General features: G+C 38.8%; 6 protein-coding genes across 6 annotated transcripts; all 6 read right to left on the reverse strand.

Moving 5' to 3' along the window:
* Positions 1 to 7,988: 7,988 nt before the first annotated feature.
* On the reverse strand, positions 7,989 to 25,262 carry LOC139947535 (T-box transcription factor T homolog). The gene is made up of 8 exons (XM_071945475.1): positions 25,142 to 25,262; positions 19,874 to 20,069; positions 19,039 to 19,303; positions 17,465 to 17,605; positions 16,298 to 16,359; positions 15,755 to 15,810; positions 14,689 to 14,877; positions 7,989 to 10,166 (listed from the first exon to the last, which is right to left on the reverse strand). Exons 2-8 carry the CDS (start codon positions 20,065 to 20,067, stop codon positions 9,727 to 9,729), a joined length of 1,347 nt encoding a protein of 448 aa, XP_071801576.1. The 5' UTR covers positions 20,068 to 20,069; positions 25,142 to 25,262; the 3' UTR covers positions 7,989 to 9,726.
* Positions 25,263 to 30,873: 5,611 nt separating this feature from the next.
* Positions 30,874 to 35,443, reverse strand: LOC139947517 (uncharacterized). The gene has a single exon (XM_071945449.1). It carries the CDS (start codon positions 34,467 to 34,469, stop codon positions 32,562 to 32,564), a length of 1,908 nt encoding a protein of 635 aa, XP_071801550.1. The 5' UTR covers positions 34,470 to 35,443; the 3' UTR covers positions 30,874 to 32,561.
* A 3,119-nt stretch (positions 35,444 to 38,562) lies between these two features.
* Positions 38,563 to 40,514, reverse strand: LOC139947541 (retinoschisin-like). The gene is made up of 4 exons (XM_071945480.1): positions 40,179 to 40,514; positions 39,401 to 39,458; positions 38,801 to 39,132; positions 38,563 to 38,703 (listed from the first exon to the last, which is right to left on the reverse strand). The coding sequence occupies exons 1-4, from the start codon at positions 40,512 to 40,514 to the stop codon at positions 38,563 to 38,565; spliced, it is 867 nt and encodes a 288-aa protein (XP_071801581.1).
* Positions 40,515 to 46,904: 6,390 nt separating this feature from the next.
* Positions 46,905 to 48,843, reverse strand: LOC139947540 (retinoschisin-like). The gene is made up of 4 exons (XM_071945479.1): positions 48,508 to 48,843; positions 47,746 to 47,803; positions 47,143 to 47,474; positions 46,905 to 47,045 (listed from the first exon to the last, which is right to left on the reverse strand). The coding sequence occupies exons 1-4, from the start codon at positions 48,841 to 48,843 to the stop codon at positions 46,905 to 46,907; spliced, it is 867 nt and encodes a 288-aa protein (XP_071801580.1).
* Positions 48,844 to 49,729: 886 nt separating this feature from the next.
* LOC139947542 (protein mago nashi homolog) lies at positions 49,730 to 54,651 on the reverse strand. Its single transcript, XM_071945482.1, has 4 exons — positions 54,521 to 54,651; positions 53,459 to 53,517; positions 51,650 to 51,843; positions 49,730 to 50,523 (listed from the first exon to the last, which is right to left on the reverse strand). Exons 1-4 carry the CDS (start codon positions 54,609 to 54,611, stop codon positions 50,424 to 50,426), a joined length of 444 nt encoding a protein of 147 aa, XP_071801583.1. The 5' UTR covers positions 54,612 to 54,651; the 3' UTR covers positions 49,730 to 50,423.
* A 515-nt stretch (positions 54,652 to 55,166) lies between these two features.
* Positions 55,167 to 59,385, reverse strand: LOC139947543 (dynein light chain Tctex-type 1). Its single transcript, XM_071945483.1, has 3 exons — positions 59,263 to 59,385; positions 58,342 to 58,507; positions 55,167 to 57,290 (listed from the first exon to the last, which is right to left on the reverse strand). Exons 1-3 carry the CDS (start codon positions 59,287 to 59,289, stop codon positions 57,142 to 57,144), a joined length of 342 nt encoding a protein of 113 aa, XP_071801584.1. The 5' UTR covers positions 59,290 to 59,385; the 3' UTR covers positions 55,167 to 57,141.
* Between the last annotated feature and the right edge of the window lie 1,563 nt (positions 59,386 to 60,948).

The following is a 60,948-nucleotide window of genomic DNA, read 5'->3' on the forward strand; positions in this document are numbered from 1 at the left end:
ATAAAAACCTTTAGCTATACTTTTGATTCATTCTCGAACTAAAAATGCTAGAGAAACAGAATTTGTACCTAAATAATCCTGGCATATCCCTGCATACGAATTTCAAAGTTTTAGGGCGGCTTCCAGAGTTCTTGATACCGAAAATGACAAGTAGGCAGCTGTGCTCCGAAACGAACTCAACAAGCCTCACTACGGGATTTTTGTGCACAAAGAAAATCAAAAGTTCGACGGATAAATTTGACCCCAAACCATTACTCAATCTTAACAAGTTTAGCACCAGTGGAATGACAATTTTAAGGGCTTTCCTCTCGTATTGAACTTAGTGCTATTACGATTTTCAAAGCGAGGCTAGAGGTCAGGGAGTGGAACCGACACACCCCCGAGATGTAAGGCATTTAATGCATGATACACACGGCACGTGGTGAACATTGGAGAAAAAAAATATATTCATTGAAAAAGAATCCCGGACTTATAAAAACCTTCAGCTATACTTTTGATTCATTCTCGAACTAAAAATGCTAGAGAAACAGAATTTGTACTTAAATCATCCTGGCATATCCCTGCATACGAATTTCAAAGTTTTAGGGCGGCTTCCAGAGTTCTTGATACCGAAACTGACAAGTAGGCAGCTATGCTCCGAAACGAACTCAAGAAGCCTCACTACGGGATTTTTGTGCACAAAGAAAATCAAAAGTTCGACGGATAAATTTGACCCCAAATCATTACTCAATCTTAGCAAGTTTAGCACCAGTGGAATGACAATTTTAAGGGCTTTCCTCTCGTATTAAACTTATTGCTATTGGGATTCTTAAAGCGAGGCTAGAGGTCAGGGAGTGTAACCGACACACCCCCGAGATGTAAGGCATTTAATGCATGATACACACGGCACGTGGTGAACATTGGAGAAAAAAAATATATTCATTGAAAAAAAATCCCGGACTTATAAAAACCTTCAGCTATACTGCTGATTCATTCTCGAACTAAAAATGCTAGAGAAACAAACTTTGTACTTCAATCATCCTAGGATATCCCTGCATACGAATTTCAAAGTTTTAGGGCGGCTTCCAGAGTTCTTGATACCGAAAATGACAAGTAGGCAGCTATGCTCCGAAACGAACTCAAGAAGCCTCACTACGGGATTTTTGTGCACAAAGAAAATCAAAAGTTCGACGGATAAATTTGACCCCAAATCATTACTCAATCTTTACAAATTTAGCACCACTGGAATGACAATTTCAAGGGCTTTCCTCTCGTACTAAACGTAGTGCTATTGCGATTTTCAAAACGAGGCTAGAGGTCAGGGAGTGGCACCGATACACCCCCGAGATGTAAGGCATTTAATGCATGATACACACGGCACGTAGTGAACATTGGAGAAAAAAATATATATTCATTGAAAAAAAATCCCGGACTTATAAAAACCTTCAGCTATACTTTTGATTCATTCTCGAACTAAAAATGCTAGAGAAACAGAATTTGTACTTAAATAATCCTGGCATATCCCTGCATACGAATTTCAAAGTTTTAGGACGGCTTCCAGAGTTCTTGATACCGAAAATGACAAGTAGGCAGCTATGCTCCGAAACGAACTCAACAAGCCTCACTACGGGATTTTTGTGCACAAAGAAAATCAAAAGTTCGACGGATAAATTTTACCCCAAATCATTACTCAATCTTAACAAATTTAGCACCACTGGAATGACAATTTTAAGGGCTTTCCTCTCGTATTAAACTTATTGCTATTACGACTTTCAAAGCGAGGCTAGAGGTCAGGGAGTGTAACCGACACACCCCCGAGATGTAAGGCATTTAATGCATGATACACGCGACACGTGGTGAACATTGGAGAAAAAAAATATATTCATTGAAAAAAAATCTCCGACTTATAAAAACCTTCAGCTATACTTTTGATTCATTCTCGAACTAAAAATGCTAGAGAAACAGAATTTGTACCTAAATAATCCTGGCATATCCCTGCATACGAATTTCAAAGTTTTAGGGCGGCTTCCAGAGTCCTTGATACCGAAAATGACAAGTAGGCAGCTATGCTCCGAAACGAACTCAACAAGCCTCACTACGGGATTTTTGTGCACAAAGAAAATCAAAAGTTCGACGGATAAGTTTGACCCCAAATCATTACTCAATCTTAACAAGTTTAGCACCAGTGGAATGACAATTTCAAGGGCTTTCCTCTCGTATTTAACTTATTGCTATTGGTGATTTTCAAAGCGAGGCTACAGGTCAGGGAGTGGAACCGACACACCCCCGATATGTAAGGCGTTTAATGCATGATACACACGGCACGTGGTGAACATTGGAGAAAAAAAATATATTCATTTAAAAAAAAGCCCGGACTTATAAAAAACTTCCGCTACACTTTTGATTCATTCTGGAACTAAAAATGCTAGAGAAACAGAATTTGTACCTAAATCATCCTGGCATATCCCTGCATACGAATTTTAAAGTTTTAGGGCGGCTTCCAGAGTTCTTGATACCGAAAATGACAAGTAGGCAGCTATGCTCCGAAACGAACTCAACAAGCCTCACTACGGGATTTTTGTGCACAATGAAAATAAAAAGTTCGACGGATAAATTTGATCCCAAATCATTACTCAATCTTAACAAATTTAGCACCAGTGGAATGACAATTTCAAGGGCTTTCCTCTCGTATACACTTATTGCTATGGTGAATTTCAAATCAAGGCTAGAGGTCAGGGAGTGTAACCGACACCCCCCCCCCCCCCCCTCGAAATGTAAGGCATTTAATGCATGATACACACTGCATGTGGTGAACATTGGAGAAAAAAATATAATCATTGAAAAAAAACCCGGACTAAAACCTTCAGCTATACTCTTGATTCATTCTGGAACAAAAAAATGCTAGAAAGACGGAATTTGTACCTAAATCATCCTGGCATGTCCCTAGATACGAATTTCAATGTTTTATGAAGGCTTCCAGAATTCTTGATACCGAAAATGACAAGTAGGCAGCTGTGCTCCGAAACGAACTCAACAAGCCTCACTACGGGATTTTTGTGCACAAAGAAAATCAAAAGTTCGACGGATAAATTTGACCCCAAATCATTACTCAATCTTAACAAGTTTAGCACCACTGGAATGACAATTTCAAGGGCTTTCCTCTCGTATACACTTATTGCTACGGTGAATTTCAATGCGAGGCTAGAGGTCAGGGAGTGGAACCGACACACTCCCGAAATGTAAGGCATTTAATGCAGTGGTGAACATGGAGAAAAAAATATATTCATTGAAAAAAAGCCCGGACTTATGAAAACCTTCAGCTATACTTTTGATTCATTCTGGAACTAAAATTGCTAGAAAGACGGGATTTGTACCTGAATCATTATGGCATTTCCTTGAATACGTGTTACAAAGTTTTATGGCGGCTTCGCAGAATTCTTGATACGGAAAATGAAAATAATGTCTTATTCGGGTTGTGTCACATTCAATACCTTAATTAGCACAGGTGCCAGCCCGCGTGTCACGCCCATTTAAAGGCAGTGGACACTTTCTTTGGTAATTACTCATCGGATAGCCATTTTCAAGGCATTTCTACTTGTACTAATTTTAATGATATGAAATTTTCTAAGCGGGGCCAGCGGCCAAGAAGTAGACCTATACCACCCTAAAGTTGTATGCATATGGGCTATACACAAAAAGCCGACGAATTGTTTTGTTTAATGGTTTTAAAATAAGTCTGAGCCGAACTCTTTATTAAGTCTGAAATTATACATGCTAGAGACACGGAGTCATTGTACCCGACTCTACCTGGCTTATCCCTGCATCCGAAATTTAAAAGTTGTGGGGCGGCTTGGACAATTTGTTGGTAGCGGGGGGAAAAAAACAAGTAAGTGGGGACTTCCAAAAGGGAATTTTGTGCACAGAGCTGTAAAGGAAAATATCTCAGATTTATTAAGATCATCTTCGACTCCAGACTAATGCCCAATCTTTACCGCGTCAATGGTTAGCAATACGAACAGCCGATTTATTCCGGGACGAATTTTGTCGTTTTCCTTTGTACATATGCTAAACTACTGGTTGAAATTGGGTGATAACAATGCTGCACAACCACAGAGAAAGGTCCTTTGCCAAACGCAAGGGCTTAGCCACAAAACATCGGTATTTCTTATGCTTAAAAGGTACCGTACCATCTATATGGCCAAAGGAATGTGAAACTGGTACAATAGGTTGCATAATGGCTATAGAACTAATTCTGGCCAAAAGAATAAGCTCAGGACATACCGTATCTTCAAACCCAGTTTGAGTTTGAGTTTTATTTACGTTGTGTTAATTATACTATCGCCATTCTTTGGCCCAATTCAGATGCTCTTCACACTAGCTACTTATTGAACTATAGGGAGGTTTATTAGGTTAGAGTCAAGCCAAAAACAATTGCCCGGATCGTCTTCCTGATGTTGAAACATAAATCCAATTTCTGCTTTAAATTGCCCATTAAACAACGACCTTTTGAATACTATGTTGGTTTGTGTTATTTATAAATAATACGACTTTTAAATTCTTGGTGGGGAAAATATATTTAAGTTTTTGATGGGCACTCCTGATGAAGCTATAATTGCTACATTACATATCTTTTACAACAACGTAACATCAGACCAGGCCTTAGATCATCATCATCATTACACATACTCTATGTTCCCAAAACTCGTCTGGCAAGTTACGGAGACCGTGCCTTTTCCAGCTGCGCACCGCGTCTCTGGAATTCCTTGCCAGTAGAGCTGAGGGCCACACCTGATCTTTCTACTTTCAAACACAACCTCAAGTCTCATCTGTTTAATTTGTCAGCTGACAAGCTTCCGGCACCTTTGATTCGATCTATTCAAGATACAGCGCGCCTTATACATTTTATGTTATTAATATTATTATTATTATTAATTCATTGCGTCGCAAAGTATGTCTTTTTCTTTACCGTTTAAAAAATCAAACTGTGTGAACAAGGCTTTTACCAATGTATGTTTTTCGTTATTAGGAGTAGAGGAATACGTTGCCTTGGATCGGCCGAGTAGGTCTTTGAAAAGCGTTTGTAACCGGTTTTTTTAAGAAAATGCATATGATTAGAAAGATATTTTAAAAATAGAATATAATGATCCACACAAGTATTACTCGAAATTGCGTGGTTTTCCTTTTACCTTGTCGACAAACACGGCCGGCCGTTTGTGGGAGTAAAACAATAATTGACTCCCATTTAATGGCCGACCGTGTTAGTTCTTAAAGTATAAGGAAACCCACGCAATTTTAAGGCAAATGTGTGTGTGGATCACTGTATTCTACTTTTAAAACATCTTTCTAAACCATATGCATTTTATAACAAACTGTTAAAAACGCTTTTCAAAGACCAACTCGACCGATCCAAGGCAACGTGTTCCTTTCACACTCCTTTACTTATGACTTCTTCACTAATTATTATTTATTATTACAATTTCACCCTCCCCGTTTCGGAATAAAATCAAATACAATTAACTTATAGTATATGTGTGCGTTCGTTTAGCTTCCCCCTGGGAAGACCCCGGTGTGTGGCTTTTTTTTTTTTTTTTTTTCAGGACAACCGTGGGTAATTATCTGCACACGTTCGTCCTGGACAAAAAAAAACGCCACACACCGGGGTCGACCCGGGGAAGCTAAACGAACGCACCCGTTATAGACAGGTGGGGGTACGGCGTACAACAGCTTACCACTTGCCGAGTCAGACATGCCTGCCGTGTTCAGACGCTATCACTCGGCGCTCAAAATGGCGGCAAACTTCACTGTTTGAGCTCTCCTTCAGACGCATTTCCTAATCGTATATCCAAGTATGTCCTGCATCAGTCCATAGACAAGTTTTGGTGATCATTGCTACCTTCTTGTGACGGATGCTAAGACCTTTGATGAAGCTGAACAGTATACTGTCAGAGTTCGTCACGCCTTGGCAGACTAGCGTATGAGCCAAGAGTAAAATGACTTCATGGTCAAAATAATAGAAGCGGTAAAAGGGTCGTGTGAGGAGATGCGTTATGGCGCTTGTGGAATGACACGCCTTGCACTGGGTGTTGAGATTCATGTGTAAATGACCTGAAACATTTCAAATCAAGATGAGCACAACTCGTCAAAAGTTATGGGAAAGTAAATGAACAAATATAGACATGAATAAAATAATTGTACCTATTTGTGACCTGTGGGTGGCGGACAAAATTAAGAACTCATTATAAGTGCTGAAATTAAAGACAATAAACACTGTTGGTAATTATTAGTGCTAAAATTAAAGCAATGAACACTGTTGGTAATTACTCAAAATACTTAATAGCATAAACACTTTTTTGGTAATGAGTTATGGGGAGAGGTAGATAGTATAACACAATGTGAGAAACAGCTCCCTCGGAAGTAGCATAGTTTCAAGAAAGAACTAATGTTCAATTCAATTCAATTCAATTCATATTCAGTTAATATTTGTTTTGAGTAGTTACCAAACGTGTACCCTTCCTTTAAGAGACCTCAAAATTAGATTTTGAATTTAGGTCTCGAAATCAAGTTGTCTGGTTCCGAGACCCAACTATCTCCGACTAGGCTCTGTCGAATTTAGGGTCCGGTATCACCCAAAATTACGTGACCAAAAAGGAGGAATTCCTTCTTCTCGAAGTTATCCGAATTGATCCGAACGTGAGGTCGTCAACATTCGGACAGTATCGTTGATGGTCGGTATGGAATCATAATGCAAGTCCTGTCAGCCGTAGATCCAGTAGTTTTTATGCCAGCTTTTGTTATTTAAAGCCAATGCAGGCGTTGTGCCAAAATAAAGCGATGCGACAAGTTCAAAATATTACCTTGGAAATCGCTCTGGGATCTGGTAATAAGTGTTTGTCCTTTTTCTTCAAAGCTATTTTCTCAGTATGAGTCAATGGTGTTTTTTGACCTGAGTGTTCAATGGAGTTAGACGTTGAGGATTAAGTGTGATGATTTTTAAAGTGGTAAAAATGGGGCAAATCTGGTGATCAACTGTCGAAATTATACGTGTGAACCAGATTGTCATTAATTGCCGATCAAAAGAATCTCGTAACCCTCCGGCCTGGCGGCCGTCGGGAGGAGGGTTACGTTATCGCAACTAGTGCAGACATGGTTTCCCTGGATATGACCCCCGACCCTGACAAGTTGCGTAATGCTCTATTTTTAACCGTGGGTGATACCTGACCTAAGATTTTCATCAAGAGACGTCAAGGAATCTTTAGTCAGGGGAGCAGACTAGAAATCTAGGATCAAATCACACATCTCTGTGTGATAAGGGTGGTTTTTTCTGTCATAGTTATCTCGCAACTCCGACGACCAATCGAGCTCAAAATTTCACAGGTTTGTTATTTTGTGAGGAGACTGGTCTTTGACAATTACCAATAGTGTTCAGTGTCTTTAAAGGCAATGGACACTATTGGTAATTGTCAAAGACCAGTCTTCTCACTTGCTGTATCTCAACATTTAATGCATAATATACAAACCTGTGAAAATTTGAGCTTAAATTGGTCGCCAAACTTGCGAGATAAATTGAAAGAAAAAACACCCTTGTCATGCGAAGTTGTGTGCGTTAAAATGGTTGATTTCGAGACCTCAAGTTCTAAATCTGAGGTCTCGAAATAAAATTCATGGAAATTACTTCTTTCTCAAAAACTATGCCACTTCAGAGGGAGCAAATTTTTCATGCTAAGCAAATTGTTGTGCTAAACTTGGTCCGGCTCCAAGTGTCCTGCCTCGAACGGGTTACTTGGGGCTGGCCCGAGGTGCATAACGTCACCACGAGATCGATGGCGAGTTACGGCAGGGATCGATCTAATCGAAGGCTCCTACATTTGTTGCGATCCCGGCAGGGATCGAGCTATAGAATCGAACGCACCTACATTTGTTGCTATACAAACAGTGGAAATCATCGTAAAAACTCATATGAAAACTCATATTTCTTTGACAACTTGAATTTATTACAACTTACTCTCAAATATACAGAATAACAATATTATTTACAAAAAAAAAAAATACAAAAACACCGGAGAAAACAGCAATTGTGAAGGAAAACTGGTTAAACAGTGTTTTCTATAACACCATAACTGCTAATGCTTGCTGAAATTTCGATAAGTAGTTTGCAGACCTTAAAAGAAAGTGAATAGACCTACTACGTCGTGTCTTTTTTTTTTTTTTTTTTTTTAAAGGACAATCGAAGGCTTCCATAAATTGAACTGTAAACTTGGCCTTGTAAATATAGCCGAAAGGAAACAAATAATGAAATAATATGAATATATACCAGATTTTTATATTTATTAAAGAAAACTGATTTTTTTTTTACAATGAAGCAACATGGACTATTTTGTATTGTTTAGGATCATTCGCCGATAAAATCAACAACTATTTTGTTTACTGAAACATGTGAAATAATTTAAAATGATACAAATAAAAAATGTACTGAATAAAAGTGCCACTGAAATGATTTGTGTGGATATTTGAAATTTATACAATTCCAAGTTGTGGCAACATTTGCATTTATGTACCAGTTAACTATGACTAAGTTCTATACATGTATACATTTTGTTCGGAAATTTTAGTCTCATTTTAATTGAAACATCAACCTAATGTGATAGCCAGCTATCTTTTTCCGGGACTAATCAGCGAACAAAATTAAAGGCAGTGGACACTATTGGTAATTGTCAAAGACTAGCCTTCACAGTTGGTGTATCTCAACATATGCATAAAGTAACTAACCTGTGAAAATTTGCGCCCAATCGGTCATTAAAGTTGCGAGATAAAAATGAAAGAAGAAAACACCCTTGTTACACGAGGTTGTGTGCACCTCAAGTTCTAATACTGAGGTCTCGAAATCAAATTCGTGGAGTATTACTTCTATCTCGAAAACTATGGCACTTCAGCGGGAGCCGTTTCTCACAATGTTTTATACCACCAACCTCTCCCCATTACTCGTCACCAAGAAAGGTTTTATGGTAATAATTATTTTGAGTAACTACCAATAGCGTCCACTGCCTTTAAGAGAAAGTATAAACAATTGATATAAAGTCATAAGCAAAGACAGTCAGCATAGACGGTATCCAAAATGTTACCTGAATGTCTGTGACAAATAACACAGACGATACTGACCTAACCAAAGAGAGGCTTTCCTGTTAGCCTCGTTATGGTTTCTAGAATCTGAATTGAAGATAGACTACATTTTTGTGTTGCGATAAAAGAACATTCTGGTGTTTGACAAACCGAGTCATTTCTATTCGTCAATTACGTCAGTTTTCACTTTGCTTCAAACCTCTTGGTTTGTACTTCGAGTCAATACACTTCAAACAAAGTTGAAGGTTTTTATCCAATCTAGTTCATTCATGGAGGAAGTTCGAGTGTACACCCTGGTTATTGACTCAATGTTGACTATTTCGAAACCAGGGTGGTCGACTATTAGTCGACTATTGTGGTCGACCATTAGGAACCAGCCTCACGGTTCCTTCCGTGGTCCCGATAGCCTGTTCCACGCAAACATGTGTAAAGCACAGAAGGGAACCAGTGACACTATAGCAACAAGGAATGGAGTGTTGTATACCGTGGTACCTATGGTTGAATGGCCTTCCAAACGAGTTGTCGGGTGAGTGTGTGTCATTGCACACTGTTGCTGGCCAATAGTCGACCAATGCATGTGCGCACTCGAACTTGCTCTGATTTGTACATGTACATGACTTGTATACGTTTTTACAAGCCCGGAGAGGGTGGGGTCAGTGGGCTCCACGAACCACCCTTGCCGTGGTACAACTGGTTTGACACGGACGAGTAGCCTCCCACATTCTCGGTCGAAATCGGAATTCCGTTCCCTTCAGACAGATGATTGTAATTCTGGTATCCTCCACACGAAGACAGCGCCGCTGACGGGCGTGGCACCCCCGTAATCGAGGAAGTGCTGTGTTGATTGTAATTGGCGTACGTTGCTCGAAGTAGTGACGTATGAACCGGGGAAGCCACAGCGCAGCTTGATGCGGGCGGGACTGATGAGGTTGTTGCAGTTGGCCATACGCTGCCGTACTGGGAGCATGAAGTAGCTGTGCTGTGATGGGCGGAGTTTCCAAGGGGCGACCACGCCTCAGGTGTTGATAGAAGTGGGAGGGTTGACGTTGATGATTCAGTAACATATGCACCTGCAAACAATAGTATATAAACACATGATTCATTTGTAAACCAAACTCCGATAATAATTACAAGTTTTAATATTATGTATTGATTGTATACAATGGTTTTTGGGGATGAACAAAGAATTGACTAGTCACCCAGTCAGTTTCCCTTGTGGTTTATATTGATTTTATACAATGTATACTTTGCCCATTCCATAAAACACAAGCGCATAGCAAAAAAAAATAAACAACAACAGCAAAAAGACATATTAATGTTAGCAGCAGCCATCACAAAACGGAATTGAAATACCACAATCCGTAAATGCGAACACAAGACCCTTTGGAGAATTTCTCGTACAATTCATGTTTAAAAGGCAGAGGGCGGTAGATTGAGTGTGGCTCTGAAAACAGCTGGGGTGGCCTCGACGTTTCGAGTACACTCTACACGTCTTCAAGAGTCAAACAGGCGAACATTCAGATTAAGATGGGCAGGGTAATAATGATAACAATATCGAAGTCTTATATAGCGCACGTATCTACCAACAATATACAGAAGGCGCTGAGTAAACACAAACTTTCAGAAAGATACGTCATTGAAGTGATGAAGATCTCTAAAACATATTTATTCTACTGGTATTAAGTTTACCCCCAGTCTTGACGACTTTAAGGGAATACAGAATCACAACTTAAGTTATTCAGCGGCCCATTGCTGTTTCGTGGCATTTCTTATCGTTAAACGGAACGACAAGTCTTTCAAAAAATGAGATACAAACAAACAACAAGCAGAAAACAACTTCCAACCTCGCAGCAAAAGTCAAAACTAAACAAACTAATCAAAGGCAACCATAATGTCAAGTGATACATCTTCGTAAAGCAATGTTTGCACACTTGTTGGCTCAGAATACTGCAGATTACAAATTCCCGTTTATTTTCCGGCCTCGGTTTGCCTACGTGACTTCTGACCGTAAACGGGGGCTTACAGTCCCCGGGACTCCGTGCCTGCGTCCCCGTCAAGACAATCCCGTGCCACCCGCTAATGTTTGCTGTTCGGAAAACCTCCGACATTACTAATGTGTGTACTTTATTTGCAACCTCATCTCGTATTTGCAGTAATGACGCAATCAATGAGTTTTAATTATTCCATGTAAATTGTAATTAAAGTAAAATGAGCTTTGCTTAGAATTCTGGAATTGTTTTTATCGACGGAGAAACATAGACGGGGCTGAAATAACGAAGCATAGCTATAGGAAATGACTAGGCCCTGAGTGACAGGGTGTTGGGTTGAGGTGTGGAGAAAGGGAATTATAACAATAGGCCTACTACTCTATGTCTACTTTGGAAACAAATTGAAAGGAGGAAAACATACAGAAAGACAGAGCAATTAACAATAGTATGAAGCAACTCATTCTCCGCGTATGCCCCACGCCTTTGGAACTGTCTTCCTCATCAAATTCGTTGCGCGGAGTCGCTTAAAGTTTTTAAAGGAACATCTCAAAAATCTTCCTCTTTCTAAAATTTCTTGTAAAAGCGCCAGGAATTCACAGTGAGCTCGCTGACATGTTAGCGAGCTCTATAAATGCCGATTACTATTGGGTTTTTTATTTTTATTTTGTATATACTGAAATACAAATTGATTTTATACTTCTTAACTTCAGATAAAAAGAAGTTGAAAAGGAAAAACCACTTGGGTAAAAACAAGTCATTATCGAGCATGGGCCGTTTTAACACATTCAAGACGGTTCAAGACATAACCTTATCCCTTAAAGGTTTTTAGTTTACCGTCTTGATGCCCCAGGACATTAAGATACCTCAACGGAAGCCAAAAGGTAGAACCGAAATCTTAAAAATCCTTGTGGCCACCCGCCCGTCGTCTCATACTTGTGTCTAAATAAATACCATCCATACAGGAACTGAATTTAGAATCTCTAAAAATTCCATTGAAATCCCGTGTTTAAACATGGAAGTCAACACACAAAACACCGCAAACTTGCACCGATAAACTAACACAGGTGTGCGTCGGGGGACAGAAGCCTAAAACACGGCGTGACACCTTGACAAACCGCCTGGTGAGAACACCCCCTTTAGAACACATTGTGTGGGCTGGGTGTTTAATAACAATGCATTTCGCACTCTTGAGTTGACTGTTCGGGAGTCGATATTAAGATGTCAAATAAGGAGACAAACATTAAGGAGAATAGACTTAAGAAGTTAAACAGATAGGAACACCGATGGTGGTAAAGTCTGCACCCAACCCACCAAATAGGAGAAAACAGAGCGTCGGAATATTTTTTTTTGTAGGCCTTCAATTTTGTTTTATTCCAGACAGATTTGAGCCCCCAAGATAAGCGACACAGTGTATGAAATGTTCCCGAATTGATCCGTGTGGATTGTTGACTTCCAACTTGAGGTTTTTTAAATTTCATGCCGGGTAATGATTATTTTTTGAGAAATTTCAAAAAAAAAGGATCTCCCTGAGTTCGGGATACTTTGTACGTGTTACGGAAGAAGTTGTTAAAGGAACACGTTGCCTTGGATCAGACGAAGTGTCTATAAAAAGCGTTTATAACCGTTTGTTATAAATTGCATATGGTTGGAAAGATGTTTTAAAAGTAGAATACAATGATCCACACAAATTTGCCTCGAAATTGCGTGGTTTTCATTTTACTTTGCGAACTAACACGGTCGGCCATTTATGGGATTCAACAATTTGACTCCCATAAATGGCCGACCGTGTTCGTCGACGAGGTAAAGGTAAAACCGTGCAATTTCGAGGCGTGTTTGTGTGGATCATTGTATTCTACTTTTAAAACATTTTCCAACCATATGCATTTTTTAACAAACGGTTACAAACGCTTTTCAAAGACCAAAACGACCGATCCAAGGCAACGTGTTCCTTTAACCATAACAACTCATTCGAATAAGTCGTCACACTTTTGGCATAATATAGGTGACAAACAACTCAAACCGTAAGACCCCAAACAACACGATTGGTGTCAGCGCTGGTAATTATTTCCATTTGTGATTTCTCTCCAATTGTTAGCAAACCACCCACACTGTGTTCAGCTGAGATGTATATAAATCCCAGGCTTCATCGGAAAAATACAGAGAACAAATTAATGATAAATCCATCGGCAATAAAGATAAGGAACGAGCGGGGATAAACCTGGATAGGTGCGGGGGCTATTGAAGCGTTTGACGGTACCAGTGAGTCACCCTATTCATGGGTAGGTCGTATTCGGTGATAAAAACACCCCCGGAATACAAAGATGTTTACTGGGGTAACCACACTAGTTTGGAGGTCTACCTTTTGTCGGTGTCGAACTAGCATTGATGCAAACCGGTTTGTTTTCCGAGGACAATTGGCGACAATGCAAATTTGGTTAAAATAAAAAGTGGGGTTACATTTGGTGAACACATTTTGGTCCAATTGCTCGCCTCTGATCAAAGGCACCGACACGTATTATGTATACCCAGCAACAAAAGAATTTTTACTGGAGGTTGAGTTTCATTTAACTGCTCTAACTTCGTTTCCGATTTGGGGATGAGAATAAAACTTTTAGGGTTTTAGAATCTGACAAGAGTTGGAAGTTTGTTTATTACAGATCGCGGGATCGACACCTGCAAATTGTTGGTTTTATGATTGTTTTTTATTCAACACCCACAACTGTAAATGGAAACGTGACGTAGAAAACACTGTACTTTTCCCGTTGCAGTTTGAAATACAAATACAATCTTGTATTTGTGTGATTTGCTGCTCCATGTATAACCGCATTGACATAAAAAGGTACACCCTATTCGTTTTGCTGTTCATAGTAGGCCTCACACCTAATATTGAAATTAAAACTGATACAAGATTAAAGGTTTTTCCCTCATTTTTCCCCAAACGAATTTTGACTGATGCAATTGTTGTGGTATCAAAGTTAAAAGACTGAAGCAAGGACTTTCCCGGATGTCGCAGACGATGCACTAAACACATGTACACGTTACTTGCAAACCGACCGAAATATTATCACTTAGTTCTTTAACTACCACTTACCACAAGATTTTCCAAAAGTGTATAAGAAGAACAGCCGCCTCAATTTAAATTAAAAAAGTAGGGTCAAATTTTTTTATCAGATCAAGTATCTTTAAATCTCTTACGAAAAAGGCCTGACAGATTTTCAGAACTAATGTGAAAGTGAGACAATTTTAAGAAGAACCTTTAACCATAGAGGAAGGAAATATTATTTCCTTCCCTCCATGCTTTAACCTTGCACAAGATTGAACACTTTATTAAAGGGTTTTTCAGAACCAACACTACTTCAAAAAACAAATTACAATTGGTGCTACTGCAAACCTCACCTAATTTTACACCCATCGTGCAAAGTTTCCTATCATAATAAAATTGACTAGAAAAAAAAAATAAACAGAAAAAAACTTAAAACGACAACAAAGTTAATGACCTACCAGAGTCTTTCTCGAAAGCAAACGTGAAACAAAATTTAAAACTAAACCAAGTGTGTGTGTGTGTGTGAAAAGGATGAAACAAATCAAATAATTTCAAACTTACTTGTAGGTGAGTACTTTTGTTCGTAGGGTGGCGGTGGATAGGGTGTGGAACGGTGACTCCGTAGACTGCCGTACCTTTCCATTGCACAGTTGTGTGAAGCGGGTGAAGGGAGGCTGAGAGACGGGGCGAACTGATGGGGATTCGGGGCCGAACACAGACCCCCGGCGCTAGGTAGAAACCAACTACCCACTGTTGGAGAAAGTAGGATTTTAGTTTGTAGAGTCAAATGATCGTTCCAAAGCATCGCGTATAATTTAGTTTACGTTTAAAGACACTGGACACTGTCAAAGACTAGTCTTCTCACTTGGTGTATCTCAACATAATATGCATAATATTACGCATAAAATAACAAACCGGTGAACATTTGAGCTCAATTGGTCCGTCGAAGTTGCGAGATAATAATGAAAGAAAAAACACCCTTCTCACACGAATTTGTGTGCTTTCAGATGCTTGATTTCGAGACCTCAAATTCTTTATCTGAGGTCTCGAAATCAAATTCGTGGAAAACTACTCCGAAAACTACGTTATTTCAGAGGGAGCCGTTTCTCACAATGTTTTATACCATCAACCTCTCCCAATATTACTCATTACCAAGTAAGGTTTTATGCTAATAATTATTTTGAGTAATTACCAATAGTGTCCACTGTCTTTAGGCATTCCAACGAATAGTTGGTCCTCTCAGTGTTCGTATGATGGAAACATATCATAGATTGATAACATATCCAGACAGTTAAAAACAATGTTGCTGTTTTTTATGAAAGCAAGCCACAAACGAACTGAAAATCAAACTGTGGGAAGAATGTCAGCTTTTGTGAAATATTAGGCTATCAAGTATACGTCTTCCCTAAAAACAAACAATGATTTTAATGTGCATTATGCTGTCCAAGAGCAAAGGCTTAATTTTTAATCGATCAATACTATTTGGATAAGCCATAAAATGCGTCATTACTTTGTAAATGATAGTATAAGAAACAACTATCTCTTGACAATGTGCAGAGAAAAAAAAACTTACTTAATAATTACACTAATGGTTTTGATTTTGTTTGCATTAATTGATTTGACTTACGTTGTGGATATCTTGGTTGCTGTAGATCGTGATAGTCATCTTGCTCATGGTCTCCCCTAAAACAATAATTTAAAAATAATTCAAATAAAAATAACAAAACAGAAGATGAAGACATGAGATAAGCGCATTTAGTGGGGAATTTGTGATGAGACTTTCCTCATGCAATAGAATTATTTACTGCTGATCGGTTACAAAGCCAAGGTCTAGAACAATTCGTTACGGAGACCGTGCTTTCGCCAAAGCTGCCCCTGCCCTATGGAATAAGCTCCCTGTCTCACTTCGCCAAACACCATCTCTCAACAACTTCAAGAGGGAACTTAAAACATACTTGTTCACTTAGACTTTCATTTGGGTTTCATTATGTTTTGTTTATTCTTGATTTTCTATTGTATAAGGTTTTCATTTTGTGTAGGCGCCTTGATCGGTTTTCTGGAAAAGTGCGCATTATAAGTCCATATTATTATTATTAGTTATTATTATTACAGATCGGTAACTCGTAACTTACAACTTAGAAAGCCGACGCGTGGCCTAAATTTGACTTACTTTTCTTTGATATCCAAGAAGGCCTTGGCAAAGGGGTTGAACTTGATTTTAAGCTGAGTTATCTGTTGAGAGATTCAAGAGTCATGGAATTAAGAACGGAATTAAGGCAAAATACACAATACAGATTACTTCGATGAAGCACAGCTGTGATGAAGCTACGAAGCAAAGCCAGAGATCGAAAGTGTTTGGATTTTCTGGAGGAAGGAAAACCCTTCATGGTATATGAGAAATACATGGTACATGCTCGCAAATGCCCTTCCGGGAATCGAACCAGGGCCACAGTAGTGATGGTTGCATGTACTTTTAAGCACCACGCCGACTCTCTTAATGGAAGAGGTGACGGTTTTCAGAAAATTAAGTCCGGTTCTTCTTATACGCTAAAGGCATCCCTTTTCCCTCGAATAAGTTGACAAGACTGTGATTCCGCAAGTTGGTTTTTGACACTCTAAAATTCCAGGATAAGAATTTATCCCGGCGACTTCTGGGTCACAGCATGGATGTTCACAGGGAGCAATGAATAATGCTGGAGGAAGACACTATAAATAAATAGTGAACTTGCGGGTAAAACCATGTGTGGATCTCTTGTGTGTGAGTGTCAGCTCCGGAAAGCAGCAAGTTTTGTCTCGACGTTTTGAACAGTATACTCTGCTCGTCATCAGGAAAAAATGCTGGGCTACACTCTAAAAACTAAAGAGTTAGTGACTACTCTTTCAAAGTGTTGAATCCATCATTCTATAATATGTTAAATCACGCATTTTACAGCATTCATTCAACAATTTAACTGCCAGTTTCACGTTTAAAAAGCCGATCCACCAATCCAAGGAATGTTTTTTTTTTAAATGTTGAAGTAACACTTAAATTGATGAATTAACCCTTTTTGCGTTGGATCGCAAATTTTAAATGCTAGATTTAACAAGAAAAACGCTGGTTCCAACTCTTTCAAAGTGTAGTCACTCACCGAACTCATGCAAGGGTTGGGTTCAACAAGTTAGTTTTTAGAGTGTATTGCTACAAAGACTTCGGGTCAGACTGATACAGACATTTTTCAGGCCCCCGTCTATCCCAACGCTGGATTAATTCCAGGTCAATTCTACTATATATATATAAACAAAATGCGATAATTAAGATTTTGAAAAAAATGCGATAATTAAGATGCTACAGACTTACGTCTTCGTTCTGATAAGCAGTAACTGCAATGAACCTTGTCTCTGGGAAGGCGAAGCTCCTTAGAAGACGCTGCTTCTCAGGTCCTCCAACCCGTATGACGTGGATACGAGGCTCGTACTTATGAAGAGAGTTCAACATGATCTATAAACAGGGAACAAGGAGTATGTAAACTTTCGAAGAAGTACTCGTATAACTTCTTCAATCAGATTTTTAAGTTTGCACAACTTTCTCTTTACAGGCTAGGTCAATAACTTGGTTTTAAATCTAAAAAAGAAACTTTCAACAAAATGTACTCTCTAACTGTAAAACACCACTCTTTACATTTCGTGCTGTCCCTCAAATTTTTTGGCTCTTCAAAAAAGAGTGGTGGTTGTTTCACTCTTTTTAGAGGGGTTTCACTCCAGGACAAAGTGAAAACCTTTCAAAAAGATGCAAACTTAAATCTAAAAGAGTGGAAGACCACTCGAAAAAGAGTTGTCCTTCATATGGCTCTTCAAAGAGTGCTGTTTCACTAGAGTATGTACGAATAACCAATTGCAATTATGCCTTTACCTATTACTCAATAACCTACTTTTACAAAACCGAAGGAAACAATCAGTGGATTTTGATAGTTTGGTTTGCTGTTTGTTTTGAAATGGTTTAAAGCCATTGGACCCTTTCGGTACAGAAAAAAAAAAAGTTCACAGATTTACAAATAACTTACAGGGTTTATAGAAGGTAGTGGTGAAATACTTCTCTTGAAATATTATTCCATGAAATGCTTTACTTTTTGAGAAAACGGTAAAACAATATCAATTCTCGTTAACGAGAATTACGGATTTATTTTAAACACATGTAATGACACGGCGAAACGTGCGGAAACAAGGGTGGGTTTTCCTGTTATTTTCTCCCGACTCCGATGACCGATTGAGCCTAAATTTTCACAGGTTTGTTATTTGATATAGATGTTGTGGTACACGAAGTGTGGGCCTTGGACAATACTGTTTACCGAAAGGGTCCAATGGCTTTAAATTGTTGGCACCAACTTTATAAATCCAGCGCTACTAAAATTAAGTTTTCATTTTGTTTAGTACTCTTTTACCTAATAATGAGTGCAATATGAGTTTGAAGACACATTAATACCAAAAACAAAGGAGACCCCTTTTAAGAGTATTAAATAATTTACATGTCCAGTTCCGTTGAGCTTATTCGAGAGTTTACTAAAACACAAGTTTGTCTTTTGTTTAGTACACTTATTCAGTGTTTTACCTATGAGTTAACACTATTTTGGGTGAGTATCCTTTATATGCCTTTAATTTGGTTCGAGTACAGCATAAAATACCAAAACAAGAATGTTGACACTTCGTACCCAAGTCACTTCGTACCCACGTCACTTCGTACCCAAGTCACGTCATACGTGAATGAATTGTACGGTTGTTGAGACCATGGAGTTGAGACGAAGGAAACGATTTGAAACAAACCTTCGTGTTTTTTTGTGGTTTTTTTATGATTCGTTTTTGTTATTAGCACTGGTAATCAGTATATAAAACATTCACTTTTGAGGAGAGTTAAAACAAAACAAAAACGGTTTATACCTGTCCAGTTCCGTTGAGTTTATTGGAGAGTTTGACTTTACTGAATGATACACATTGCTTCATCCAGTGCGCTCCGAAGTTAGGTGAATCAGGGTGGATGTAGGCAGTACTTGGAGGGGGTGAATCGGGCTTACCTCCCGGTACCCATTCACCGTTCACGTACTTCCAGCGATTCTCGTCTGCAGGGGAGAAGTCAAGCAGGACGGAGTACATGGCGTTGGGGTTTAGACCGGAGATTGAGGCAGACAGCACAGGAAACATCCTCCTAAAATGGATTTGAATGGGGACCGAATCAAATTTGACTTTTTAATTTGTTTATCAACTTTCAATTGTTTGGACTCTCGCTGACAAAATGACAGTAGATTCCAGCTTTTTATTAAAACATAGCTAAACATTATTAAGTTCTGATAGGATGGCGGCTTGGTTAGTATTAGAAAATGAAGGCAAGTATAACAGTACAATGTTTATGGAAGGAATTTATGTTCATATATAAAGCAAAGTGAGTTATGAACAGAAGTTCCCTCATAAGGCAAAAGTCAAACATAAATACATTTGGAAACGTTTGGTTTTTAATCACTGATATTATAAAGTTTACAGAAGAGTAAATCTACCAACAAGTATCAATTTGTATATCAATCTCAAAATTAAAAGCAAAAAATAGCATGGCAAAATATGATCTTAAGATGAAATTCAGTTTCTGTGAAATCAAACCTTATAATAATTTACAGAAAGATAAAAACTCTGGTAAAAAGTGTTATTCACTTAAGAAAAGGACCGCCAAGATGAAAGTGCTTTTCTCCAGATATACATATTCAGGCAAACTCATGGAACTTACCTTCCAGTCTTAGTGACAATCATCTCATTTGTAAGTTTACTAAATCTCCGCCATAGATCTCGATCCTCCAGCGTAACCTTCAGTCCCTTCTCGCTGGGGTCACCCTTCTCGCTTCCCCGTGTCATTTCGCTCTGCACGGCGCTCAGAAGATGCGCTACGTTGTACGAAGGCGGGCGCATTGTGTCTGTACTCATTTCTCAAATCAGTCCAAAACGAAAAGGAATATAATTGTGTATGTGTCAGTACTGGTATGTGTTCTTCTTGATAATCTGTTCTCATATAGCCTTTAACGCAAGTTGCAGAGAGGTTCAACTTTGAAGCCTGGCGACTTTTCATGTAGTTGAAAATATCTATTCCATTCGGTCAAGATGCTTCAGTTTTGGAAGTTCTTAAGTTTTGACGGCTTGGCCAGAACCACACACTTACGGAAGAAAGGGGTGTCTAAGAAATGATGTTGAACTATCGAGAGCACGGGCTTCACTGACTCAATTCTGAAGATGCTCCAAAGACTTCAATCCCTCCCACTTCTCTTCCTCTACAATTACCCACCAATCGGTTTACTGAACTTGGGTTGTGTAACTCTGATACAACGCTCAATCATACAGTGGCACAGCGGCTCCACATCAAAGGGGGTACAATTTGAAGTTAAAAAGTCTGCCAACACTGCACCTCTACTGTTCAAACACAATACCACGTAGTGGAGCTTAAAACGTCAACAAACAAAACAGGTGATTTTTCCCGAGTCACATCAATCCCTATTGGCTATTATAACATGAATATCCATTAAACTCATGCATATTTAAACTCCTGATGATGCGATTGGGTTAGTGGCTTATACTTATTCATGACGGGATGGTTTAGCGGCAGCTTATTGGTCCAAATGCAATTAGGAAGTCTGACAGTTTCGATGCGGTGTCAGTTACATAGAGCTGTCATCGACATCTTCTTAATAGCTGGCCTGACGAAGGTTGCGTTGTGATGCAAAGGCAGTTCACACTCCAAGCACACACAGCTTGAGCTTTTGTTATCACTTTAATGGGATATAAAGTTTTTGTTTGTTTAGGGGGGGGGGGTCGGTAGTGCAAGGGATTTCTTGCTGGTCTTTTAGGTCTTCCAGATAGACTTAGGAGCTTCTGTAGTGTTGAAGAAGAGATACACCAAATTGTACAACAAAACAAAGTCTGACACCTGTACTTGGTACAAAAAGTCTTATTTGTTTTAAAAAGGTTTCCATGGTCGGGCCCTTTAAAGGGATGGGGCAAATCTAGCGCTGTTTCACTGTAAGCAAATGTTCGTGCTAATTATAGCAGAACAAAATTTCGTAACCGTAGGGAAGAACACTTGGCGGCCAGAGAGCGCGTTTACCATGGATTTTAAGACAATAATTGTCATTACCTATAATAACAGTTAGCAGCGCTTAGAAATGGAAATTGTACACAAGGGCATTATGCCTAACATCGGCAGTTAGGCAACTCTATGAAATTGTGACATGTCCATGCATTAGAAATGTTCCTGAAAATTACTCACAGCTAGAGTCTAAACGTAAAGCCGTAAACTAAAAGTTGGTTTACATTCTTTATTAGGGATGGATGTAGATTTTACCACAAACAAAATGAGTTTCAAGGACCTCATTACAGACGCGAATGTGTTTAACACAATGGAGGAGAGCACATTATGTAGGCGAGTTATTTCTCGCAAATCGATTGCTTTTTGAGTAGAAGAAACATTTTGCAAATCCTTTCTTATCAGACCAGAGGAAAAAATATTTCCAACAAAGTTCCTTCCCGGTCCTTGAAGGCGTTTTAAAACTACATCCTCTGTAGCTGACTCTGTTCAAAGTTCATAAAGAATTCACTCTTGACTAAAGCTTGAAAGGGACTGACGCAAAAACACTTGAACTGAAAGAAGTATACTGACCACTACAATGCAGCACCAGGGAAACATGACAGACTGTGGTTTTTATGGCACTTGGCGGCACCTTTAATGTTCCACTTGGGTTGACCATCCCATAGGCCCCACTTTGGAACCTCTTATGACCTGGGATTAATTAGTTTTCAAGGAGTCCTTGGCTTTCTTAAGACGAACATCTTTTGTAAGGAGGAGTGTTTTGTGTTGTTGGTGGTTTTTCTCTTACAAAAGATTGGGTAAAGTTAGCAGACAACCACATTGGAGTATTTTGATCGTATGTGCTTGAATGGTCAAAACGAAATTCTGCGAACCTTTGATTGTTTGAGTTTTAATTTGTAACGTCGTTAACCCTTGGTCGTCTTTTGGATGCAGATGACCAGTCCGAACTCACTTGACCCAGAAAGTTTATCCAAAATGACCGCTAAACAGCGCTCTCTGTCACTGTCAGCCACAAAACGGCGGCATAAAATTGGAATTGTACGTAAACCGACATGTCACGACATCGTCTACAAAACAACTTGGAATTCTGTATAGCATTGCGTCTCAATTAATGGGAGTCCATGGGGGGGTAGCCTATCAGAGATGCCCTCCTCAGACATGTATTGATTGCCTTGAAAAACCAATAATTCTGATAAAAAACTGTTCGAAGGATGAAATGGTAACGTTATGTTAGAGGGTCTATGTGACTTTTGTAGGACAAAAAGTACAATGTCCACAGATTTACACTAAACTACTTACACAGTTTGAAGACAATGTTAGTAGAAAACTTTCCTGAAAATATTACGTGCTGAGGTGCTGTAGTTTTGGGGAAATGAGTAAAACAATGTCATGAAAATAATTTTCGTCTCATGAGACGAAAATTATTTAAATCATTTAAAAACGTATTTTCATGACATTGTTTCACTCATTCCCACTATCATTATCTTCAAACCATGTAAGTTTAATGTAAATCTATGGACATTTTGAAAAGATACCCAAATCCTTCAAGTACATGTATTGCCGAAATGGACAATGTTGGTGTATGCATCATCATGATCCAAATAAATACAAACATGGTGTTACCGCAAACCAAGTATATAATAAAATTATTGTTAACAAAAATTAAATTAGTAAACGAATTTACCTTAGCCTATACGTATTTTTTTTAAGTTGTTTAATTTATACCCTACAATACTTTTAAAGCCATTGGACACTTTCTGAACAGAATAAAAATTAAAAGTTCACAGATTTACAAAAAACTTACAGGGTTTAAGGTAATGGTGAAAGACTTCCCTTGAAATATGATTCCATGAAATGCTTTACTGAGAAAACAATTCTTGATATCGAGAATAAAGGATTTATTTTAAACACATGTCATGACACGGCGAAACGTGCGGAAGCAAGGGTGCGTTTTCCCGTTATTTTCTCCCGACTCCGATGACCGATTGAGCCTAAATTTTCACAGGGTTGTTATGTTTTATATAAGTTGTGATACACGAAGTGTGGGCCTTTGGACAATACTGTTTACCGATTTTGTGCGATTGCTTTAAAATCACAACAAATGGTGCAACTTAAATAATATTTCATCTGTATGAAGATATCTTTCATTGTGTATTGATCATCGGTCTAATTCGAATCCCGGTCATGACACTTGTGCCCCGAGCAATGCACTTAAACCACAATGCAACACCCAAACTAATATACACATTGGGCATTGTTGTGTGAAGAGTTGCGAAATGTTTCTATACTTTTGTTGACTAAAAGCACAACTCAAAATTCAGTCGGTCCTATTTCATTTACTCTGAAGTGGAAAAAGCAAGGCCCTTTTTGTGAGCAGGGATTATTTGGGTGGCTGGTTTTGATGTACGAGGTGTCATCCTGCGTTTTATGATCCACATCTTGATTCGTGATTCAAAGAATTCAGATGTAAAGTGTCATAAAGTAGGTTCAGCAAGATTTATTAGGTCATAGTTTGTAGAAAGAGGCAGTAGAATTGCCGAGTCGGTCAGCCATGTATTGAGGGGCGATTGGGCCCGACGCACGGCGGAGATAATGGACATCGGGCCGCTGGGTAGTACGCGACAAAACCCTCTTTCCACAATATATACTTCATTGTTGTGATCATAAACTTGAACAATCTCTTTGTTATATTTTTCATCTGCCTTTAATTTATTTTACCATGGTGGTAGTGGAAACCGATCAAGAAAATGAGAGAGACAAAACTGATGCGTGTGTGTAACTGACCATGGAGGAACAATTTATTCCTCCATGAACTGACCAACGCCCAAACAGAGGGAAGGTTCACTGGACAAACGTACGTGAATGCACACTATAATGTCAAAAATAGAAATCATAACATTCACTGCACAAACCCATGTGAACATCCAATGTCCAAAAATAATAACAGTGGACATTCAGTGTTGTTAAGATCCAAAATCAGAGATGAATACTGTCATTTCGATCAGCAAATAAATAAAACGAAATTGCCTCCACGCAGGTAGCTCGTGTTAGTAGTTTACCGTGAGGGAACATAAATCTTGTACCGTCAAAAGCCTTCGGAATACGGTAGCTGACTCAGGTCCGTGTACGATGTTTACCTAATGATGATAGGGGTGATTGGGGAATGTCGCGACCGGCACCCACTTTAGTGCAGCAGGTAGAGCTTGACAGTACGTCAAAACGGACACATTTGAAACCGGGAACTGACGTTAACAAGACCATAATAACTTTGTTCGTTAAAGAACTGGAAACCCTTGGTTAATGTCAACGACCAGTATTCTTACTTGGTGTATCCCGACAAGTTACAAGAGAATAATGAACAAATAATGAAAACCCACGAGCTGTTGCACAATAATGTTTGTAATTGCATATGCCGAAAAAGGGCTTACGTCTTTTAAAACTTTCAGAGGGAGCCGTTTCTCATAATGTTTTATACTATCAACAGCTCTCCGTTGCCCATTAATTTTTTGGGGGTCAAACGTATCCAGTGCATTTCAAGACACTGGACACTATTACTGGTAATTGTCAAAGACCAGTCTTCTCACTGTGTGTATATCAACAACAAACCTGTACAAATTTGAGCTCAGTTGGTCGTCAAATTTGCGAGATAATAATGCAAGAAAAAAACACCCTTGTCACACGATGTGTGCTTGATTTCGAGACCTCAAAATCCAATTCCGTGGACTCGAAATCAAACTCGTGGAAAATTACTTCTTTTCTCGAAAACCATGTTACTTCGAGGGGGGCCATTTCTCACACTATTTTATACTATCAACAGCTCCCCATACTCTTATCAAGTAAGGTTTTATGCAAATCATTATTTTGAGTAATGACCAATAGTGTCCACTGCCTTTAACCAATACAACGTATAGATATATTTACCGATTCTCTATGTAGTTAAATCAATTGAAGATCCCATCCTAGTCAGAAGTCTGTCTTTATTATTTGCTCGCTCTTCACCAAAACTGCTCATAAACAGGCGGCTACGCCCAACACCCGTCTGTAGAAGACTATTGCATGTATGTGATAGCAAATACAAACCTCAAAGGGTGGTGATTTGGAGCAAATATTTCATCCACATCTGTAATTTTCTCGTCCTTTATTCCACAGACTCTGTTAAAGAATGGGTTGTTTTCAATTATTGTGCTCTGGGAATGCTTTAGATTGTTTAAATTGTTGGATGTAGAGTGTGCTCTGTTGTTAAAAATAAACCACGGACAATTTGATTTCCAGTGACATACCGGTGTTTGGGCTCGCGTCCCTTGTAAGTTGTATACTTCATTGTGTAAAAGGGACCAGCATATTTTCCTTTCAATCTTGGACCGTCTTTAACAGAGCAGATGGTATACCCCCTTTCTCATTGTTCACAGACTTTCCATTTCAAATCGAGCCATATATGTATAATCGGTGATCGATGCAATACATAAAATGAAATCGAAAGTGGCCCTATTTGCAGGGACTGAAAACTCATCCACATTTTATATACAGTGCCAAGTGGGATTTGAACTGGGGTCCTACAAGTGAAAGGCGAGGAAACAATATTACTAGTAAATACAAAATAATATGCCAACGCACCAATCATTCAATTTGATGCGTGCATACACAACTCGTTCTTTTTATAAAGGTTATTTCGAAATGCAAAAGGCAGTTGTTTAATTACCCACAATAATTATTAGCATAAAACGTTACTTGGTAACGAGTATGGGGAGCTGTTGATAATTAAACACACCGTGAGAAACGGCTCCCTCTGAAGTTCCATAGTTTTCGTGAAAGAAGTAATTTTCCACGAATTTGATTTCAAAACATCGGAATTAGATTTTGAGGTCCCGAAATCAAGCATCTGAAAGCACACAGCTTCGTGTGACAAGACTGGTTTTCTTTCATTATTATCTCGCAACTTCGACGACCAATATTGAGCTCAAATTGTCTTTGACAATTACCAATAGTGTTGTCTTTAAAGGCAGTGGACACTATTGGTAATTGTCGGAGACCAGCCTTCACAGTTGGTGTATCTCAACATGTGCATATAATAAAAAACCTGTGGAAATTTGAGCTCAATCGGTCATCGAACTTGCGAGATAATAATGAAAGAAAAAACATCCTTGTCACACGAAGTTGTGTGTGTTTAGATTGATTTCGAGACCTCAAGTTTTAAACCTGAAGTCTCGAAATCAAATTCGTGGAAAATTACTTCTTTCTCGAAAACTATGGCACTTCAGAGGGAGCCGTTTCTCACAATGTTTTATACCATCTACCTCTCCCCATTCAAGAAAGGTTTTATGATGATAACTATTTTGAGTAATTACCAATAGTGTCCACTGCCTTTAAGCTGAGTGTCAGGAAAATAAAGATGTTTTGAAAGTGGACTTGAACAGAACCACAAGGCGCAGTTTTAAAGGACTTGTCAGTGACTTTTTGTTACGTTTTATACGTTATGATTTTCAAAGTTCGGTTGGTAGAATATTATGACACATGTGTGGGTTGGGTACAAATTTACTCATTCAAGTGTTCGGATAGAATTTACCCAATGATACAATTAGTTCTACAAATTGCGATGGCATGCCTCAACACAAATTTGAAAGGAAGAACTTTTTGTCATGGGTCAGATAATTTGTTTTTGTCTATAATCTCCATGGTGGTGGGCGAACAGTTGTGGTTTTATATTTGTTACAACTTAAAACGCACCTTTGTTAACAACAACCTGTGAATAACGTCACGAAAACTACAACCAATCAGGATCTCCGTATGTTTCATAATTAAAAAATTACCAATCAAGGTTTTCCTATCTCTGGTTGTGGTTTGTCTTCGTCATAGATTCGTGAATAATTATAGAGTGATTTCCTCAATATAAATAACTCAAACATTCAAATATTTTCTGTGACTAAAGCTGTGCCACACCCGAACAAATATTTTTACTTAGAGAGCCTCATCTCCCACTGAGACAATCAGAGCAGACTGGGCGAAACGTCGCCACATTTCGGCGCGTTAGATTGTCGAGTTTTTAACGCGTCGGACCAAAAATTCACCACGCAGAACTCTCCAGAGGGGAGCGAGAAACATTTACATGTTTACCCGTTTACCGAGCTTGGGGGTGTGGCTTCGCCCATAGGAATTCCCCATACTCGGGGGGTAAATCGGAAAGGAAAATTGTAATATTTGAAGCAATACCAAAAACCTTTTGGCTGTGGCGCCGACCGCGTCACACCCGCCGAGTAACGGCAGATTGAGCCGGGAGTAGGACATTGTTTACTGATTGCACAATGTTCAATTTGTTATGTATTGAGTTTTAGCATTGGAAGTTTTTTTTTAAGTCAAATAAATCATTGTTAATTACAGAACAATCGAGAGAGAACTTTTTTTTTTTTTTTTTTTTTTTTTTTTTGGGGGGGGGGGTATTTAAAGACAGTGGACACTATCGGTAATCGTCAAAGACCAGTCTTCTCAACATATGCATACAATAACTAACCTGTGTAGATTTGAGCTCAATCGGTTGTAGAAGTTGCGAGAAAATAATGAAAGAAAAAACACCCTTGTTACACGAAGTTGTGTGCTTTCTGATGCTTGATTTCGAGACCTCAAGTTCTAAACTTGAGGTCTCGAAATCAAAACTGTGGAAAGTTACTTCTTTCTCAAAAACATGTCACTTCAGAGGGAGCTATTTCTCACAATGTTTTATACTATCAACCTCTCCCCATTACTGGTAATCAAGAAAGGTTTTGTGATGATAATTATTTTGAGAAATTACCAATAGTGTCCACTGCCTTTAATTCTAAAACGTTTTCTTGAGAGACCCACGGTCGTGACCCATAAATTTACAGACAAAAGTTTTCTGTCTGAGGCTGACGCGAGATGGTTCGCCGGAAAAGACAAGACGTAATTTTATTTTGCTACCGAGACGTCAGTAACTTGGGTACAGATTGAGTGCCGAACCATAATTTTATTACCACACATCAAAGAGTCACATCTCTGAATATACTTTCAATAAGTAATCCGTTATTCATAGCCCATCATACGGTCTGAATTATACGCGAAGCCACCTGAAGTCAACGCTTAGTGAGTAAGCGCGAGCACTTGACAAGTACTTGTGGCCATCACCTACCGTCCAAAGTAGAATAATCACCCACTGAAATCACTCGCCGAGTCCCGCTCACTCTGCGAGAAGGAGATTTTAAGCAAACCGGCCCAACACTTTTACCTTAATATCCCACACCAAAACCAATCTTCTCAGAAAAAAAAAGAACCCTGTTTGTTCATCGGGCATTCTGAAACAAAACAAAATCGATTAGAATGGATATCCTAGTGAGAGGGTTAAGACCATTTTGTGTACCTCCTCTCACCTTGTTTTTGTCCTCCCGGGTATCGGTTTAATTGTTGGGGTGGGTCAGGAACCCTCACTGTGGCCCGGCCTCGGGGACCGGTCTAATTCGTTAATTACAGAGCATACAAATGAACAATGTATGTGGACAAACATTAATTACTGGGTGGTGTTTGGGGATGAAGAGGGATGAATAGTCGGTGGGTTGAGTGGCATGTCCGGACAAGGTGTAGTAGACACACCCGGGTACACTTTTGCTATCTGCTTACACAGGTGTCTTCATAGTCATAATAACCTTCGGCTGTTGCATGAAGCTTTATTGTAGGTAAAATTAATCATTCCCTGAAAAACTTGAAAGGTCTTTAGTAGGTGTTTTACAGATACACCTCTAATGGGACAAGGTACTAACGTCGTGTTAAGGCCCGGTCCCACTGCAGCGATACCGAGAACGATAACGATAACGACGCAAAGAGAACGCATTCCATTGGTTGAATGAGCGTGTGCGTATTCTGCGTGGAGCAATTCAACCAATAGAATGCGTTCTCTTTGCGTCGTTGTCGTTATCGTTCTCGTTCTCGCTGCAGTGGGACCGGGCCTTTACGGTTTAACATATTTTTTAACTGGTATATTTTTAATAAATTGTATTCAACAATGAATGTTTGAAATGCTTCATTACGTTTATTTTTTTATTATACATGTAGATTTATTAAAGCATTGTGCATTTTTAACTCTTTAATTGTATCAGAGTGTGGAGCTATTTTATTGTTACTTTCATTTTCTATTATTATTGAGCAGGGTTTATAATAATGTTTTGCATTGTACACATAGATACGTTATCTTTGAACAAAAAGAACACAACGGTTATATACCTTAAATCATGGAACCATTATTTAGAAGGGAATTGAACATAGCGCGAACTTAAAGTTTTTTCAGAATAATAATATCAAAGAGCACCAAACAGCCGTCTGTAGCAAGTAGGCCGATTGGTTGATGACCACCCTGCTCTACACCAAGAATAATACAGGAAACAATAAGACTTCGAAGACTCTTTGTGAGCTCAAACAAAACGTGATAGGGCATAGACTCTCTGTGATTAAGGGTGGACCATGGCAGGAACTGAACAGCCCACAAAAACTCAATTTCACATACCCTCTAATCAAATAATAATTAAACAGACACAATTCACTGATTTTTGTTTATCATTATGGGTCATTATAGGCAAGGCCAAGACGATAGACGGTGGGGATGGGACGAGACTGAATACTGGGGGGGGGGCTGGTTGGTGGGGGTGTTAATTCTTGCTCTGAATGAGAATGTGTCGTTCGGACCACGGTCTGGTCATAGAGCAAGGGTCTAGCTAATTGATTGGGCGGAACTTTGGTTTGATTGACTCGGGTGATTTCAGTAAGTGGTTGGTGGTTATGATTGGGACGTGTGAGGGCGTATAGAGAAATGTGCCCCCCCCCCCCAGAGATTGGCCCTTTTCGAAACCACGGCTTCGACTTTGGATTCGGCACAACATGCGCAATATTGTCACAAAGCAACCGCAGCGCCAAGCTAGCCTGAGCCGAATCCACAGCCGAAGCCGTGGTTTCGATAAGAGGCTCTGCCCCCACCCAAATAATAGAAAGTAAATTAGCATGTACTGAATGAGGATGATTCAAAAAGAGGGCGCTGTCAGAAGTACTTTGTACACAGTTCGCCGTATTAGGGGGGGCGTCATCTCAGGGGGAACAGAATCTCCTACCGCACCGGCTTTTATTGCCTCCCGTGAGTTTATATTCTGTAGGCCTACTCTATAGCCGATTTTATCCGAGCTTTCAAGGGGCACATTGCTTTGGATTGGGCTATAACAAAGGCGTGTGTTTTGAGATGAATATGACTTGACAAATATTCTAAAAAAAGATTATAATTCGCACATGAAATTGTGTGTTTTTGTGAATTCCAGACAAAACATCGTCAACTCCTGTGAACAACCAAAGTCTTGTCTCCACACATTGGCGGACCGTTTCTACGCTGGTTGTATTTACAAATGCAAATTCATGTCTTTCTATTAATGAAAAGAAGTGTTTTATGCATGGACAGCTCTTGAAAATGAAGAAGGGCAATTTTTAAACGGCGACATTTTTGGAAATTTGTAGGTAATGTGCAAAATAATGGGTTTTTTTAGCTGATTTTATGCCACATTGATGACTAGTCTCCGTAAAGAGATGCACATATTACTAGAATATTTATAGGAAGTTAATAAAACAGTAATGTCGACAATTCATTCACAATTTCATAATTATATTGCATTTATTGCTGGCAATTACTCATCACTAAAAGTTCATGTACAAGTTTAATAAGTAGTATCTCTGGAACATATAAACGAACTAATTAAGCAACTATCGTAAAAAGAAAACCACCATGATTTGAAGGGTGTTTTTAAATATCTACCAGAATTTGTCATGAAACTATTGCTATAAATTAATACAGTATTGTGAAATACATTTATTCTTCAGCAAGGTGGGTGCACTGTAAACAAAAAAGGGTAATCCTACTAACGATTGTGTTTATTCAACACTATTTACTTTTGAAAATGGTAAAACGCAGATTGCTGTACAATAAACACTGTTGTTGACTAGTCAAGCAGTCATGGTCTAAAGTTTGATAGTTCTTTCAATTTAAATACAAAACAGCATTGGAAACTGTAGTAAAATAAACAATAACATTAATCAAAGCAAAGCACCAAACCGATAAAAACAGTACCTAGAAATAAATTATCAGCTCTCTTAAAACATTTATGTTAAAAGGAATGTATGTGTTTCAACATAAAAGCTAGTAATCAAACAGCAAATTAAAAAAGTAAAACCGAAACTTGTCAAACACTACCACTAATTGCACCATATTTTTTAAAACATTATTAGCGGTCGACATATTTAAAACAGCAAATCAGGAACTGTATTAAAAAAAAACACTCACGGTGGAATATTGAAACTGATCAGAAAAGGACATTTTAACAAAATGCAATTCGTGATTTTTTATTTATTTATTTAAAATATGTGCTCAAAACGCGGCTATTCATTTTTGTTTTACCCAGTTGTACACCGATGCTTTTTAGCACTGTATTCTCAGCATTTTCCCGAGCTCTGTGAAAATATTCACAAGCATCACTCGGGTGGGATTCAAACCAACGACCTTTCTTTGCAATTCTAGAGCAGTGTCTTACTAACTAGACCACCAAGATTGATCGGTAGCTATAGAGGCAAGCCGAGGCCGCTCCAAAAGGAATTCCTATGTTTGCCACAGTTGTCATGATTTTTTTTGTTTTATCTGTTTAGTTATTGTTAGGCGAACTTGCATGCGATGTCAAGCATTGGAGGGCAAATCGCGGTTTTTGGATTATTGTCCTGTGTTCAAATCGTCGCTCGTACCACTTCTTTCAGACAATTGCAAATCGTACATAATATTATGCAATTTGTTTTATACATGTACTCATTACTGTTGACATTTTTCAGTAAGTTTCCGTACAAGGTAATTGATTAGTTTCGTAATTGCAAAAAAAATATCATGTCGTTTGTGTTAAGGATTGAAAAACACTAACGTTTCCTGGGGTCGATTTCACACAAAAATTAGGACTCTCGTCCTATCTCAGGTTCTCCAAGTTAGGACGAGTAACTCGTCCTAACTTAGGATTAATCTTAAGGTCTGCATGCTACAGTGCAGGGTTGGGACTCGTAGTAAGTCATAAGATTAATCGTAGGTTTGGAAGAGTTTTGTGAGATCGACGGCTGTACGAATAAAGTACATTGTAGTCAGTTTGATCAGATTTAGCATCTTTGAACAATTTAGAACAAGTTTGAATGACGCACCATAGGCGACCATTGGTTGATTTTGCCTGGTTACCTATGCATTCAATACATCCTGGGTACCAGGCAAAATCAACCAATGGTCGCATATAGTGCCTCACTCGAACTTGCTCTTATACTAAGATTCAACAGTTATTATTTACATCGGTGGTAGTTCAACCGAGCGAGCACGGTGCATACCGTGTTCAGGCACTTCGAGTGTCGAACGGTGGTTAGATGTTGAGCTGGTTGGTAGTGGGTCGCCAGCAGAGGGCGCACCAGGAGACGGTGGTCCTTGTCTGGATGTCGCCTCACGAGACTCGTCCCCTCTGTTATGCACTATTTGAGCGTACACCATTCGTTCTCCTCGTGGGGTCGGACTTCGAGAGTCCATCGACGACGACGCGGCAAAGTCCAAACCCGAATCAGAAAGTCCGGAGTTCCGAGTAGGGATTTGAATATCGGAGTATTCGGCGTGGCTGTTGCTTCGATTCATACCAGCACTTGGCGGGCTTCCACCCCGCCGGAAATGGTCTCTGTTGCGCGTTCGACGCTGTTGGTACTGCTGGTGTCCGGTTGTTTCCTCTGGCCTTATCCTATCCGTTTCTAGCCTACCGTTGGGCGTGGATTGGTAATAGTTCGGGGAAGTTGTACGGTAGTTCGACGATGGGGTGCGATAGTTTGGCGAGGGGGTGTGCTTAGAGTGCGGACGGCTCTCACCGCTCGAGTTATGATGAGAGGTGTTCAGAGTTTGGTCAACAGGGGGCGGCGTTCGTATCGCTCTCGTGACGTAGAAGTCCGTAGAGTCCGGTTCACTGAGACGACGTGATCTATTGGGGGAGGGGGACATGCCGTAGTTTTCGGCAGCTGACCAGGTGCTGTTCAAACTATTAGGGGATAAAACTCGTCGCCGACCTCCTTTCTTGTTGCAACATGTCCGGCAACACGGGCAGAGGTCAAGGGTCATGATTGCAATGAAGAGGAGTAAGAGAATAAGGGTGACTACGACAGAGCAAGGAATTAACCACAGTAAAAGTTCCTCACTGGTTATGTACACTAACGCTGCGTCCTCTTGTCTGATAAGACTTTCCGCACTGCTGGAACCAACGGTATTTGTGACCTCACATATCACGGATACTTCACCCGTTGGAACGACCAAGTTACTGATGAGAATTTCTGGGTCTCCTTCTGCATTCTCTATCAAGTCAATACCGTCGGATAGTGCGTTCACTGCGTTGCCGCGGTAGTACCACTGGTAGGTAACAAGGGAGGGGTTAGCAGCGCTTGTACGGCAGGAGAATCGAGCATTGTCTCCGGTCTTTGCTAATAAGACGGTTGGGGTGATTGAGACAATGGGACGATGCTGTACATCTAAGACACCCGTTGTGCATGATCTTGTGACCCTACCTGGCGTGGATGCTATACACTGATAAGTTGACATATCATCCTTGTAAGTCAGTGTTATGGTATGCCGCCTTATGAAGTATCCATCTCGGTAAACTTGCTTGGTGTTGGACAGCAAAGCTGGTGTGTCCAGTCGCTCCCAGCTCAAAGCAGGCCGAGTGGTCGAGTTATTAAGGTATGCACAAGTCAACTCGACCACGTCTCCTTCCGTTAGAGCGTCGTTGATACTCAGCACACAAACGGGAAACTCCTCCACTGGAAAGTCTATGACGTTGAGTAGGGCTGGCTGAGATGTTAAGTTCGATTGTGTACCGACAGATGAAGTTACTTTGCACTCGTACCTCCCTTGGTCTTTCTTAGCTACCCCAGTCAGTTGTAAATTATACTCTCCGAGGGTAGTGTTCCCGAAGATAGCCCGGGGTGTCTCGCCCTCTGAAGACCCGAGCTGGGGTTGATTTTCACGGGCGAAAATATGCGAGTCCTTCAACCAGAATACTAGCCCACTCTTGTCCGCGATGCGGCAATAGAACGTCGCACTCTCCCCTAACAGGGCGAAAGTGTTTCGAGGCTGGGTGATAAAAGATTGTTCTTGGCTCAGAATTAGTTGTGATAACTGTAGAACGAGAAAACCGGTCAAGATCATACTGACTTTATCACCAATCATTTTGACAAAGTGTGGTGTATAATTTCATGAGTACGATTTGATGTTTGGATCACAGAGTACAAAGATGTCTGACTGGAGTGCAGATGTTGATTGCAAGGACGGGTGCACAATACACGGCCATTTTGACGAGAACAATGCCGGCTATGCTAAAGCGCTCCAACACCTGTCGTCACTACACGGCTAAATACAGTCCATATATCCAATATTATAAAGTCACAATCCACAGCTACATTCGATGAAACAAACTTCTCCTGACATTTCCTCGGAGGATGTTAATAATATCATTATCTTCATCCACAAATTTAAAACTGGGTGATATAAAGGATCACCGGTAATCCTAATAGGATTTCCATGGTATACATTATAAATTACTGCTAACATAATACACTATTGATAATACAACAGTTAAGGTCAGTCGCTGGTACACCGCGTCGTTAGCGACGACAGCTTTCACTATGCGTTGCTAGCGTTGTATCGCTTCATTGCACAGCACAGACCCCACCTGTAGAATCAACGGCTGTTTTATGTATTGCTGTGCCAACTGTGATTGCTGCAATTATAAGTTGAGCCTTGTATGGTACAAAAACCCATGCAATTTTCCTTAACAATGAACAATGAACAATGACTAGATTTCAAGCAACATTTTTAGCTAGTGTTAGTGTTCGAGCTGAACACCTCGTATTGTTATACCTTTTCTAAAATTAAAATATTACATAAAACAGCCGTTTTTATTTGATCAATATTGATATAACGGTGTTTTTTTTTGTAAGCGTATTCATTTGCTAATATCCCTTTCAGTAGAATAAAATACGTACCAAATAAACCACTCGCTTAATGGACGACATCGTTCTACGAAATACACAGGATATGTGATCAAGTAACCGTAGCTGTTAGTGGTCTTTATTAATTCATATTAATTATAGTGCCGCGAAACATTGTATGTCAGCTGTTTAAACCATGTTCTACCTCCATGTTTAAACCGAGTATTAATAATTGAGCGTGGCCATGTGGACTCATTGGTTAATCTGGCTGATGGGGGGGGGGGGGGGGGGAGTTGTCTGGAATATACATAAAACAACTACCCATTTTTAACAACCCTGTAGGTAAAACATTTTTTTCATTTTTTTAAATCATAATATTTGTCTGTGTTCGCTATACCGTGCTAGTTTTCCCCTGACTTGTTTTGCCCAAATTGAGGAAAGCGTTTCCCCCTTTCTACCCCTGGATCGCATCATGCCTCTGGATTTTGTTTGTATGTATTCATGGTTTTCCATGGTCTTATCTTGGCCACTGCGTATTTTTTACTCTCTTTTTCATGGAAGGACTACAAAAACAGCAACAAACAACTTAATAAATACATTAAAGGCAGTGGACACTATTGGTAATTACTCAAAACAACGTTTAGCATAAAACCTTTCTTGGTGACGAGAAATGGGGTGAGGTTGATGGTATAAAACATTGTGAGAAACGGCTCCCTCTGAAGTGCCATAAATTTCGACAAAGAAGTAATTTGTCACGAATTTGATTTCGAGACCTCAGATTTAGAACTTGAGGTATCGAAATCAACCATCTAAACGCACACAACTTCGTGTGGCAAGGGTGTTTATTCTTTCATTGTTATCTCGCAAGTTCGATGACCGATTGAGCTCAAATTTTCACAGGTTTATTTTATGCATATTTTGAGATACACCAACTGTGAAGGCTAGTCTTTGACAATTACCAATGGTGTCCACTGCCTTTAAACAGAACACACAAAGGGAAGCTTGGGGAGGCTCCAGAATTTTTTTCATATCATCTGTCTAAAACTGTAAAATGGGGTGGGGCTGGGGGCGGCACGTACGTACACACAAAATGGGTCGGTTTCTAAACTAATTGAAGTAAAATAGTACAGGATTCGTAAGTTTACATTTTGACAAAACATGTGTATTTCATCCTATAGCCACATATTAATCGCACGCCACACCAGTCGGGTGCCGGAAAAAGACCGCTCCGAGTCCACTGGAATCGCTCTCCTTTCACAGGCATACTGACTATAACAATCTCACAACTTCTATGAACTTATATAAAAATACGAACTCGTCTGTTTAAAAGGAAGTCAATTTCCTTTCGTTTTCGAAGAACTGTTTTTGTTTTCAATGAGTTACACGACTGCGATACGCTGAAGTACTCTCATAATTATCCAATAGGGCGCCCTCTTCTGACTTTCACTTTCGCTTTAGGCTCTCCTGGAACAAAACACAAAAAATAATTGTAAAGTAAATGTTGGTTCGAAATATTAACACTAGATTTGATTACCTATTATTATTAGCCGTATTCTTTTATCATTTTTGTGTGAAGATTCAGCAAATCAAGAACAAAAAACGAAGCACAAAACAAAGAATTTTTGAAGGACTACTCAAGGGTTTAATATAATTAATTGGGGTGCAATCTATTGTCCAAAAGTATTGTTTTTTGTATGTTGGTGTTTCATCAAGATTCTTTTGGAAAAATTATAAAATTTCCATGGTATGATCATTAATTTTAACAATAATTTTGTTTTAAAACGAATTTTAAAAGTTAAAACTTTTACACTATTACAAATTTAGATCCCAATGATAATTAAAATGAGTCCACCACTTTGTAAGAAAATCAAGTCACGTGATACCAACATCGACCCTTTCGACAACGAGTATATTAAAATAGAAGTTATAATTAATATTCATACCTGGCAATCATGACGTCATCACCCATTATTATTCACTATGGTGACGTTCTGGTCCTTGACTGTCGACAGCTCCATGACGTCATTATGACGTGTGTTCCTCTCAAAGTCAATGCAGCATTCAGTTGAGCAGAACCTCCGTAGAATTAAATTTAAAATTAACCCAATGACTACAACCAAGCCGAGAAATACCAAATCTATCACCAGAATGAACATGTACTTCATGCCGATGGCGTCCGTCGCTGAGTCTGGTTAATTCACGATGATTCTCAACTACAATGTTTTTAATGTCTTCCTGAAGACAAGCTGAGTATACTGTTCGAAACGTCGATACAACACCGGCTCTTCTCAGAGCCAACACTCACACAAAAGAGATTTACACATGGTTGTATTCGCAAGTTTACTATTATTTATAGTCTCTTCCTATAATTATATCCACACCATGCAAAGCATCTACCAATACTTAATACATGTTATAGTCTTCTAGTACAATGTCCAGCTGACCGTAGATTTCACTGTGCGGACTTCCTGTTCACCCACCTCAAGACGAGTATGCATGTACTTCGTTTCAAAACTTCACAATGTCAATCCGTGGAAATAAATGATGGAACGAATTAGAATCATGTCATTATCACCAATAATGTGAGTTCAAAATGTCCTTTAGCATTTGAGAGGGAAATTCCACTTTTGTTATCTCCGAGGAAATCAAGGTAAAAAATTAAAACACACACAAAGGACCAAGCACCATGTTCACCGTTTTGTTGTGTCAAGCATGCATGGATGATCAAACAAAACATGGTTTGTGGGCATGGTTTGAAAAGAAACTTCCCCTTTCTATCTTCGAGGAAATACATTTTGCTGTATACCTCTGATAAAAATAACAAGTGTATATATTACTAATTAAACCGGATATGGAAAGTGAAAGCAATCGGTTTAAATATCACGGAATGTACTTTAGGTAATGGGATGATGTCTGTGATGACACAAGCATGACATTTGACACGCATTCTTAGCATGACAAAATGCATTTTGGTTATTATAAGCAGATTATATTTTGCGATGGGCCCTTATAGTTTTTTTCAAAATCTTTTTCATGACAAAATTTGACAGTGTGCCAAATGCTTTTTTTATCAAAGTCAATACATCCCGCAATGTCAGAAAGTGTTAATGAAAGACACGGAATAATCATGCATACTTGCTGACTATAATCTACTTATTAAAGGCAGTAGACACTATTGGTAGTTACTCAAAGTAATTTTTCGCACAAAACCTTACTTGGTAAACGAGTAATGGGGAAATTATTTTTTAAGTTATACTTGCTGCTTAAGCAGGTGACATTGCGGCTTGGTTCTTATTATTTTGCCAAGGTGACGTCTTATAGGTGCGTGGAACTTATTTACAGCCGAGCAGCTCGAAACGCAGGCAGATGTATTCATTCCACTCAACGGGCACGATGCGAATCTTGACCGCCAAGACGGGCTTGAAGAAGCGCCTCTCCACGATGCTGTTTCTATCGGTGTTGCCATTGAATATCTAGGGAGAGGGAGAGTATAAAATACAATAATATTGACAGTGTAAAGAGGGTTTGTTTGAAACGTATAAATTAAATGAAAACTGTTATATCACATACCTGAGTTTGACCAAGTTGGTCTTTCACGTCAACAAGACATGCCGGTGAGGGCGGTTCGAACTGCACCCTGTACTTCGTCACCCACTGGGCGTTTCCACCGTTACGCCCCTGTGTGAGTACCCCAGTGACGTAAGTCGGGTTGCCTAAATCCACCTGTATCCACTGGTTGGTATCCGCAGCATAAGGATGCCATCCTCCTATGATATTTGAATAAGGGGGTACCTTGTTGAGACGGCCACCAGCCGGTGTACCTATGTATAAGCCTTCAGTCCTGATGCTTGATGCGGTGATGCTTTCGTCAGGGATCGAACCATCTTCAAGACCGAGTTTCTCTGGATTTTTGAGCGGAAAAAGAAGAAGTTTCTAAAACTATCCATATTATTTTAACAGATATTTGTCAACAATTAAAGGCAGTGGAAACTATTGGTAACTCAAAATAATTGTTAGCATAAAAACTTACTTGGTAATGAGTAAGCCTAATGGAGAGCTGCAACTATTGAATTTTGTAGTAAAATAATAATTTAACTAGAAAGGCATTTATATTGCGCTCTTACAAAGAACACATCACTCACAATCAAAACAATTTAATATATGACTGACCTGATGTACTGCATGTCTTCCATGGGGTGCATTTCCCCTTTCTTGAATCGAAATTAATCTGAAAGAAATACAAAAATTACTATTAAAATTTGACATTACAAAATAAAACATCATTTAGTCTTCTTCTGCCGTTAATGGTGTAGGCCCCTGCCATTTGTAGACTGATTATTCTCCCACCATGCGAAGTTTGAAATCCTACGAAGCAGACTGATGAATGGCATTGAACAGTAAACTATGTTGCAATGGCCCATAAACTATGTTACATTTTGTACATAACAGTTCATTCATTTCATAACAGCTCATTCATTTCGTTTAAAGACAGTGGACACTATTGGTAATTGTCAAAGACCAGTCTTCTCACTTGGTGTATCTCAACATATGCAAAAGATAACAAACCTGTTAAAATTTGAGCTCAATCGGTTGTAGAAGTTGCGAGATAATAATGAAACAAACAAAAAACACTTGTCACACGAAGTTGTGTGCTTTCTGATGCTTGATTTCGAGACCTCAAGTTCTAAACTTGAGGTATCGAAATCAAATTCGTGGAAAATTACTTCTTTTTTTGAAAACTACTTCACTTCAGAGGGAGCTGTTTCTCACAATGTTTTATACTATAAACCTCTCCCCATTACCGGTAATAAAGAAAGGTTTTGTGATTATTATTATTTTGAGTAATTACCAAAAGTGTCCACTGCCTTTAACTTGTATACGATACATTAGTGACAAACGCCAATTACTTAGGTTAAACAATTAAAATGAACCATCTGTTTTACTATACCTGGCAAGTCATTGGTTTTGCAGTTGCGTCGTAATACGAAAAATACGGCATTCCTTGAAAGTTGTCACAGACATGCTCAGCACTGGCGTTGTTCATCTGACAGACCTGATTAATGTGATCGTAGTTGAAAGAGAAACATCCATGATGGCTGAGACACCGAACTGAACATCTGACGGCAGAGATGCCTGAGATATTCATGAAGGACTGGCCTAGCAGGGCGTAGTGCTCTACCGGCTGGTACCAAACCCCTCGGTAAAGACCACTCACACTATAAGACGCTGAAACCTCAAGAAATATCTCAAGCAAAAAGAAAATCAAACCACTCAAGTCGGCCATTTTTCTCACTCTGGCTTGATGTAGTTAGTTGCTTAACACGAACAACACCTGAATAGCAGACTGCAAGGGAATGCGTTGCCGTGGTAACAGGACAACAACTCATCTGACGTCACACTTATCGATAACGTGTGGAAATTTTCAAAACTCAAAATTAAAGTAAATGGGCAAAAATATTTGTCCTTTGGACGACCACGAAAAGCTGTTCCGTTTTTATTTTAATTATATGATTGCACAATTCAGGCCCAGAACGTAAACCTGAATTTCATGCAGTAGTTCTGACCGGTAAAATATAAAAACGACTGAACATTATTCGAATCGAACTGTAACCAAAACACTACCAATCAAGCTCAGCCTGATTTTCAAGCTTGCACAACTCTAATCCTTGGTCAAACGTTGGCCATCATCCCGACCCTAAGCTTAAAGCCAGTGGACACTATTGGTAATTGTCAAAGACTAGCCTTCACAGTTGGTGTATCTCAACATATGTATAAAATAACAAACCTGTGAAAATTTGAGCTCAATCGGTCATCAAACTTGCGAGATAATAATGAAAGAAAAAAACACACTTGTCACATGAAGTTGTGTACATTTAGATGGTTGATTTCGAGACCTCAAGTTCTAAACCTGAGGTCTCGAAATCAAATTCGTGGAAGATTACTTCTTTCTCGAAAACTATGGCACTTCAGAGTGAGCCGTTTCTCACAATGTTTTCTACCATCAACCTCTCCCCATTACTTGTCACAAAGAAAGGTTTTATGCTAATAATTATTTTGTGAAATTACCATGAGTGTCCACTGCCTTTAAACCGGAAAATATTATATTCTTCATAACCAGGCCCTTAAAATCGTTGTTACTCAATGGTACAAATCTGGGTGGTTTTTTTTCAGTCTTGATGCCTAAAGATGAGCCCAAGAGTTTACAACAGACCCTGTAAAGTTGACACCAAAGGGGTATGTGGGTGTTAGGAACAACTAATCCTACATTTTTGGTTCACTTTGTTGGACGATTTGCTAGTTTTTGGTATTGATTCCATAACCTTGATGTCGCATGCGCCAACGTGGCATGGATATGCGAGAACCATATATCATTTAATTATTCCACGGTTCGGTAGAGAAATCATCGAAGTGTGTTTAGCCAAGATTCTGAACAATGGAAAGGATTTATGAGAAATCATCAAAATTTCAGACAACTGATGCTACGTTACCTTACAAGGACAAACTAGTCTTGACACAAGACGTCAATATATGCACGTAACTATCTTATTATACATTCCGTAGTTGTAATTTATTCATGCGAAGGTCTTGGAACCAAGACTACAGAGCAACAAACCTCACGTCTCGTGTGTGTATCTCGGAATCTGTTTATCTTTAATCTCGGTGACTTCTTAGCAATCAATGTTGCAATGATGGAGGTTGAATATTAATTAGCCTGTTGAAAATTAAAGGGATATTGTATGGATGTATTTGTTGGCCTAACGCATTCTGCTGTGACGTCACCATGACGTAATTTGTTTTGCGTTTTGTATCTGTGTTCTAAGTACTCGAAAACTTGTGTAATTGTTATAAACATGCGTTTATCCCGAAACACGATTGACATATTAAATTCGATTTACATAGGCCAATCGTATAACAATCCCGGCAAAATAAATTCAAAACAAGCAAGATTTTATTAATGGTTTATTCCCTAATCATAAACATTTATTCAAGCATTGTCAGCAAAAATTAAAAAGGTAAACAAATGGCTACTTTAAAGGCACTATCAGCTTTGTAGACTGTCGAAGACCATTATTATTATATTAACTTTGATTTTTTTAACCCAGACACCGATGTGTGTAAGCATGGGGGGGTGATTTGTCTGGGATATTCAGATAACAACATACCCATTTTTAACCCTGTGGGTAAAACATTTTTTTCAATTTTTGTAACATAATATTGTCTGTGTTCGTTATACTGTGCCGGTTTTTCCCTGACTTGTTGCCCAAATTAAGAGAGCGTTTCCCCTTTCTACCCCTGGATCGCATCATGCCTTTGGATTTTGTTTGTATGTTTCCACGGTTTTTCCATGGTCTTATCTTGGCCACTGCGTATTTTTTACTCTCTTTTTTATGGAAGGATTACAAAAACAGCAACAAACAACTTAATAAATGCATTAAAGGCAGTGGACACTATTGGTAATTACTCAAAATAACTTTTAGCATAGAACCTTTCTTGGTGACGAGTAATGGAGAGCTGTTGATAGTATAAAACATTGTAAGAAACGGCTCACTCTGAAGTGCCATGGTTTTCGACAAGGAAGTAATTTTCCACGAATTTGATTTCGAGACCTCAGATTTAGAACTTGAGGTATCGAAATCAACCATCTAAACGCACACAACTTCGTGTGGGAATGGTGTTTATTCTTTCATTGTTATCTCGCAAGTTCGATGACCGATTGAACTCAAATTTTCACAGGTTTATTTTATGCATATTTTGAGATACACCAACTGTGAAGGCTAGTCTTTGACAATTACCAATAGTGTCCACTGCCTTTAAACAGAACACACAAAGGGAAGCTTGGGGAGGCTCCAGAACTTGTCTCATATCATCTGTCTAAAACTGTAAAATGGGGTGGGGCTGGGGGCGGCACGTAAGTACACACCAAATGGGTCTGTTTCTAAACTAATTGAAGTAAAATAGTACAGGATTCGTAAGGTTACATTTTGACAAAACATGTGTATTTCATCCTATAGCCACATTATTAATCGCATGCCACACCAGTCGGGTGCCGGAAAAAGACCGCTCCGAGTCCACTGGAATCGCTCTCCTTTCACAGGCATACTGACTATAACAATCTCACAACTTCTATGAACTTATATAAAAATACGAACTCGTCTGTTTAAAAGGAAGTCAATTTCCTTTCGTTTTCGAAGAACTGTTTTCAATGAGTTACACGACTGTACGGTGGCCCTGAAGGGACAAAAAAAAAAAAAAAAAAAAAGTTTGCGAATATGTGCGCACACGTATGCAATGTCGTGAAACAATTCGCAAATATGTGCGCACACGTATGCAATGTCGTGAAACAATTCGCGAATATGTGCGCACACGTATGCAATGTCGTGAAACAATTCGCGAATATGTGCGCACACGTCTGCGAATATTATTTGCGATGTTGTGAATTTTATTGCATACCATGTTGCATACCTTTGAATAAAATGTCTAATGATCTGGGGGGGTTTCTTTCCAACAGTGAGATAAGCGGTAGTCATTGCAGCAGTAGTCTTTGTTGTGAGGCAAGCGAGGCGGGTGGTCTTCCTTGGCCTGGTGCCAAGTTCCTGGGTATTAATACACATGATTTACAGAGGGAGCCTGCTGTAGCGCCACAGTACTCCCTAGATCGGTAACAAATTATCCACAACAATGACATCATCCTAATGGTATGCAACATGGTATGCAATAAAATTCACGACATTGCAAAACAAATCGCATTCGTGTGCGCACATATTCACGATTTGGTTCACGAAATTGCATATGTGTGCGCACATCGCGATTTGTTTCACGACATTGCATACGTGTGCGCACATATTCGCGAACTGTTTCACGACATTGCAAACGTGTGCGCACATATTCGCGAATTGTTTCACGACATTGCATACGTGTGCGCATATATTCGCGATTTGTTTCACGACATTGCATACGTGTGCGCACACGTTTGCGTTATGCGATATCCCTTCAGGGCCACCATACGACTGCGATACGCTGAAGTACTCTCATATTATCCAATAGGGCGCCCTCTTCTGACTTTCACTTTCGCTTTAGGCTCTCCTGGAACAAAACACAAAAATTAATTAAAAAGTAAATGCTAGTTCGAAATATTAACACTAGATTTGATTACCTATTATTATTAGCAGTATTCTTTTATCATTTTTGTGTGAAGATTCAGCAAATCAAGAACAAAAAACGAAGCACAAAACAAAGAATTTTTGAAGGACTACTCAAGGGTTTAATATAATTAATTGGGGTGCAATCTAGTGTCCAAAAGTATTGTTTTTTGTATGTTGGTGTTTCATCAAGATTCTTTTGGAAAAATTATAAAATTTCCATGGTATGATCATTTTAAAAATAATTTTGTTTTTAAAACAAATTTTTAAAGTTAAAACTTTCACACCAGCATTTATATCCCAATGATAATTAAAATGAGTCCACCACTTTAAAAGAAAATCAAGTCACTTGATACCAAAACCAAACCTTTCGACAACGAGTATAATAGAAGTTATAATTAATATTCATACCTGGCAATCATGACGTCATCACCCATTATTATTCACTATGGTGACGTTCTGGACCTTGACTGTCGACAGCTCCATGACGTCATTGTGACGTGTGTTCCTCTCAAAGTCAATGCAGCATTCAGTTGAGCAGAACCTCCGTAGAATTAAATTTAAAATTAATCCAATAACTACAACCAAGCCGAGAAATACCAAATCTATCACCAGAATGAACATGTACTTCATGTCGATGGCGTCCGTCGCTGAGTCTGGTTAATTCACGATGATTCTCAACTACACTGTATTTGATGTCTTCCTGAAGACAAGCTGAGTATACTGTTCGAAACGTCGATACAGCACCGGCTCTTCTTAGAGCCAACACTCACACAAAAGTGATTTACACATGGTTGTATTCGCAAGTTTACTATTAATTATAGTTTCTTCCTATTTATCCACACCATGCAAAGCATCAACCAATACTTTATACATGTATATAGTCTTCTAGTACAATGTCCAGCTGATCGTAGATTTCACTGTGCGGACTACCTGTTCACCCTCCTCATGTACTTCGTTTCAAAACTTCACAATGTCAATCCGTGGAAATAAATGATGGAACGAATTAGACTCATGTCATTATAACCAATAATGTGAGTTCAAAATGTCCTTTAGCATTTGAGAGGGAAATTCCACTTTTGTTATCTCCGAGGAAATCAAGGTAAAAAATTAAAACACACACAAAGGACCAAGCACCATGTTCACCGTTTTGTTGTGTCAAGCATGCATGGATGATCAAACAAAACATGGTTTGTGGGCATGGTTTGAAAAGAAACTTCCCCTTTCTATCTTCGAGGAAACACATTTTGCTGTATACCTCTGATAAAAATAACAAGTGTATGTATTACTAATTAAACCGGATATGGAAAGTGAAAGCAATCGGTTTAAATATCACGGAATGTACTTTAAAGGCAGTGGACACTAATGGTAATTGTCAAAGACTAGTCTTCACAGTTGGTGTATCTCAACATTATGCATAAAATAACAAACCTGTGAAAATTTTTGCTCAATCAGTCGTCGAAGTTGCGAGAAAATAATGAAAGAAATTAAAAAAAATTGTCACACTAAGTTGTGTGCTTTCTGATGCTTGATTTCGAGACCTCAAATTCTAAACTTGAGGTCTCGAAATCAAATTCGATGAAAATTACTTCTTTCTCGAAAACTACGTCACTTCAGAGGGAGTAGTTTCTCACATTGTTTTATACTATCAACCTCTCCCCTTTACTCGTAATCAAGAAAGGTTTTATGATGATATTTATTTTGAGTAATAACCAAAAGTGTCCACTGCCTTTAAGGAATGATGTCTGTGATGGCACAAGCGTGACATTTGACACACATATATTTTTAGCATGACAAAATGCATTTTGGTTATTATATAAGCAGATTATATTTTGCGATGGGCCCTTATATTTTCCAAAATCTTTTTCATGACAAAATTTGACAGTGTGCCAAATGCTTGTTTTATCAAAGGTAATACATCCCGCAATGTCAGAGAGTGTTAAAGGCAGTGGACACTATTGGTAATTTCTCAAAATAATTATTAGCACAAAACCTTTCTTGGTGACGAGTAATTGGGAGAGGTTGATGGTAAAAAACATTGTGAGAAACTACTCCCTCTGAAGTGGCGTAGTTTTCGAGAAAGAAGTAATTTTCCACGAATTTGATTTCGAGACCTCAAGTTTACAACTTGAGGTTTTTTTTCTTTCATTATTATCTCGCAACTTCGACGACCGATTGAACTCAAATTTTTACAGGTTAGTTATTTTATGCATAATGTTGAGATACACCAACTGTGAAGGCTAGTCTTTGACAATTACCAATAGTGTCCACTGCCTTTAATGAAAGAAACGGAATAATCATACATACATGCTGACTATAATCAACTTATTAAAGGCAGTAGACACTCAAAGTAATTATTAGCACAAAACCTTACTTGGTGAACGAGTAATGGGGAGCTGTTGATAGTAAAATACATTGTGAAAAACGGCTCCCCTTGAAATTATTTTTTAAGTTATACTTGCTGCTTAAGCAGGTGACATTGCGGCTTGGTTCTTATTATTTTGCCAAGGTGACGTCTTATAGGTGCGTGGAACTTATTTACAGCCAAGCAGCTCAAAACGCAGCGCGATGAACCACTCCCACTCAACGGGCACGATGCGAATCTTGACCGCCAAGACAGGCTTGAAGAAGCGCCTCTCCACGATGCTGTTTCTATCGGTGTTGCCATTGAATATCTAGGGAGAGGGAGAGTATAAAATACAATAATATTGACAGTGTAAAGAGGGTTTGTTTGAAACGTATAAATTAAATGAAAACTATTATATCACATACCTGAGTTTGACCAAGTTTGTCTTTCACGTCAACAAGACATGCCGGTGAGGGCGGTTCGAACTGCACTTTGTACTTTGTCACCCATTGGGCAGCTCCACCGTTACGCCCCTGTGTGAGTACCCCTGTGACGTAGGTCGGGTTGCCTAAATCCACCTGTATCCACTGGTTGGTATCCGCAGCATAAGGATGCCATCCTCCTATGATATTTGAATAAGGGGGTACCTTGTTGAGACGGCCACCAGCCGGTGTACCTACGTATAAGCCTTCAGTCCTGATGCTTGATGCGGTGATGCTTTCGTCAGGGATCGAACCATCTTCAAGACCGAGTTTCTCTGGATTTTTGAGCGGAAAAAGAAGAAGAAGTTTCTAAAACTATCCATATTATTTTAACAGATATTTGTCAACAATTAAAGGCAGTGGAAACTATTGGTAACTCAAAATAATTGTTAGCATAAAAACTTACTTGGTAATGAGTAGGCCTAATGGAGAGCTGCAACTATTGAATTTTGTAGTAAAATAATAATTTAACTAGAAAGGCATTTATATTGCGCTCTTACAAAGAACACATCACTCACAATCAAAACAATTTAATATATGACTGACCTGATGTACTGCATGTCTTCCATGGGGTGCATTTCCCCTTTCTGGAATCGAAATTAATCTGAAAGAAATACAAAAATTACTATTAAAATTTGACATTACAAAATAAAACATCATTTTAGTCTTCTTCTGCCGTTAATAGTGTAGGCCCCTGCCATTTATAGACTGATTATTCTCCCATCATGCAAAGTTTGAAATCCTACGAAGCAGACTGATGAATGGCATTGAACAGTAAACTATGTTGCAATGACCCATAAACTATGTTACATTTTGTACATAACAGTTCTCATTCATTTCGTTTAAAGACAGTGGACACTATTGGTAATTGTCAAAGACCAGTCTTCTCACTTGGTGTATCTCAACATATGCAAAAGATAACAAACCTGTTAAAATTTGAGCTCAATCGGTTGTAGAAGTTGCGAGATAATAATGAAACAAACAAAAAACACTTGTCACACGAAGTTGTGTGCTTTCTGATGCTTGATTTCGAGACCTCAAGTTCTAAACTTGAGGTATCGAAATCAAATTCGTGGAAAATTACTTCTTTTTTTGAAAACTACTTCCTTTCAGAGGGAGCTGTTTCTCACAATGTTTTGTACTATAAACCTCTCCCCATTACCGGTAATAAAGAAAGGTTTTGTGATTATTATTATTTTGAGTAATTACCAAAAGTGTCCACTGCCTTTAACTTGTATACGATACATTAGTGACAAACGCCAATTATTTAGGTTAAACAATTAAAATGAACCATCTGTTTTACTATACCTGGCAAGTCATTGGTTTTGCAGTTGCGTCGTAATACGAAAAATACGGCTTTCCTTGAAAGTTGTCACAGACGTGCTCAGCACTGGCGTTGTTCATCTGACAGACTTGATTGATGTGATCGTAGTTGAAAGAGAAACATCCATGATGGCTGAGACACCGAACAGAACATCTGACGGCAGAGATGCCTGGGATATTCGTAAAGGACTGGCCTAATAGGGCGTTGTGCTCTACCGGCTGGTACCAGACCCCTCGATAAAGACCACTCACACTATAAGACGCTGAAACCTCAAGAAACATCTTAAGCAAGAGGAATACGAAACTGCTCATGGTATCCATGTTCCTACTCTGTCAGAATTAATTGTTAGCAGGTGTACCAACATATCTACCTCGACTTAAACGCACTAATACACAATTAATCTTCCGAACTAAAGCAATAAGATGAATAATTAATCTACCCAAGGAACAATTAATAATTTTAGGCCATTATATTGTGATGTTACCTTGGCAAGAGTAATTTCACCATATGCTAATCGTTCCGCCGTACCACAGTCATTAGTCTATGGTTAGAGACCCTCCTGTAATAAACTGGTTCCCCGTCTCATAGGCTGGTTCCCCGTGAATAATTAATCTACCCAAGGGAACAATTAATAATTTTAGGCCATTAAATTGTGATGTTACCTTGGCAACAGTAATTTCACGATATGCTAATCGTTCCGCCGTACCACGGTCATTAGTCTATGGTTAGAGACCCTCCTGTAATAGACTGGTTCCCCGTCTCATAGGCTGGTTCCCCGTCTCATAGGCGTTGGTGTTACAGTCTACATGATTTCATTGGACAAACATGCAGTGACGTCATAGAAGGTCATAGCGCTGATAAGTCCTAGGTGTTTGTTTTTTTGTTTTTGTTTTTTTAGCTCGCACTTCCACTTTCGATCGCCTGCTACAATGTGCATAAGGTTAGTATGTTTTTATTTTATTTGTATATTTGCAATGTAGGCTAATAATTATCCTTGTGAATGGAATGTGAGGTCAAAGGTTATTATGATAGGATCCTACCAGAGGCGCAAGGCCGATATCTGGAGTTATTCACGGAAATCAAGGAAACTTACAATCAGTAAATAATGAAAAGCGTGAATGAGAGCGACTTAGTATACATAAATGGATATTTTGGCCAAATTTAAATCACATTTTGACTACAATTAACACCAATAATTCACAGAAATTAATATTTTTCAAAACATGAACTTTATTTAGCAACGACTTGCTGATGAACAATTCTTAGTTAAACTACAGATACAAAAAGGACACAAGTGTCTTCATAAGATAAATGTCAGATGTAACCAATTTATAAACTGTAACCATTTTACATTTGATTCTGTGGAAATAAACCGATTGACTGATTGATAAAAAAATAGTTCATAACCTGTGCAGTATGAATACCATCCAAGGCCCAAGCTTTGGCTTCTGTTAGTATAATTGGACTAGTAATAAACCAGACATGATTAGTCATTGGGGAAAAAAGGTATGAACCTTTTTGTGAGTGCAAGGTTTGACTTACTTGTTCATGAAGGCTTTAAAAGACTGATCAGGCTTTTAAGTCACAGTTTTTACCGAGGGCAAAATCAGGTTTAAAGAAAGTGGATACCTTTGGCAATTTATTGTTAGACCAGTATTCAGTTGAACATTTTGTTTGTTTGCATTTCTTAAAATTAATCTGTGCACCAAAGGGTTAAGAAACATATGAAACTACTCTCTAAGAAAACAATAACAGATTTCTTCAAAATGGAATGTTATTCCTCAATTAGTTTTCCAGGGCGACTTGTTTTAACAGATGATGGCTAAACACTACAAAAAAAACCTCAACTTTAAAAAAGTAATAAACCGAGACGTGTGAATGCATGATGCGATGTGAGGCGCTAGATCGGTTTGATCTTAAAATGAAGACCAATCAGTGAGAAGACGAGACACTTAAGATCCTGTACGAGGTAGTAGAAGATACGAAGACCCTCAGCGTCCCTGACAGGCAAGAAGACAGAGAAGAAAAGAGAAGAAACAAAATACAATTAAGATTAACAATTAAATGGAGTGACGTGGCAGAGGGCATATTAAAGGCAGTGGACACTATTGGTAATTACTCAAAATAATTATTATCATAAAACCTTGTTTGATTTCGATAAATGGGGAGAGGATGATAGTATAAAACATTGTGAGAAACGGCGCCCTCTAAAGTAATGTAGTTTTCGAGAACAAAGTTATTTTCCACAAATTTGATTTTGAGACCTCATATTTAGGATTTGAGGTCTAGAAACCAAGCATCTGAAAGCACACATCTTCATGTGACAAGGCTGTTTTTTTCTTTCATTTTTATCTCGCAACTCCGACGATCGATTGAGCTCAAATTTTCACAGGTTTGTTATTTTATGCATATGTTGAGATACACCAAGTGAGAAGAGTGGTCTTTGACAATTACCAATAGTGTCCAGTGCCTTTAAGGTTATTCAAGTTCTTGTTCACAAAGTTTGGGGTATAATTGTGACCCCGAACATTATTTTGTGACTTGTTTTACTCATTTCTCAAAAAATAAAGCACCTAAATAATATTTGAAGAGAAGCTTTCTACGTGTAAGTTTAAAGGCAGTGGACACTATTGGTAATTACTCAAAATAATGATTAACTTAAAACCTTTCTTGGTGACAAGTAATGGGGAGAGGCTGATGGTATAAACATTGTGAGAAACGGCTCCCTCTGAAGTGCCGTAGTTTTCGAGAAAGAAGTACTTTTCAATGAATTTGATTTCAAGACCTCAAGTTTAGAACTTGAGGTCTCGAAATCAACCATCTAAACGCACACAACATCGTGTGACAAGGGAGTTTTTTTCTTTCATTATTATCTCGTAAGTTCGATGACCGATTGAGCTCAAATTTTCACAGGTTTGTTATTTTATGCATATGTTGAGATACACCAACTGTGCAGGCTAGTCTTTGACAATTACCATTAGTATCCACTGCCTTTAATGTAAATTTATGGACATTTTGAAAAAGAACATCAAGTTCAGAACAAAAATGTTGATGAACTACTTGTGGAGACCAAAACAATTTTGAAAAATTTGACATTCCTTTAAGCCTGTTTTTGAATAAACTCACTTGCTGCTGTTGACGTCAATCAGCGATCCAATCTTGCTGGTTGTAAAGGAGATATGTTCATTGCCCATGACAATCTCAAGCTCTTGTCTTCCAACCCTGTCTGGTTCCGGCCATATCTCATCGTTTTCTTGCATGAGTTCACTGTCCTGGACGATTCGCTTCAGTTCTTCGATGGCGGCTCTGTGAACGTAAGCCTGGGGTATAGAATCACACAAAAAAGGAATTAGGTTAAAGGAGTCTCTAAGGCTCAAATTTGGGCGGAAAAAAACCCACACAGTACTGAATGGGCTTGTCAGACCTGGAATTTCAACTTTGAAAGAGCAAGGCCATTTTCATTTTGTATAAGGGCACTTCCATTGGATAATGGGAATTATTTTAATGGCACCAAGGCCAAAACCAGGGGCAATGGGGGTAATGGACTATGTGGCCTGCACGTTATTCCAGGCCGGGCTAGCGCAAAATACATGTAGCTCAAAATATTTTTTTTTTACCCAAATTTATTTAACAAGACCAGAATTAAAACGAGTTGAACAAGCACAATAAAAGAGAAGACCTAGATAGAACTCATTTGCCTTATGTGTATCACATGTATAAAGCCTACTTTGATTCTAAAGAAAATTTAAAGGGAAGGTACACGTTTGGTAATTGTCAAAGACGAGTCTTCTCACTTGTTGTATCCCATCATATCCATTAAATAACAAGCCTAGTGAAAATTTGGGCTCAATCTGTCATCGAAGTTGCGAGAAAATGATGGAAGAAAAAACACTCTTGTTGGACGAATTTGTGTGCTTTCAGATAGGAATAAAAGACTTCTAGCTCTTCTAAGTCTTTTATTATTTTAGTGAGAAATTACTTCTTTCTCAAAAACTACATAACTTCAGAGGGAGGTTTTTTCCCACAATGTTTTATACTATCAACAGCTCTCCATTGCTCGTTACCAAGTCAGTTTTTAAGTGATTATTAGTTTTGAGTAATTACCAAACGTGTACCTTCCCTTTAAATATATTTTTCGATTTTTGTTTTTGTTTTCACAAAGATAATTAATACACAGTGCAGGGGTCGAAATTGCCACTAGCCCGCTAGCCCGGGACTACCAGATTTACAGTCGTTCTACTCATTTTTCCAGTTTGATAGCCCGACGGGCTAGTGGAAAAATAATGCAAAAATCATCATCACAAACAATAAAGAACTATGTTATTGGTGTATTGTAAAGTTTGAGCCGTGACGCGAGACATAATGTGTCTTTCGGGCTACCAAAATCTAATCAGGGCTACTAAAAATTATTGGTCACTAGCCCTGCTGACTACCATGGAAATACACTTAATTTCGACCCCTGCAGTGAGATACACAGGCCTGATACTTCACGGAGGCAACGAAGGCGATTGCCGCCGTGTCCCCTGGTCCTTGCCTTGGTGCCCTTGAAATGCTCCAGTACAAATTTGCAATTTCATCATAGGGTGCCCTTTACCAAGAAGAAAATGCCTTGGTGCCCTTGCCCTTCCAAAAACGAAGCATACAGCCCTGGATACAATTATTGAACTGACAAACACAAGACCACAGGGTTTACTACCTCAATGGTAACATTACTGGCCTCAGCCTGCGGTTCAAAGTTAATTCCGACCCCTGTTTAACCCAGTTTTTTTTTTAACTGGGGGCATTCTAGACCCAAACTTGTTGCAGCGAGGTCCTCAATATGTTTTTTTGTTGGTACTTTGTGTTTGTCATTGGTTCATACTAAAAACTGCTACTGTTCCATCTTGGATAATCTAATAATAAATAGAGTCATATTTCTACAACTCACTGACTCACCTCTTTTCTGATCATGACGTCATTCTTGTAATTTGAATTGTTGGCGTATCTCAGCTTGCCTGGGGGGGAAAAACACCTTAGGCTCAATATAAATGTTAAAATATATCTGTTTCTCGAAAATAATGAGTAGACTGTATCGACTAGAGATATCTGGCTACAACGTGCACCGCTCTGCTTTGCGCTGAGGCTCCCACGTGCTGTGAGTATGACTCCGTGAGTGATGAATCTTGACCAAAGAATAAGATTACTTGCTTCAGTGCTTTCGCACTTGCACATCAGTGACATCATGACCCCAACAATATCAAGTGGTAAGGTTTCTCGCGATTCAGAAACGCAATGAATTTTGGGTAGGCATTCGCGGTGTATGTTGTCTTGCACGACTTGCGCACGCATGGCCTATATCTCTGTGTGGGTTCTTCAACAACACCTTCAAATATTTTGCTATTTGCGATAAACCTTATTGCCAGCTCTTTCTGAGCTTTTTCATAAAATTTCACCATGGCAATGATTACACCAATTCGCATTCCTCATTTTTCATGTTGATGACAATTTAAAACTGAGCTACCGGGGAAGTGACAACTTGGGCGAACATATCTAATATATTAATAAGATTTTGTGTTTTTTATGGCACAACTGCACTCTCTGTATGTCTGGAGGATAAATCTTGGGCCTTGGCTTTGGCAAAAATATAACAGCGTTGAACGCGAGTTTCTATACTATTCAGTTCTCTATCTTCGCCGAAGACAAGTCAAGAGGGGGTCCATCGTATTCGTATTTGCTCTATTTATTTTTATGGAAATTTTCGGAGTACATATATTACTGTGTTGTTACTGTCTTGTTACACTTGGACCATAGAGCAGGACAGACAGTAGTACCGCAGCAAGCTACGTGCATCCCAAAACGCCACCAACGGTAACACTGACTGAACCAGTCCACATGTCTATTTTGCGTGCGGACCAAACAGTTCGTTGTGATTATGTGAAGAAATAAATGGTGTATAAGTTCGTGAATGTTACATGAATATACCCCCTTGATTATCTAAGTGTTTCTTGGGTTACTTACCATCTGGTCTGAACTCAAACTCGAGGAACTCGTGGCCGAATTTGCCTTTATGGCCAACGTAGTATCGCAAGTAGAACTCTTCGTCCGCCATTATTATTTCATCGATTTGTGTGTGTGAAAAATGCTGTATTATCAAGACGATTGGTGGCGCCCTTCACAAATAACGGTCAATAATTATTTAACCCTGCTGTATTATCAAGGTGATTGGTGGCGCCCTTCACAAATAATGGTCAATAATTATTTTAACCCCACACCGTCCCCCACCAACCCCCCCCCCCCCACCCCCCCTTCTCAGTTTCCTGAAACCACATGGAGAAAAATAGAATTTATTTTCTTCCTCCATGCTGAAACTGGGTGTGGAGTAGTTACCTCCAATCCAGGGGGTGCCTCTCCTATTTGCAACCCTCACCCCCCCCCCCCCCCGCCACAATTCTAAGTAATCTGAGTAATTTTCTCTTGTCAAACTAATGTGGCTCTTGAAAAAATTACGTGGAAGGAAATGGTTTCAATTAATTTGTTTTGTATGCACATTATCTTCAAAAAATATGAATGATAGGCATTGCTTGATGAGGGAGCAAGGTCATGGTGTGCGGGGGGGGGGGGGGGGGGGTAAACAAAATCTCACACTGTCTACAGAATATAGGAGTTAAATTAAAAATTGCAATTTAATTTTGCTCTCAGTGCAAAGAAATATAAATAAAAAGAAAACCGTCAAAATCAAATCAAATATTATTTTTTCTTCGAAGACTATATAGTAATACCACAAGAATAACAAGCAAACATTTTTAACCCTTAATCCTCAGAAAAGTTATCCCCAAGTATTCTCCTCTCCTATGTCACTCCACTCCAAATACTGGGGTTGATTTCACAAAGACTTAGGACTAGTCCTAACTTTGGACTAGTCCTAAGAGAATTATAAAAAACGCATGTCTAGTCCTAAGTTAGGTCGAGTAACTCGTTCAAACTCGAGGTAAGACTAGTCCAAACTCTTTGTGAAATCCACCCCTGGAGTTGAAGGAGCCCAAGCGGAGGTTTGAGAAATGCCCTTGATCCAGTTATTCTTTCTTGCCACAAAGGATAGCCTATAAGAAGTATTAAGTAGGGTAAGGGTTACAGCTGAAAGTGAATCACAGACTTAACCTCAAGAAATTGTATTGACACTTGTCATCAAACTAAAATAATAACAAAGAATGACATCTTAACATGACTCTTTACACTATAAATAGAACTCTATTTGAGTCTACACACACACAACGGTGACAGCTCTATATTTTGACACCCCTACACCATGGAGGTAGGTTCTGACGTCCAGGTGTTTCGGAAACACAAGTCAAACATGTCATAAAGGTGTCAACACACAGGGGTCACTGTGTTTACTTCAACCTGGATCTAAGCCAAACCACAGTGATAGGATTGCTGCACGATATGCATAAGGAGCAACAAGAAACATCTTGAACACAAGACTAAATTTTGGTTGATAAACGATATTCCAGTCTTACTTACTCCTTTTTTTTTTTTTTTTCAAAAAGGAAATATATTTCAAACCATTGATTAACACTTAAATCAACATGGAATATACATAACTAAAATGCTCGAAATGTGGCTGGAAGCAAAAACAGATTGGCCCCTTTTTCTGTGAGAGTCGGTGCGTATATTTACATTGCTAAGACTGGGTACCTGACATATACCCACTACAAGGCAACCACAAATAAAGATCTACACATTTACAGTCAACACTCGTTGTAAAGAGGTTCTGCTTATAAAGAGTACTTTCTAAAGTCCCAAATCTCTTTTCTACTTGTGTTTTTTTTTGCTGCCCTCTAATACAAGTAACAATGTTATAAAGAGGTATTTTGGCTAGCCCAGTGTTTGTGTTATATCACCTACAAGCTGTCCACTACTATCACTGTTTTTACAAACATGTACACATTTCAATTCATTCCAAATTACGATCATGCTTTATACACACATTTAAAATAAACCCAAGTCCAGACCTAAAACTCTATGGGTTGGGAAGCGAAGGCAAAATATCTCCATGCCCCTGGGGCCTGGTGACTGAAAATCTTCCAGCAAACTCGACGTTCAACAGTGCAATACGTCGAGTAGGAATAGGTGTTTGATATGGGACATGAAAATTTGTATGGAATGTCACAAACACAATGAACACAAAAATGTGTACAATGACTGAGTGCAGTTGCTGTACAAGTCTTTGCTTTTAAAGTTAACAATGGTTAATGGGAAAAACAAAAGCAAGTAAAACTTTTTATGAATGTCAACTTAAAATTTGCAATCGGACGGAGAGGCGCAAAATGTGTTCATAAACCCAGAAAGACAGATATAAAATGAAAAAATAATAATAATAAAACAAATATTTTGCCCCGGGGGAAAAAATGAAGTCTGACGAAACCCACAAACCCTTGAATCTTAAATCTGCATTTTATCTTTAAAATGAGCCGCCAAAACACCTCAGCCCTGGGTTGAGATTGTAGCGATTTTTTGCAAATTGAATTTTAAACCCATCAGCTTACAGGGACCCCATTAACATGCATTCAAGCTATGCATTCCCCGCTGAACTTTAACCTCTGACCCCATCATGACTATTTACAAATTGGCGAATGATCTCAGATGCTTAGGCCGAAGACGCTGACGATGCAGTACATTGTCTTGTTCTCCCATCTGACGGTGCAGCTTCCGTCGGTCATGTTATCCCAGAAACAGGAGCTCGCTGTGTGGAGACCAGCGCCGTTCTTCTGCATGATGACACAGGTGACTGTGAACACAAGAGAAGAGGAAATATCTAAGCCAACAGATAGAGTATGCCACAATTTAGGCCTTGAATTAACCCATGGGCCATGGCATCCATACCCATGGTGCCTGTGCTTTTGTTGTGGTTTCCCTCTGCAAGGTTCCTATTTAAAGGAACACGTTGCCTTGGATCGGTCTTTGAAAAGCATTTGTAACCGTTTGTAACAAAATGCATATGGTTAAAAAGATGTTGTAAAAGTAGAATACAATGATCCACACAAACATGCCTCAAAATTGCACGGTTTTCCTTTTACATCGTCGACTAACATGGTCAAATTGTTGACTCCTATAAATGGCCGACCGTGTTAGTTCTCAAAGTAAAGGAAAACCACGCAATTTCGAGGCAAATTTGTGTGGATCATTGTATTCTACTTTTACATCTTTCTAACCATACGCATTTTATAACAAACGGTAACAAATGCTTTTTATAGACCAACTCGTCCGATCCAAGGCAACGTGTTTCTTTAAACTTACATTTTCCCCATAGAAGTGCCCTCACCAGAGGAAAATTGATGTGACGCTTCAAGAGCAAAGTTTAAGGCCTGTATTTATATTGGTGTAGCGCATATTAATGTAGGATCAGGAGCCTCCAGTGCAACACATCACATACAACACTGAAATGATTTATATAAAGCAACCGTTACAAAAATAAGATTCAAACAAGTTGTTCTCTAAAAGTCCCTTGAAAGAATCTAAAGAGAGTCAGCTCGGGGAATGACGAGGTAAGTCGTTTCATATTCCATAAGCAATGTAGTGGAAAAAATGTTTGAGTCAGTGAGTAGGGATTGGCCAGAGAGGAAGGGCAGTGCTACACCAACATGAGCAGCTGAACATGAGCGATAAATTTGCCTACTTGCGTACACAGACAACGCAGCTTTCTAATTGCAAAAAAAAGAGGAACCTTTGTACAGTGTTTTCGATGGCACTGTTTTGAAAAGAAAAAGAGGAAATCAGCAGACCAACTGAAAAGTTGCATGTATGTGTACACAATATTACAGAAACTTTCTTGTTCTTACCAATATATTTGAAGGGTTTTCCCAGTTTGGTCAGCTGATTGAGGCATTGTTCAACGACGTTGGATGTCCACTGATTGATTTTGTTGTGTTGGTATGCGTTGCCTCCTATCGTCCCTTCAACAGCTTCTTTGATGATGTTGCTGACTTCATCAACCACGAACGAAGTCTGAAATTAAGAGATACATTTGTTTACTTCATAACATCAACATTTCAATCCCATCTACTATCTATGATCTATCTAATTTAAGTTTGAACTTTTAAGGTAAAAAAGTGTACTTTTGGTACCCGACAATACATGTAAACAAATCATGACAATAATTTAATTTTAAAATAAACACATAAAAAACATGATAAATACAACTTAGCTTCTAAAGCTTAGTTACAACTTAATAAATTCAATCAATACAACTTATGCTTACTAAGTTAGGGATACGGAAATCTTTCCGATCATTTTTTTAATTTTTTTATATTAACTCATCATGCTGTTGTTGTTTTTTGTGTTAAAGTTGATCAACTCACTGTCAACTATAAACTCACTGTGCTGGGAAAAGTTTCCGTATGGCGCCACCACTTTTTCATTCAAATCAATATGAAATAAATTATAGTAAAGACGAAAGTATCTAATTTACCTCAATGAGATATCCCTTTTTGTAAAAATGAGTGAAAAGGTGGTGGCGCCATACGGAAAGTTATCTCTGTGCTGTGTAGTCGAGCACATTAAAAGGAAACGATTATTTTGTGCATCTTTTTTGACACAGGCGTGATATGTGCCACCTTTTAATTGTGACATAGGCCTATTTATGCACAATTTGTTCAATGGCGAACAGTCTGTCACTGGCTCGATGACCAAGTCGACTTTTTAAAATTTGACGCAAATAACAACAATTAAGTAACTGAAAACAATCCTGTGTAATACTTTACCTCTTCCGCTGTCTGATATTCTTCCATTTTACTTGAATCCTTCAGCAAAACAGTGTAAAAAAGAGGTTTTGATCACGCTTTCCGTCACTCCGTGTGTTTTTAACTGCTCAGTCGAGATCGTTGGCAACAAGCAAAGCATCATGGGTATTTTTCATTCACACCTATGCCCGACGACTGTTGCGTGTTTTAAATTGCTATTCATGAAACAGCCACTACTTTTTATTATTGGGGCAACAGGCTTCGATATGTTTGTTTTGGGGAGGGAAATTGGCAATTATAACAGTGATAAATTAAGATCATAGATTTAAATTAAGTTATAGATTGGGACAATCGGCACTTGGACTTCACAATGGGGGTTCTATCCGCTTCTTTGTTGAAAAATAGGCTCTTTAGGGCCTTCGCTCATCAGTCCGATTTGGCCGTATATTATAATAATTATCAATAGGCCTCGCTATGTGGTCTTTACTTTCTTGTTCTTCTTCTTTAGAAGTAGTGTTCGATATTAAAATTGTGGTCATTGAGGATGAGAAGCCAATAATAATGATATGTATAATAATAATTTGTTTATTATTAAAAAAGCAGAACAGTGAGTAGGCCTAAGCTGAATTTGTACCCGACTGAGTTGCGCCACTTTTTTGAAAAGCGACGTTTGACGTTTGTTAGTCACCTACCAATCATAAAATAATTGTGCGTGTGACGTCACAACAGTGCATATTTTTTTTTTCATATAAAGCGAAGGCTGGTCGCAGTATAGTAATCAGGAATCCATAAAATGGGCTCATGCAAAAAGTTGGTTTTCGACTATCGGCTTGGGGCAAAGTAAAAAAATCACCTGTTACAAAAAATAAAAATTCCCATAGAGAAAAATGATAAGATATCATGTTGTCGCAGATTATTGTTTTTTGAGACAAAACAGGTTTTTACAACAAAGTCATACATTTGGATGAGAGAAAAAGTGTCAGACAGAAATGAAAGAAGGCCTACCACAGCCATCTGTTTACGTGCGAAAAGTTACAGAGAGGTTAGTTTGAGGGTAAACATTTGGACCCAATGAGGAAAGTGTAGGAAAAACTGAAAAAAATGAGCTGTATGTAATAATTTGACGTGATGAATACTACCCAAATTTTAGGTCATTAATATATTATATATTAATGAAGTTCCTTTTTTATAAGGTGTTTTTTGTGTTTGTTTTTTTTGAAGATCAAAACTACACTCATGTGCCCCCTTTTTCTTCAGACTGAGTTTGCAAGTATAGGGTGAGTTGATGTTTTCTTCCAAATGGATGTAACTGTTTGTGCCTGCAGGAAGTCCATGATCAAAAGGAGGCGTGGCATCATCATTCTGAGTGAGGGACTCTAGTTTTGATCCAGTTGTTGATACAATATTTTTGATGCATCATATCTTCTTCAGTAATTCGTGTTGCGATAATGGAAGACTTTGTATGGCAGCATATACTTCAGGTATAACTTCATTGGTTACATAATTCTGTGGTAAATACTTGACTACCGGTTGTTGTTTTTTTTTGACATACATTGAAACATCTTAAGTTTGGGCTTTTTGTTGTATCTTCTGTAAGCGCTTCCCTCGTAACCTTTAGGGAAAAGGCACTTGATGTATGTCTGCTGCCACCTAGCGTTCGAGACTAACAAAAATAATGTTTGCGTGGAATAAATTCCACCTGTTGGT

Source organism: Asterias amurensis, chromosome 14 (assembly GCF_032118995.1).
Source record: "Asterias amurensis chromosome 14, ASM3211899v1".
Lineage (NCBI taxonomy): Eukaryota > Metazoa > Echinodermata > Asteroidea > Forcipulatida > Asteriidae > Asterias > Asterias amurensis.

What these genes read in the sequence shown, in the direction of transcription:
- LOC139947517 (XM_071945449.1), bottom strand. Translation starts at nt 34,469, where the DNA reads ATGATTGGTGATAAAGTCAGTATGATCTTGACCGGTTTTCTCGTTCTA.
- LOC139947540 (XM_071945479.1), bottom strand. Translation starts at nt 48,843, where the DNA reads ATGGATACCATGAGCAGTTTCGTATTCCTCTTGCTTAAGATGTTTCTT. An exon ending in CAAAACCAATGACTTGCCAG is followed by an intron (nt 47,804 to 48,507) that starts GTATAGTAAAAC and finishes TATTTCTTTCAG; the next exon opens with ATTAATTTCGATTCCAGAAA. An exon ending in GAAGACATGCAGTACATCAG is followed by an intron (nt 47,475 to 47,745) that starts GTCAGTCATATA and finishes TCAAAAATCCAG; the next exon opens with AGAAACTCGGTCTTGAAGAT.
- LOC139947535 (XM_071945475.1), bottom strand. Translation starts at nt 20,067, where the DNA reads ATGAGTACAGACACAATGCGCCCGCCTTCGTACAACGTAGCGCATCTT. An exon ending in ATTGTCACTAAGACTGGAAG is followed by an intron (nt 19,304 to 19,873) that starts GTAAGTTCCATG and finishes AATCCATTTTAG; the next exon opens with GAGGATGTTTCCTGTGCTGT. An exon ending in AACTCAACGGAACTGGACAG is followed by an intron (nt 17,606 to 19,038) that starts GTATAAACCGTT and finishes CCCTGTTTATAG; the next exon opens with ATCATGTTGAACTCTCTTCA.
- LOC139947541 (XM_071945480.1), bottom strand. Translation starts at nt 40,514, where the DNA reads ATGGCCGACTTGAGTGGTTTGATTTTCTTTTTGCTTGAGATATTTCTT. An exon ending in CAAAACCAATGACTTGCCAG is followed by an intron (nt 39,459 to 40,178) that starts GTATAGTAAAAC and finishes TATTTCTTTCAG; the next exon opens with ATTAATTTCGATTCAAGAAA. An exon ending in GAAGACATGCAGTACATCAG is followed by an intron (nt 39,133 to 39,400) that starts GTCAGTCATATA and finishes TCAAAAATCCAG; the next exon opens with AGAAACTCGGTCTTGAAGAT.
- LOC139947542 (XM_071945482.1), bottom strand. Translation starts at nt 54,611, where the DNA reads ATGGCGGACGAAGAGTTCTACTTGCGATACTACGTTGGCCATAAAGGC. An exon ending in GTTTGAGTTCAGACCAGATG is followed by an intron (nt 53,518 to 54,520) that starts GTAAGTAACCCA and finishes TTTCCCCCCCAG; the next exon opens with GCAAGCTGAGATACGCCAAC. An exon ending in ATTGACGTCAACAGCAGCAA is followed by an intron (nt 50,524 to 51,649) that starts GTGAGTTTATTC and finishes CTTGCCTGTCAG; the next exon opens with GGACGCTGAGGGTCTTCGTA.
- LOC139947543 (XM_071945483.1), bottom strand. Translation starts at nt 59,289, where the DNA reads ATGGAAGAATATCAGACAGCGGAAGAG. An exon ending in AATATCAGACAGCGGAAGAG is followed by an intron (nt 58,508 to 59,262) that starts GTAAAGTATTAC and finishes TCTTAATTTCAG; the next exon opens with ACTTCGTTCGTGGTTGATGA. An exon ending in AAAACCCTTCAAATATATTG is followed by an intron (nt 57,291 to 58,341) that starts GTAAGAACAAGA and finishes TTGTGTTCACAG; the next exon opens with TCACCTGTGTCATCATGCAG.